Genomic DNA, 72,089 nt, shown 5'->3' with positions numbered 1-72,089 from the left:
ATAATGAACCGATGTGGGAGCAGAGACAAACTGACTCAGAATATGAACCGGATAAGAGATGTCCGGACGAGTGACAGCTAGATAGACTAGACTGCCAACGAGATGACGATAACGCGTCGGGTCAGGGAGAGGATCACCATCAGTAGCACGGAGGTGAACATTGAGCTCCATAGGAGTCTCAACAGTGCGCTCGTCGGAAAGAGCAGCACGAGCAAGAAGATCCTGGATATACTTTTCCTGGGATATAAAAAAGCCATCAGAGGTAGAAGAGACTTCAATCCCAAGAAAGTAGCGAAGAGGTCCAAGATCAGACATAAGAAACTGCTCACTAAGACGAGCCTTTACAAAGGCAATATACTCGGGGTCATCCCCAGTGATGACCATATCATCAACATAGAGAAGAAGAAGAGTCCGGCCACGAGGAGAAATGTGAATAAACAATGCGGGATCATGAGCACTTGCTGAAAAACCAGCAGTAGTGACCACAGAAGCAAAACGCTCAAACCAGGCGCGAGGGGCTTGCTTAAGGCCATAGAGAGAGCGACGAAGACGACACACCATGCCATCAGGAACAGAATACCCAGGTGGTGGCTGCATGTACACCTCCTCACGCAGCTCACCATTAAGAAATGCATTCTTAACATCAAGCTGAGATATAGACCAGTGGCGTGCAGAGGCAACAGCAAGAAGTGTACGAATAGTGGTCATATGGGCCACAGGAGCAAAAGTCTCGTCATAATCACGACCATGCTCCTGCTGAAAACCACGAGCCACGAGACGAGCTTTGTGACGCTCAAGAGAACCATCGGAGCGAGTCTTAACCTTGTAGACCCACTTACAAGTGATGGGACGGACTCCGGGAGGAAGAGAAACAAGATCCCAGGTACCAGTGTGTTCAAGAGCAGCAATCTCCTCTGCCATCGCAAACTGCCATTCAGGATGAACAACAGCCTGACGGTAAGAAGTCGGCTCAAGAACAGCAGCACCAGCGGTGGGAAATCCAAAGCGATCAATAGGCGGACGAGGACGAGAACGCAAGCCATAAGTAGGCTGAGAGGAAGAGGACGACTCATCCAAGGAAGCATCCACAGGTCGTGAACGACGAGTGTAATGCTGAGGAAGAGATGGAACAAGAGAAGGAGGAATCACCAAGGTAGAATCAGGGGGTGGCGACGAAGAAGTCACCGGAGATGAAGGTGTAGAATCCGGTGACATGCTAGGTGAGGAGACCGGGGAAGATGGTGGCGGCGCATCGACGAGGGGTGGAGAAGCAGAGGGAGTGGAACGAATAGGCACAGGCGCGACGGGAGTGATAGGGGAGTCAGGAAAAGTGAGGAAAGAGATATCCTCCACTGAAAAAAACGAGGAAGATGGGCGTGGGTAAAAAGGACGAGACTCATCAAAAGTCACGTCTCGAGAGATACGCATCCGACGACCGACAGGATCCCAACAACGATAGCCCTTATGCTCATCACTGTAGCCTAAGAAGACACACTCAACAGACTGAGCGGTCAGTTTGGTGCGTTCGCGAGGGGCAACAAGAACATAGCAAACACAACCAAACAAGCGAAGCATCGAATAATCGGGAGAACGATCAAACAGACGCTCAAAAGGAACACCACCCTGCAAAGCAGCAGATGGCTGAAGGTTGATGAGATAGACGGAAGTGGAGATAGCCTCGGCCCAAAAATGAGGCGGAAGAGAGGCGGCGATCATCATGGCACGAGCCGTCTCAAGAAGGTGACGATGCTTGCGCTCAGACACGCCATTCTGAGCATGAGCACCAGGACAAGAGAACTGGGCAAGAGTACCCTGCTCAGCAAGGACACCACACAACATCTTAGAGATATACTCACCAGCGGAGGCAGCACGAAAAACACGAATGGGTGAAGAGAACTGAGTATGAACCATGGCAGCAAAACGCTTATAAATAGACAACACCTCACTACGTGAAGTCATGAAATAAAGCCATGTGTAACGAGAAAAATCATCGATGAAAATAATATAGTATTTATGACCACCTTTCAAAGCGAAAGGAGCCGGACCCCATACATCAGAATGGACTAAATCGAAAGGACGCTTAGACACTGACTCACTATGAGAATATGGTAACTGAATCTGCTTGCCAAGACGACAACCCTGACACTCTAAAGAGACATCTCCTGAGACAGACCCCAGAAGACCTCGACGAACTAAAGACGATAACCGAGAACCACACAGATGACCAAGTCGATGATGCCACTGCTTGGAGGAACCAGTAGCAGAGGCGACAGCAGCGGAGGGACTGGCGATGGTAGTGGCAGCGGAAGGAACATGAAGCCAGTCCAACTCCCAAAGACCCTGAGAATCACGGCGGCGAGGGCCAGCCCCAACTAGAGTGTGCGTGCGACGATCCTGGACAGAACAAGAGTCAACATCAAGGATGACACGACAACCAGAATCAGTAAGTTGACCGGCAGAAAACAGATTCATGGTAAGTCGGGGAACATGAGCAACATCAGGAACAGAATAAGAAGGAGTGGAAAGATGGCCTCTACTAGCAACAGAAAGTGGAGTACCATCAGCAGTGAAGACATGAACAGGAGAATCCAGCGAGCGAAGAGAGGACAAAGCGGAAGAATGAGAAGACATATGAAAAGAAGCTCCAGAGTCCAGAACCCATGGGAATGTACCTGACTGTGTAGAGGGCGGGTGCTCAGTGCGGGAAGCATCAGTCACAGAACCAGCAGTACCCGTCGAGGAAGAACCTGAAGCCGCGAGCAGACGCTTAAGTCTCAGAATATCCTGTTCAGTCAAAGCAATGGCTGAAGCTGGCGAGGGAGATGACGAAGTCCCTGAGGAGGATGGTCGCGCCTTGCGCAGGTGTTTCCGCTTGGTGTAGCACTGGGACTCAATATGACCATCATTGTTGCAGTAGTCACAATGTGAACGGGGGCGACCTGAGCCTCCAGAAGGAGTGGGCAAGAGTGGCGGAGCACTCGAGCGAGAATGGGGCGGTGCAGCCGGCGGAGTGGAAGAAACCCGAGTAGCGAGCACAGAGGGAACCTCCAGCAAACCAGCACCACGTAGGCGAGTCTCCTCAGCACGAATCTCTGAAAGCGCCTCCATGAGAGAAATACGGCCACGAGCAAGCAACTGAGCACGCCGGGGCTCAAACTCCTTACGAAGCCGAGACAGGAACTCGTAGACGCGATGAAACTCCAAATCGGCCTGGACAGCCTAGCAGCAGGGGCAAGTACGACAACCAGCACTGCGGAGAGAATCAAGCTGGCGCCAGATAGCAGAACTATGTGCATAAAAGTCATCAACAGTAGAGTCACCCTGCTGAAGAGCATGCTCCTGACGAACCACAGAAAGGTATAAGGCATCACCAGAGGGCTCATAGCGCTGAAGAAGACAGGTCCTCATCTGGAAGACAGTAGGAAGACCCAGAAACTCAGAAGCAAACTGAGGCAGAACACTAGCAGTGAGAACAGCTGCAGCACGAGCATCATCATCAAGCCACTGGGTGTAAACAGACAAAGCACCATGATACGTCTGAAGAGCCTCCTCATAAGCCAAAGCCCTCTCATCATAGGCACGATCAGCAGCCTCATCAGCAACCTTAGCCGCATCCTTGGCGGCCTGATTAGCATCCGGAGGAAGAACCAGTGAAGTCGGCGGAGTAGGGGCCACCGGAGGAACCGGACGTGGCGGACAGCAGACCTCGCCAGAAAGAACACCCCAGAGACGGATGCCACGCATGTGAATGCGCATGAAGCCAGCGAACTCGGTGTAGTTAGTACCATCGAAGATCACCGGACAGCGAGGGACAGCAACATAGCCCGATGCAGCAGACATTTTTTTTTGGAAAGAGATCCGAAAGCAGTAGAACACCGGACGGCAGGCAGAAGACCACGAGCGAACGGCGGCCGCGGGAAGGGGATGCGAAGTCCAGGCCTGAGGGGCGGAGTCCAGGCACCTAAGCGCGGGAGCGGCGGGAGCAGCGGGCACCTGGCGGGCGGCGGGAGCGGCGCCTGAGCGCGGGGGCGGCGGGAGCTGGCGGGCGGGAACGGCGCCTGAGCGCGGGAGCGGCGGGAGCGCCTGAGCGTGGGAGCGGCAGGAGCGGCCCGGAGTCCTGGCGGGAGAGGCAGACGACCACCGAGCGGGACCAGCTGGGCGCCTGGAGATCGATCGGGGGCCTCCCTGCGGCAATCGAGGAGGAGAGGCGCCTGGCGGGAGGAGAGGTAGCAGCGACGCCGGGCGAAGGGAGAACGCGGCGACGGCAGGAGTGGATCGAAGCACGAGTTGCGCATGCGAAAAAAAAGACCTAAAGCTCTAATACCATGTTAGGAATAAGCAACTTGTATTCCCATGAGGCCATAGGCCGATATATATACATGTACAGGTGTGGTACATATGCAGGAAACCCCTTATACAACGGGATAAATACAAAGGGGTATACGTGACTTATATTATAACTCTAACATCAACAACATCAGAACCAATCTCACCAATGCCCAGAAAGGCACTCAATCGGTCGGCACATATTTTGGCTATATGCGATCCTTGGCCGATGAACTTGCCGCTGCAGGAAAACCCATCGATGAGGATGAGCTCATCTCCTTCATTATTGGAGGACTAAACATGGAATATCAACCCATAGTTTCTGCCTTAGATGTTCGCTCCGATCCCCTCACCACCGACGACCTCTTCAGTATGGTCTCCAACTTCGATCAGCGCATGGAGATGTTCCATGGTACCGACGCTGAGTCCTTCAAATCCACCGCCATGGCAGCCTCTCGAGGGCGCCGTGGTGCTTCCCGATCTGCTTCGCGTGGCCCTTCCAGAGGAGGAGGCGGACAACATGGAGGCGGCAACAATGACAGCTATGGTGGTAGCCATTACAATGGTGGCCACGACCAAGGTGGTGGCGGCTACTATGGTGGCAGCAGCGGCGACCACTATGGTGGAGGCGGCGGCCACTTTGGTAGCGGCTTCTTCAACCAACACAATGGTGGCGGCAGCAACAACTACAGCAATGGTTGTCGGTTCAATATCCGGCGTATCTCGTAGTAGGGGTCCTGTAAGTGCATCTAGTGCCCCTTAGTGATTTTGGTGTATTGAAGACTTATAGGTTAATGGACTAATGTGTTTATGAATGTACACAGGTCTATAAGTCTATGAGGAGTTTGATATTTACAGAGAAAGTCGACCCCTAAAAATGAAGTTCTTCGACTGAAGACTTTGGATTTCTGAAGACTTACTGAAGACTTTGAAAGTGAAGAAATTGGTGTGACCTTGAAGACTTGGTATTCATTTGAGGAACATGAAGCGTGAAGACTTTTGTTTTCGTAGTTTCATTTTCTCTTTCTTGAGTCATAGGAAACACCGTACTGTTAAAGGGGGTCGAGGAAATACTAAGGAAAAATTTCCATGTGATGCTCAACTCAAAATCCTACACCTACCAATCCCTTCGAGTGAAGCCATTGGAAATCTCATACAGTTCAGTCATATTCTTCAGTGACAGAGACGAAGCTCTTCTAGTCTCTGAGGAATTTGTTCTGACTGAGGAGTTAGGAATTCGCCAGTGCGGATTGCCTACACAGTGAGGAACATGATAGCCCTGAGGAATTTGAGCCTCATATTTCTGACCGTTGCTGTGCTACGCGCCAGTTGTCCCAAAATATTTTATCCACCTAACGGTCATATCATTGAAGGGCATTTATGTCTTATCATGTCGGGCTGCTCCCTAGGCTATAAATAGCCGCCCCCTACAACCACTAGCTGGTTGGCTGCTCCGAGAGAAACTGACATTTGTCATTTGAGAGCACCCCATCCTCCGAGGACTCTGAGCGAAAATCATCAAGTGAGGAAAACCCAAACCCAAACAAACCCAAAGTGATTGAGCATCACTGAAGAGATTGATCCTGCGTGGATCCGATGCTTGTTACCTTTGAAGACTGTGCTTCTTCCAGACGGTTAGGCATCATGGTCTAGAGCATCCAAGAGGAATTGTGGATCGCCGAGTGACCGAGTTTGTGAAGGTTCGGAAGTCACCTGAAGACTTACCACGAGTGATTGGACGAGGTCTGTGTGACCTTAGTTCAAGGAGAATACGATGAGGACTAAGTGTCCTGGACTGTGTGTTCAGGACTGGGTGTCCGGGACTGTGTGTCCTCGGGTTTGAATACCTAGCCGCTCCAACCAGATGTACAACTGAGACAGCAGTTGGAACTGGTCTACCAAATCATTGTCTTCACCAAGCCTACTGGTTCTATTTCCTCAACTCTTTCATTTCCTCATAACTGTGTTGTGCACTTGTTCATATCTGTGTTTGAAGACTTTGACTGAAGACTTTCTCAATTTCCTTAGTTCAATTTCTTCAGTCTGTTTGTCTTCATCCTGTGTTATCCTGTGTTTACGCTTTCTGTACTCTGTGCTTGTCTTCATTTCATCATGATGACCATGCTTGTGTTCTGCTATGCATACTTTTGAGTACTTATTCCGCTGCAAGTAGTTCTTCGCTAAGGAATTTCCTCACCCGCAAATTCCTCAGTGAAGAATTCATAAAAATCGCCTATTCACCCCCCTCTAGTCGATATAACGCACTTTCAATTGGTATCAGAGCAAGGTATTCCCTTGTTCTGTGTGATTTTGGTTTAACCGCCTGGAGTTTTAGTTATGTCGACCGCAGGTATGATCAAGGTCTCTGCTGGGTGTCCTACCTTTGATGGGACGGACTACCCCTACTGGAAGAATGAGATGCGAATGCATCTTGAGGCAATTGATAACGATCTCTGGTATGTTGTGGAAAATGGTGTTCCCTCTGTCTCACCCTCACTGAACGCTACCGATGTGAAGAGATTCAAGCAACTCGATTCTCAAGCGAAGAATATCATATATGGCCATCTGAGCAAAGGACAGTATGGAAGAGTGAGTGCTTTGGAAACTGCTAAGCTTATCTGGGATAGCCTGTCCAAAGTGAATGAAGGAGTCTCAACTCAGCGTGACTCTCGAGTTGATGTTCTTCGCAATCTCTTCAACCGCTTCAAAAGACTCGACAATGAAAATGTTCAACAAACCTTCGATCGCCTCACTGACATCTCAAATGAGCTTCAAGCGCTTGGTGCCACTGACATCACCGACCATGAGGTGGTGAAGAAATTGTTGAGATCGCTTGATTCCTCATTTGATACTCTGGCATTGATGATACAAGAACGTGCTGATTACAAGTCACTTGACCCCGCTGATATCCTCGAAAGGCTAAATACTCATGAGTTCCAGCTTGCTGAAAAGAGAGACCTCTATGGTTCGAGCTATGGCAGATCACGTGCACTGAAGGCCAAGGCAGTTTCTGAGTCTGAAGATGAAGACTCTGGCAGCAGCCTTGGTGATCCTGAAGAACTGAGCCAGGAGCTAGCACTGCTCGTGAAGAAATTTCAAAAGTTCTCAAGACATGGTCGCTTTGGTAGATCCTCAAGGAGCAACGATTCCTCATCCAGTGACTACAAGAAGAGGCTTTGTCACAAATGCAAGAAACCTGGACACTACATTCAAGATTGTCCTTAGTGGGAAAAGGAATCAAAGAAGAAGAAATACAAGGATTACAGTTCTGATGATGCGAAGAAAAAGAAGAAATCCTCAAAATCTTCATCATCAAAATCCTCAAAGTCTTCATCTCACAAGAAGAGCAGCTCCAAGAAGGCTCGGGCATTCATTGGCAAGGAAATGGACTCTGAAGCCGAATTTGAGGAACATGAGGAAGAGGAGGCATCTGAGGAGTCCGAGTCTGGAGTAGCGAGTCTAGCTCTCGCTACTGCATTCGTCAGCAAGTCTATCTTCAACTCTGAAGAAAATGGCTTCACCAACAAGGCTGATGAAGGCAATGATGACTACGCTCCCACCTATTGCTTCATGGCAAAGGGTGCCAAGGAAAGAGCTAAGGGCTATGAATATGAGCATTATTCTTCTAATCATTATGTTCATAAGTCCTCGAAGAATTTCTCTACTTATTCATATGCTTACCCTAACTCCTCTTATGTGAAACGAAATGGATTGGCTTCTATGCCACCTTTCTCGTATGGAGCTCGCAGAGTGATGAACTCTTTGCCACCCCTTCAGATGTGGGTGGTGAAGAAAAAGGACTAATCTCTTATGCAGGGTCAGGTCTCCAGACATGCTCAAATGTCTGAAGAATTTGCTGGAGACCTGAAAAGTGCCTGAAAGGACGCAGGCTAATCATGAAGAAATGAACTTTCATTTCTCACGTCCTCATACTGTTTTAACTGTTGCATTGCTTGATGAAATTGGTCTGATGAATTGTGATGTCATATTCTTCACTGATGAAGTATATGAAGTTCGTAATCTGCACTAATTCATCTGCAGGATGATCAACCCAAAGCCACTGAGTGGGTCCTCGATAGTGGATGTACAAATCACATGACTGGTGACAAGAATCTATTGGTGGATGCTCCCTTATCACCATCGCATCTGAAGCATATCATCTTCGCTGACAAAGGCAAAAGTCAGGTATTGGGTCTAGGTAAGGTTGCAATCACAAAGGATCGACACATGGACAAAGTCATGCTTGTCGAGTCCTTAGGATACAACCTCATGTCTGTCTCAATGCTTTGTGATCTTGATATGGTTGTTGTCTTTGGCAAGTATCGTTGTGTTGTGGTTATGGAAGCTGACAATTCCAAAGTCTTCGAAGGCTTTAGGAGAGGAGACTTGTATATTGTTGATTTCTCTACAGGACCACAACCAGCCGTGTGCCCACTTGCAAAAGCTTCAGAAGGCTGGCTATGGCATCGACGACTTGGTCATGCAGGCATGAGGAATTTGCACACTCTTGCGAAGAAGAAGCACGTCATTGGCATTGAGAATGTCAAATTCCTCAAGGATCACTTATGCGGAGCCTATGAAGCTGGAAAGATGACCAAGGCTAAGCATCCAACAAAAACTATCATGACCACTACTCGACCATTTGAATTACTTCATATGGATCTCTTCGGTCCTAACCATTACTCAGCAGTCACAAATGATGCATCTCTCTATGGCTTTGTTATTGTTGATGATTACTCTCGTTACACTTGGGTACATATTGTCACTTACAAACATGAAGTGCAGGAAGTCTTCAAACGATTTTCCTCGAGGGCTTCAACCAACTTCGGTGTGAAATCAAGCACATCAGAAGTGACAATGGAACTGAGTTCAAGAATTCTGGTCTTGATGACTATCTTGATGAACTTGGCATTACTCATGAGTTATCTCCTCCTTACACTCCTCAGCAGAATGGCGTCGTGGAGCGCAAGAACAGAACTCTTGTTGAGATGGCTCGCACTATGCTTGATGAGTACAAGACGCCTCGTCACTTCTGGATTGAGGCAATTTATACTGCGTGCCACATCATCAACAGGGTATATCTTCACAAATTCTTCAAGAAGACTGCCTATGAACTCCTCACTGACAAGAAGCCCAATGTGAGTTATTTCAAAGTCTTCGGTGCTAAATGTTGGATTAGAGATCCTCATCACAATGCTAAATTTGCACCGAAAGCACATGAAGGTTTTATGCTTGGTTACGGAAAGGACTCGCACACCTACAGAGTCTTCAACAACGTTCTTCACAATGTTGTTGAAACTGTAGATGTGCGGTTCAATGAAACTAATGGCTCGCAAAGAGAGCACCTACCCTCTGTGATAGATGAACCAGCACCTAAGGAAACTATCAAGTTCAAGGCTACTGAGGATGCCATTCCTACCGAAGAATCTGCTGAAGAATTCATTCCAGAACGTGAAGAACGTCGAGCTAATGCACCTGAAGAAAATGGTGCTGAAGAAAATGCTGATCAAATTCCTCGACGACAACCAGCTCATCCTCGCGTTGCAAAAGAAGTGCAAGTTGAAAAGATCATCGATGACATTGAAGCACAAGGTCCTCTCACACGCTCAAAAGCTTCACATTTATCTAACTTTTGTGGGCACTATGCTTTTGTCTCTATCACAGAGCCCACTAAGGTAGATGAAGCATTTCTGGAGCCTGAGTGGATTTAGGCCATGCAAGAAGAATTACATCAATTCGAGCTCAACAACGTCTGGGAACTGGTTAAACGTCCAGATCCTCGCAAGCACAATATCATTGGCACAAAGTGGATCTACCGCAACAAGCAAGATGAAAATGGCCTTGTGGTGAGGAATAAGGCACGACTAGTAGCTCAAGGCTACACACAGGTTGAAGGAATTGATTTCGATGAAACTTTTGCACCTGTAGCTAGACTTGAAGCTATTCGCATATTACTTGCTTATCCTAACCATCATGATATCACTTTATATCAAATGGATGTGAAAAGTGCATTCCTCAATGGTAAGCTTGAGGAAGAAGTATATGTTGCTCAACCCCCAGGTTTTGAAGATCCAAAGCATCATGACAAAGTCTTCAGACTCAGTAAGGCCCTCTATGGCCTCAAGCAGGCCCCTCGAGCATGGTATGATACTTTGAAGGAATTCCTCATGAAGAAAGGCTTCAAACCCGGTTCACTCGACCCTACTCTTTTCACTAAATCTTATGATGGTGAATTGTTTGTGTGCCAAATATATGTTGATGATATTATCTTTGGCTGTACTGACCAACGTTATAGTGATGAATTTGCCTATATGATGAGTGAAGAATATCAAATGTCTATGATGGGAGAATTGAAATTCTTCTTAGGTCTTCAAATTCGTCAACAGCGCAATAGCATATTCATATCTCAGGAGAAATACCTTAAGGATGTACTGAGAAAATTCGGCATGCAAGATTGCAAAGGCGTCAAAATTCCGATGCCCACAAATGGCCATCTGTGCACTGATGAAAATGGTATTGACTTCGATCAAAAGGTATACCGCTCCATGATTGGTTCCTTATTGTATTTATGTGCATCTAGGCCAGATATTATGCTTAGTGTTTGCATGTGTGCCCGATTTCAAGCTACACCGAAGGAATCACACCATAAGGCTGTGAAGCATATTCTTCGATATCTAGCTCACACACCAACACTTGGATTATGGTACCCCAAGGGCTCGGCTTTTGATCTCGTTGGATATTCTGACTCTGACTATGCTGGTGATCGTGTGGACCGCAAGTCAACATCTGGTACATGTCATTTCCTCGGACGATCTTTGGTCTGTTGGTCCTCGAAGAAACAGAACTGCGTATCACTTTCTACTGCTGAAGCTGAGTACATTGCTGCTGGTTCTTGCTGTGCTCAATTGCTGTGGATGAAGCAAACTCTCAAGGACTACGGCGTCAACATGAAGAATGTGCCTCTCTATTGTGACAATGAGAGTGCCATCAAGATTGCTCACAACCCAGTTCAGCACTCGAAGACAAAGCACATTCAGATTCGTCATCATTTTCTTTGTGATCATGTGTTGAAGGGCGACATTTCTATTGAGCATGTGAAGACTGAAGAACAGCTAGCCGATATCTTCACAAAGCCCTTGGATGAGAAGAGATTTAGCAAGTTGCGGTGTGAGCTAAATATCTTAGAATCTTCGAATGTTCTTTGAAAAGGACACTCATCCTAACACTTATGCAAAATTTATGACTTAGATGTGCAACACATGAAGAAACGTTTTTCTTCAATCAATGAAGAATAACACTCTAAGTGTGAAGAGATTAACGAAGAATTTGATTCTCAGAACCCTACGACAATTGTACGCGGTGTCTGAAATCATCATTCTTATACGGTGGGTCACGCCACCACCAAAAGTTGAAAATCTTCAATTTGAGTTTTTCCTCAGTGAAATTCCTCAGTTGTTCATTTTCTTCAACTTTGCATTGTCTTCACCACTTACGTCGTTTTTCTTCATTGGCTATATATATATGAGTTTATGTCCTCTACAACATTCACTTATGGCTAATTCTTCAAGTTGCTTTTTCTGCTAAGTGAATGTGATCGGACCCTTCCCCCTCTATGCTAAACTCAACCCAATCTATTCACAAATTCTTCATGTGCGTTCTATTTGAAACTCGTTCAAAATCTTCACTGTGTCCTTGTCAGCTGAAGAATTTGCGAACAGAACGTTAAAACTTATCTTATCCAAATTTTTGGCTTTGCCGCTCAAACCGTTCCGCATCCCACGAAATACTTATCTATTCACCCACGATCGCACACGATCTCCACTTCTCAGTACGTGGGTGACACATGTCAAGCGAATGAGAAGGGTCAGGGGCACGTTCGTCCAAATTCTTCGGGCGAACAGTTTTTCACCGTGGCTATAAATACCCCCTCCCCTTCCTCACTTCCTTTACTCCGCTCGACCTCTCTCCAGCTCGAGCTTCTCAAACCCTAGCGCCGCCGCTACTTCATCGTCGCCGGTGAGGAAGAGCTTCACTGCCTCGACCTCGTCGCTGTCGTACTCGCGCCGGCCGCGGATTTCTTCTCTCCGCCGCCGCCGTAGCTGTCTTCCTCCGCCGAGTTAGGGCGTGGAAGATCTGCACTGACGAACTTCACATCTCCACATTCCAGTTCGTCGTGTTCTTCGTTCAGGGTAATTAAAAGTTACTTTTACTGCCCTCCTTGATTCAAATGATTTCTACAAAATCCTCAAAGGTGTTTATTCTTCAAATCCTCACACACTGAACACCTCACATGTCATCTGTTCTTGATTCGTTTCTCTAAGCAATAATTTTTTCTTCAAGATTCCTCAATTGTGTGGATCTTCGATCTATACAACTCTGGAACCTAAGACAAAGAACGCTTAGTGAAATTCTTCAAGACTCATCTGGTCAAATTCCTCAAACTTGTTCTTTTCTTCTGAGAACGCATATGACCTCTCCAAATTCCTCGCAACTATACTCTGTTCACAGGTACTCATGTCCGCTGCTGAATCTCTAGGTTCTCATCAACTTAACTCATTTGCAGCGTTCCTCGAAGAAAAGTTGCATACTTCTTCAGAGAATTCAATTGTTCAAATTCCTCATCTGAAGAAAATGGCTAATGGAAAGAAGCCACAGAAAGGAGGAAAGAGGCCTGAGGTCAACACTGCATTTGAAATCCCTGAGGACATCTATGCTGGGTACTGCACACCCCCTGAGGAAGATAAAAATCAGCGCAAGGTGCGCATTCAGAAGATAGAGAGGAGATGGGCAAGAGAGTGGAGGGAGTACAGGTATGTGACTCCCAAGTACATGAAGAATTTCGCACTCAATCCTCCATGCCCAAGATCTCCCACTACTAGAAAAAGGCTTACTAGTGGCGCACCAGTTTTGCCTACTAATGGCGCACTACTGGTGCGCCACTAGCACCACGCCACTAGTATTTTTTACTAATGGCGCACCACTAGTGCGCCATTAGTATCTGGTATACTAATGGCGCACCAGGCAGTGCGCCATTAGTATAGGCCACGGTGCGCCATTAGTATGCCTCCCAGGGGGCCATATTTACCCATGTGCCTAGCCATACTAATGGCGCACCGCGTGGTGATGCGCCATTAGTATCCTTTGGCATACTAATGGCGCACTGCGGGGTGATGCGCCATTAATATCCTTTGGCATACTAATGGCGCACTGCGGTGTGATGCGCCATTAGTATGTATATTAGGGATTATTTTTTTCTTTTCTAATTTTTGCACAGATTACAAAATATATTATTGGACAGAATATAAGCAGCACCACATAGCAACAGCAGATTCATCGAATACAATAGAAGATTAGTCTCCGAATACAATTCATCATATTAGTCTCCGAATTCAAAAGACCAAACAAAGATAGAACATTACAAGTCTCGAGACCGCGAGTAGCGAGTTTGTCGAAAGTAATACTAATCCTAACAAGTCCTACTAATCGTCATCATACAACTTCTACTCGTTATTAATAACAAGTCATACGATCATCATCCTGATAGTCATCCAACCAACCCTACTTAATTGTTCTTAGCACATGATCATCAATATCAGGCAGGACCTAAATACCCTATTTAAGGTAAAATAGCATAAAACAATATAGACCCTGACTCTCCATTATGGAGAATGGAGATCATCCTGTCTCCAATTCTTGCGCGGCGCTTCCTTTTGCTTCCAAGAACCTCCTTACGACTGTCCATACATTTTTTCCATTCTCTGATTAGCATGTCTCCACTTCTTCTAGAAATCCGGTATGGACAGTTGAGATTCGTAGGATGACCTGGATATAAGTTGAAAACACGAAGACTGCCATTCTGATACATCAAATGAGGCACACAATCCTCAGGGATTCTCTGTTGAAAAACATTGTAATAACTTCATAGTTAGCAATGATGTACTAGTTTTAGAAGTATGCAAAAGATGCACGGATGTCGTAATAGTAAAAAAAATCTTACCAGGGTATCTCCATGGTAGTTACCGTAGTTCAACACGTGCACTAGTGGCACGTATTGACCATAATGTTGAGGAGTTTGATTGTAGATATTGTAATTCTCAAGATCAGTACAAAATCCGACCAGATGATTTTTCTCCTGATAAGTTAACTCGGAGCCATCGGTGTAGTGGGTTTTGTCTACCATGTTCCGCACATTTTTCGAACAATCAAAATAAGCTGTCAATGGAAATAAGTTGTCAACTATTTTGAAATAAACAATATAAATTAGTTAATAATTAACTATGTTTGAGAAACTCACATAGCGGTAGAACTGGAGGCGTATCAACAAGGACCCAAATGTCCATATTGTCATGGTCGGTGTCAGGATCACCAAGATCCATGGTGACAAGCATACCCTCATCAAAACCATACATCTTGCAAAATGCTTCCCAATTTTTGCAACCAAAATGGGTTACGCTCTCAGCATTATACAGATTTACTTCAAAATCCACACCATGATGTGTCCTTAGGTGAATTTTCTTCGTTTCAAAATTTTCATGATCTTCAAAATCCATCCTCTCCAAGACATAGCGTCTTGCATGGCATGGGATAAACTATACTCGAATTGTAAAAGATGAAATTACACGTTGAAATAGTTGAATTCATGCTTAATTATGAAAAACACACTTGTCGTCGTTGCGTACCGTTTCAACTTCGAATGTCTCCTCGAGCTTAATGCTGAAGCTCCAATCATCGTCCAGGTGAGGCCTGTCGCACAAACCTCGACCGTCGTGGCACCAGTCGCACTCCCCCGGGAGACTTTCGTCGTCCGATGACGACATTTCCTATGTTCATAATTCAAAACTACATCATCTCTGTTGGGTCCAATAAGATAATCCACAGTGTGGTGAAAACATGCCCTTCGAACTGGTTTGAGCAATTGGTGAATGGAGATGGTCTAAGATTTTCAGTAGTAAGAAGTGAAGTGGTAATTTTGAGAGCAAATGGTTAGGATGAGTGGTTCCTACTTAATTAAGTACTAAGACCCCGGCCCATGCATTAGTCACAAGTACCCCATATGTCCTATTTCATGGAAAAGTCATGCTAAAATTCATGGAAAATTTCAGCATGACCTTTGCTGAAAATAGGACATATGGAGTACCCGAATTTGCCAGAACGGAAGTTAATCGACATTGCAGCAAACTCAAGGGCCTCTCGGGGTACAGCAGCAGCATCACAAGTTGACAAAATTTCAGTATTACAGACTTGCTGTCAGCATCACAAGTAGTACCAATGGAAGTGGAGCATTACTACTCTACAGAAAGATAACGCAATGTAACAAAAGTGTAACTCTATCTATCTACAATGAGTGGAAATGGCCAAGCCTAAACAACTTACTACTCGATTGATTAAGCATGTGGATTTGTCAATGATTAATATGATATAAGTGTAACTCTGAAATGAAAGGCCATATAGATAAAACCATGCAACAGAAATGAAAGACCATGCGGATTTTCTCAGAACTTTAAGCGCAAATGTCAAGAGCACAGAGTACACATTCTCAAAGAGAAGTTCAGTTCTACAATCGACAAACCAGACACTTTAATTTTTATCAAGGAAGGGTTTACCCCTCCGACTTCCATTAAGAGAAACCAACAGCAAACTACAAGAACCAGTTATCTTACAAAGATAAAACCAAAAGCTACTTACTACAGGAGCTTATGTCTGGACCTGATGACAACACTGCTTATGGACCCTTATAACTTGGTGCACTTGCATTCAGTCACCACCACCAAATCCTAGTGCAGCTGTGGTTCTAAAATCCTAGTGCACTTGCACTTGGTGCACTTGGAGAACATGATTGGGCATTCTGAAACATAATTGCTCTAGTGCAGCTGTGGTTCCAATTGAGGTGTGCTCTATGGTCTTATACATAAGCCAAACAAACTAATTAGGGTTCAGCAGCAAGCAGCTGCACAACTGCATCACTCCCTGTCTCCCTCCCTTCAGATACAGCGGCTCAAAAGTCAAGTAAACTGAAGATTAATCTAACAAGCCTGACAGTAGCTAACTGTACCTAACTGTACCTAACTGATGCTAACTGTACCTAACTGAATTTTTTGACAGTAGCTAACTGTATTTAGTAATTTTTCTGTAACAGTCTTGCCCCTATTTGAAGGACAAGCAAATAGATACCTAAAATCCACTAGTATTGCCTCTAAAAAAGCCTAACTGGATTTTTCTGTAACTGTACCTAACTGAATTTTTCTGTACCTAACTGAACTGTAAGGAGTTAACTGAAATTCACTAGTATTGCCTCTAAAAAAGCCTAAAGTCCACTATTATCTACTTTAGGCACAATCATACACAATTCTGACTGTACTGTAACAATTGTACTCTATCAAAATGTTGAAATTTTGACATTCGGAGGGTCACCTGCGTGGTGGTGCCCTGCACAACGGTCGTTGAGCTCGCGCGGTGTGGTGAGCTCGCCGGAGATGGACGGGCCCTGCACAGCGATCGAGACTCAGAGCAGAGGTTGAGGGAAAGAGGAAGAAGAAGAAGAAGGAAGTGGAGGGGAGGGGCTCACCTGCAGTCGAGGGCGTACACGGCGCCGGCCGGCTGCAGTGGTGGGGGGCGCGGGGGCGGCGGGGTGGAGTCCGGCGGGGGAGAATCACGCAGGCGACGGGGTCGTTGCGGTCGCCACTCCTTGTCGCCGCCGAGCTCACGCCGGGGGGGGGGGTGAAGAAGAGGAAGATGGCGGCGGTCCTCCTGGGCAGGCCGCGCGGTGTTGGACGGCGAGCACAAGGTTGACGCAGGTGGGGCCGCGGGGGGAGGGGGACGGTGAGGGCGCGGGCGCGGGCGGAGGGGGCGGTTGGGCGGGAGGACGTCGAGGGCGCGGGCGCGGGCGGAGGGGGGACGGCGAGGGAGGCGGCGCTCGGCTCAGGGAGGGGGCGTTGGGGGCGGTGGTGGTCGGGTGCGGCGGGGGCAGCTTAGTGTGGGGAGAAGCTTACTAATGGCGCACCACGAAGCAGTGCGCCATTAGAATGTTTTTTTTACATAGCAATGGCGCACCAGCCAGAGGTGCGCCATTAGTAATATTTTTTTTAATTTTTTTTGTTGCATCTAATAATTTTTTAGAAATTGAATATGAATATGAAACAGTAATATTTTTTTATAACAACAGTAATAATATTTATGAATATGAAAAAAATCATCAAATTTATTATTTGAAAATATAATCAAATTTGTTTTTTTTGCAATTTTAGTTGCATTCATTAGTAGTTTTGCAAAAAAAAGACACTAATGGCGCAGCAGGGAACAGTGCGCCATTACTAGTTTAAACTAGTAATGGCGCAGTAATGGCGCACTGTTCTCCGGTGCGCCATTAGTAGTTTTGCAAAAAAATAAAAAATAAAAAAAATATAGTAGTGGCGCACTATGTGGCTGGTGCGCCATTACTAGTTAGAACTAGCAATGGCGCACTATGCCCCGGTGCGCCATTACTAGTTAGAACTAGCAATGGCGGTGCGCCATTACTAGTTAGAACTAGCAATGGCGCACTAAGCCCCGGTGCGCCATTAGTATGTTTGGAAAAATAAAATAAAAAAAATTTGTTACTAATGGCGCACCGTGTGTCTGGTGCGCCATTAGTGTCTTTCACACTAATGGCGCACCAGCACATGGTGCGCCACTGCTATATAGCAATGGCGCACCACATGTCTGGTCTGCCATTAGTGGCCATTCCATCTATAGCCCTTTTCCTAGTAGTGTCCGTTGGCACCTGGCTAAGAAGCTGATCCCACCAGCCTCAAGCGTGGTGAGGATTATCCTGATGAATGGGCCAAGCTGGCTAGACAAGCCAGAGAAGCAGTGAGGAAATTCAATGAAGACTCTGCTGCTGCTACTGCCGCTGAGGCCTCTGTCAAGCCGAAGAAATCCATGGCAAAGAAGCCTGCGCGTAAGCCAAGTGCTTCACCTTCAATGCCCTCAAGGCCAAGTTCCTCAGAAATGCCCTCACGGCCAATTCCTCACGCTGCTCCTGCTCCTCCAAAATCCTCAGCTCCTCCGCATAAGTCCTCAGCTACGCCGACCAAATCCTCAGCACCTGTGCATCTTGCCACGCGCCAAAGGACTACAGACATCTCTATTGCCTCAGGAGCTTCAGCTAGTTCCTCAGCTGCTCCAAATTCTTCAACAGGACCCTCTCCGCTGAAGACAAAGACCACTGCTGGACAAGGTTCTCGCCCAAGTCCTCACAAGAAGCAGGTCGCCTTCCAAGTGCCGTCTGAAGAAGACGAAGCTGATGATGAAGAACTTGCTGAAATCATCAGAGATAGGCAAGTCAGGGCCGCTAGAGCCAAGGGCACAAATGTGCCTCTGCTTTTGGATCCAAAGTTGATCCTCGATTACATTGATCTCTGGCACAAGGACCCAAACACTCCTATGCCTGACTTCAAGCTGACTCCTGGCCAAAATCATATGCTGACTGCCTTCATCCAAGAAGAGAAATGGAAATTTGAGAAGGCCAGGCAGATCAAGAAAGCGCAGTACAGGAAGGAGAAATTCCTAAAGAACAACGTTGTCTCTATGACAACTGATGATCTTGTGAAGATCCAGTCTGAAATCAAAGTCCTCAGCGATGATTTCAATATTTACTATGCTGATTGGCAAGGAGCCAAGGTCAGGTTTGTTAAACTGGCTGAGAAGTTCACCTCCAATGTTGCAGCCCCATCGCAACAAGAAATTCCTCTGACTGAAGCATCTGCTCAGCCAACTGAAGAACATGCCAGCACCGCTGATGACATTCAGGCTGCTGAAGAAAATGTGAGTTCCAGGGCTGATGACTGCATTCCAGCCGCTGATGAAATTGCCATGGCATCCACTAGTGGTGCGCCTGAAGAAAATGAAGAGGTCAGGACAACTGCATCAGTTGTGCCTGAAGAAAATCAACCACATTCCTCTGCTCCTCCTGCGCCTACCCCAACTCCAATTCTTCCATCTGGATCAGATGTGAAGAAGACCAAGGCTGCAGAGCGTGTAGCAGTGAAGAAAAGGAAAGCATCAGCTTCATTAGATTCTTCAGCTCCGAAGAAGATGAAGAAATTGACCAGCTCAGTTGCAAACCCCATTGATGTTGTTCCGATCTCAACCATGCCATCAAAGGACCTTGTTCCTTTTGATGAAGAATATGTGATCCCTAGCGGATCTGATGAAGAAAATCCTTCCGCTGCTTCGTCAGAGCAGATGGATGAAGAAATTGAAGTGGATGAAATCCCTTCAACTCCAGCTGTTTCCTCGCCTATGCCTCAGTTTACTGCTGAAGAGGCCGGCGTTGAAGAAATAGAAGATGACGACGTGGACATTGGCTGTACCACATCAGTGATGAATGATGACTTTTGGGAAAGTCAGCACCCCAAATCTCCACTCTTCACACCTTTACAGCAAATTCCTCAGTCCCCTGTTGCTACTGAAGTACAAATGGGATCTGAAGAACCTCGTGCAACCCCATCTGTCCATGAAGAAATTCCAGCCACTAGTGCTGAAGAAAATGTACATGAAGAATTGAAGATCCAGGCTGTCACTGGAGTAGAAGCTGAAATTCCTCAGCCTGAAGAACTTGAGATTGCGATTCCTGAGGTGATAATGCAATTGACTGACACTCCTCAGCCCAAGCCAAAGGATCCATTCTCAAAGAAGCAGAAATTCAAGGCTGATGATTTCTTTGGCGAGCACGTGTTCTTCACTGACTACAATCCCTATGATTCTGCTCGTCTTAGCAGGAAGCGCTTTTGGACCGCCAGCCAGGGCAACTTCTATTCTTCACTACTTTTCAATAAGGACAAAGTCTTCGATCACGAGCATATTCCTCATGTGGACATGGAATCACTGCCATGCTTCACTCCTGTCCTCAGTGTGCTTCATGACACAGGCCTCCTCAACTTTTGCACAGACATAGTTGATTAGAATGAAGAACTCATTCTTCAATTCTACGTAACTTTGCACATCACAGGAGATCCTGACGATGTGAACTCCTGGGTTTTGGACTGGATGACTGAAAATACTCACTATAAGGCACCGACCACTGAATTACTTCACGCCCTGCCCATCAGTCCTCCACCTGAAGGAGCTCGTTGCATGTACCAAGAGCCTGAGCTTACTGATCACTATATGCAAGTGCTGATGAAACCATTGAAACAAGGTCAAGCCTCAAGGACAAAATTCCTCGTGAAGGAATTGCAGTATGTACCAAGGACAGTCTATCGCATTCTGACGAAGACTATGAGTCCAATCAAAGGCCACAACTCATCTGATGAGGAAATTGTTGGCATCATGAAGAATCTGGTTTTCAACATCATACATGGCATTCCTGTCAATTATCACGATTTCTTCATGAGGACTCTGGTAAATGTTGCACTTTCACCGTTTGAGCTGAAGCCTTATGCACCGTGGATTATGAGATTCATCAGAACAAGGTCTTCACTCAACTACAAAGCTGATACACTGAACCATTGCAGCTACTTGCCCCCAATTGAAGTCCTCAAACGGACATTTTCCTCAGCTGATGACAAGGGCAAGGCTTCTGCTGTTATAGATGAAGGCATTCGTCCATTGGATGGTCAATTTCGCAAGGCTGCATCTTATTCCACCAATGATGACTCTGCCACTCATGACTCTGCTGCCCATGCCTCCAAGCCAAATCCTCAAGCTACTGCTCCTCGTGTGATGACTGACCGTGAACTTCTGCTAAGTCTTCACCAGAAGGTGGATCGAAACCATAAATGGGTTAAGCGTCCGTTTGGTTCAATTCTTCACAACTTGACTGCTACACATAATGCAGTGAAGAAAAACCATTACTACCTCCATGAAGTCTTCGGTCACACCTGGGCTGTTCTGTCTCACATTTACAGCGAAGAAGATCTGAAGAACATGGGTCTCAAGGAGGACTTTGACTGGTCTGCACCTCCACCGAAGAAATACAAGAAGGTCAAGGTTCCTTCCTTGGTGGCCAGCTCCTATTCTTCATCGCGCGAAACTGATGAGCATGAAGACTTGGACGACACTGCGGTAGGCCCTACATCAACAAACGACCCCAACAACGCTGGCGCCTCTTCATCAACTTGATATTCTTCAGGGCGCGTTAGTCCTCATTTTCAAACCTTTTGGTCATTCGATGACAAAGGGGGAGAAATTTGAGTTAGTCTTCAAGCGGGTCTATCTTATATGGGCGTTTTTTTCTAAGTTACAACTCTCGTTCTTCTGATGACTTTGTTGGATCGAGTTGTAAACTTAAAACTCTATAGTGGCCTGATACTTTTGCTGTTTCTTCTGCATGCTTATTCCTCGTTAATGTTATTGCACGCATGTTGAATAACATCAGTCACCATATTTCATCATGCATTTCAAATTCTTCATATATTATGTCAAATGCGTGTATGAATTACAAGATATAGGGGGAGATCTCCATGATTCAACTCTTCAAGTGTGCATTGCTTCAAAAGAAAATTCCTCACTATGCACATCTTCAGGGGGAGTTCTTCTATATCTTGCAATCAAATTCCTCAATATCAGTATTTACACTTCATATGTTTATCCCCGTTGAAAACTTAACCTATATTGTCATCAATCACCAAAAAGGGGGAGATTGTAAGTGCATCTAGTGCCCCTTAGTGATTTTGGTGTATTGAAGACTTATAGGTTAAGGACTAATGTGTTTATGAGTGTACACAGGTCTATAAGTCTATGAGGAGTTTGATATTTACAGAGAAAGTCGACCCCTAAAAATGAAGTTCTTCGACTGAAGACTTTGGATTTCTGAAGACTTTCTGAAGACTTTGAAAGTGAAGAAATTGGTGTGACCTTGAAGACTTGGTATTCATTTGAGGAACATGAAGCGTGAAGACTTTTGTTTTCGTAGTTTCATTTTCTCTTTCTTGAGTCATAGGAAACACCGTACTGTTAAAGGGGTCGAGGAAATACTAAGGAAAAATTTCCATGTGATGCTCAACTCAAAATCCTACACCTACCAATCCCTTTGAGTGAAGCCATTGGAAATCTCATACAGTTCAGTCATATTCTTCAGTGACAGAGACGAAGCTCTTCTGGTCTCTGAGGAATTTGTTCTGACGGAGGAGTTAGGAATTCGCCAGTGCGGATTGCATACACAGTGAGGAACATGATAGCCCTGAGGAATTTGAGCCTCATATTTCCGACCGTTGCTGTGCTACGCGCCAGCTATCCCAAAATATCTTATCCACCTAACGGTCATATCATTGAAGGGCATTTATGTCTTATCATGTCGGGCTGCTCCCTAGGCTATAAATAGCCGCCCCCTACAACCACTAGCTGGTTGGCTGCTCCGAGAGAAACTGACATTTGTCATTTGAGAGCACCCCATCCTCCGAGGACTTTGAGCGAAAATCATCAAGTGAGGAAAACCCAAACCCAAACAAACCCAAAGTGATTGAGCATCACTGAAGAGATTGATCCTGCGTGGATCTGACGCTTGTTACCTTTGAAGACTGTGCTTCTTCCAGACGGTTAGGCGTCATGGTCTAGAGCATCCAAGAGGAATTGTGGATCGCCGAGTGACCGAGTTTGTGAAGGTTCGGAAGTCACCTGAAGACTTACCACGAGTGATTGGACGAGGTCTGTGTGACCTTAGTTCAAGGAGAATACGGTGAGGACTAAGTGTCCTGGACTTTGTGTTCAGGACTGGGTGTCCGGGACTGTGTGTCCTCGGGTTTAAATACCTAGCCGCTCCAACCAGATGTACAACTGAGACAGCAGTTGGAACTGGTCTACCAAATCATTGTCTTCACCAAGCCTACTGGTTCTATTTCCTCAACTCTTTCATTTCCTCATAACTGTGTTGTGCACTTGTTCATATCTGTGTTTGAAGACTTTGACTGAAGACTTTCTCAATTTCCCCAGTTCAATTTCTTCAGTCTGTTTGTCTTCATCCTGTGTTATCCTGTGTTTACGCTTTCTGTACTCTGTGCTTGTCTTTATTTCATCATGATGACCATGCTTGTGTTCTGCTATGCATACTTTTGAGTACTTATTCCGCTGCAAGTAGTTCTTCGCTAAGGAATTTCCTCACCCGCAAATTCCTCAGTGAAGAATTCATAAAAATCGCCTATTCACCCCCCCTCTAGTCGATATAACGCACTTTCAATTGGTATCAGAGCAAGGTATTCCCTTGTTCTGTGTGATTTTGGTTTAACCGCCTGGAGTTTTAGTTATGTCGACCGCAGGTATGATCAAGGTCTCTGCTGGGTGTCCTCCCCTCTAGTCGATATAACGCACTTTCAGGTCCTAAGCTAGGCGTCTTGGAGTGATGGTAACATGGACACGGGGTTTTACCCAGCTTCGGGCTCTCTCGAAGAGATAATACCCTACATGCTGCTTTTGATTGTATTCATATGGGTGTAGTACAAATTACATGTGTCTACCACAAGATTGTAATAATGAATATTAGATTGTCTATTGACTAGCCTGGCCTCGGTTTGTATATGCACCGCAGGCCTAGGGTTTTGAGGAGTCCTTGTCTTGTGCGCCAAGTCTTGTGGAAACCTTCTTGTATGCGGTATGGGCTGTCCGAACTGGCCCATGAGTGAACCGCCATGGGGGTCCTTGGCCCGATCCACCTGATCGGGGGACGACGTGGTGAGTACCCCTAGTCCAGGACACCGTCAATGGTGGAGGCGGCAACAACTACAACAACAATCGACGTCCCTTCTACAACAACAATCGAGGGCACGTCTTTCAGGGGTATGATGAATATGAAAATAAGTGTCAAATCTGCAAAAAGACTAACCATATCGCCAAGGACTGTGATTGGCGCTATGTTGAGAACAATTCCCAAAGAAAAAAGTTGCAGCAGCCGCAGACACCTTCTATGGGGTAGACACAAATTGGTACGTTGACTCCGGAGCTACCAATCACATCACGCATGAGCTCGAGAAGGTCACCATGGCCGAACAATACCGGGGTCAAGATCAAGTTCACAACGCCAATGGAGAAGGTATGGAGATATGTCATATTGGTCATTCAATTGTCAAAACCCCGCATCGTGATATTCATCTTAGAAATATTTTGCATTGTCCTGACAGATCAAAGAATCTTCTTTCTATGCATCGCATTGCTATTGATAACAAAGTGAACTGGGCAGATTTGCCATGTTTGTTAAAGAATTTGCTATCCTCGGACAACATAAATTGGCATGAAAAAGTTTGATTTGCCATGCCCTCCCAGCAAATGTTCGCTGGTTATCAAAATCCATTTAGTTTGGTCAAGACAAACAATCACCGTATGAATACGAATCTATTGGCATTCACTTTATGTCCAGGAAGTTTCTACATATAAATATGGTAAGCTCTTGAATTCATCTTGTCATATCATGGATTCTTTTTTTTTGAACATCTATCATGGATTGTTTTACCAGATCAAAATATGCACGATAATCCCAAGGTTGCATCAAAGAGCATACATGATGAACAGGTACTGTCTGCATACGTACGTACATCCAAATTTCTCCATAAACACAAGAGGTTGTGTTGGCCGACGACTGACATGGCCACCGATGGATCGACCGCTCCTGCATCAGATCAGATATATAATTAACAGCAGGAGACCCCTGAGCAAGATGTGCTACGCCACGCCACACATGGAGATGGGGAGGGGGATCCCCACCGGGTTGAATCAGAAGGACGGCGTTACTTGTAGCTAGAGAGATACAATAAATCAGAAGGACGCCGTTACCTGTGACTGGAGCGATATAGGGAGAGGGCGGGTGGTGAAGGAACGAGATCGCCGGCGATGAGATCAAACCGCCTCCGCTGCCGAGAGATTTGTCCTTTTGCTCTTCTTTTTTTCGTTGAGGAATTTGGTCTTGTCTAAAGGAAGAAGAAGACTTGTTTTTTTTTTTGGAGCAACGAGAAGACTTGTAGTAGGAGTAGTAAGGAGAGCCCATCGGCCCAGTTCAGTTCAGTTCTCCTTTTCCTTTTCCGATTCCGAAAAGGCCTGGGATGCGTGTCGCGCTGGCAAAATCGGACGCGCCAGTTGGGTACTACGACGTGTGTAGTACTAGTAACAAGTCTTCCTCCCCCTTTACATACGACAAGCAAAAAGAAGAAGAAAAAAAGCGAAAGGACAAATCCATCTAGGTCTCGGCGGCGAAGGCAGTTTGATCTCACTCATCGCCGGCGATCTGCCGATCTCCTCCTTCCTTCATCATCCGCCCTCTCCCTATCTCGCTGCAGTTACAGTACAGGTAACACCGTACTTGTGATTTACTGTATCTCCATGTGTGGCGTGGCGTAGGCGCGTAGCACATCTTGTTCAGGGGTCTCGCAAATTCGTGCTGTTGATTTTATATCTGATCTGATGCAGGAGCGGTCGACCCGTCGGTGGCCACGTCGCCGATATATGGAGAATTTACCATGTACGTACGCAGTCACGCAGACACTTGGTCATATATATGCTAGCTCTTTGATGCAACCTTTGGGGATATCGTGCATGTTTTGATCTGGTATAAAAGAATCAATAATATATATGAGAAGGTGCATTCAAGGGATTGATGGTGGGGCCGTGGGGGCGGTTAAAACTCACACTAATATTTTAGTGCAATAATATAACTAGCCAGTTTGGTGTAGTAATGTAAGGTTTTATCTACAGAACACCTTTTTTTTGCGGGGATCTAGAGAACACTCTTAATCGTCATGTCCTCTAATATATTAACTCAAGCAATCTCGTCTACATGTGTCATTAGAACTATTGAGTTTACATCCTAATTTGTATCTGGTCATGCTTGCAGTAACGACTTTGCCGGACTGGAGACATTGGATGATTCCTCTTCAAAGGAGTTTCAGGAGTTCCAGGATTTCTGGCTTGCTTGCGCCAAGCGCCAGATGAGCCTCAGGCCCGCGTCACCGTCCCATGAGGAGCTGATGAAGCGCAAACAAGAGCGTAATCGCAAGAGTTTGGTTATAGCGCTCAACACATATGCCAAGCGAAACAATATGCAGGCATATGCCCAAAATATCATACTCAAAACATTTATGTTTCCTTGCATTTCCCTTTGCCACCGTATATGTTAGTGAGTGCTCGACTTATTCTAGAATGAGACTCTTCTTACACGTGTTATTTGTATTTCAGATTACTGATTTTGAGTTTGTGGAAGAGAAAGAAAGGAATCTTGTTTCTGGAATGCTTGGAGGATATGTGCATTCCAACTTTGTGGTGAAAGGTGTAGATGGCAGACCAACTTTGTTCTTTGCTGAGATGGAGCATGATTGCTTCCAGGAAGAGCACTCTGGTAACTACTTCGCTTTCGCTCTAGTTTTCTTGACTTTCTGTTAGCATCTCCTAACATATACTATGTTGTGACCGGTTTAGCTTATAACCCGAGGAGGCCCACCGGGCAGTAGTTAGGGGCTTGGCCCCCAAGTTATCTTAGGCTATTCGTATTGAGGTTATAAATACTAGATGTAAAACACTTTTGAGATCAAGCAATAAGAATATTATTATCACTATTGCCCGGCTCCTAGAGGAGCCGGAACCCTAGCCGCCTACAACCCTAGCCGCCGCCGCCATCCTCCTCCTACGCGACGGCGCCCAGCCGCCGGCGCGCCCGCTCATCACCTCGCCCCACTCCATCCTTTCCCTACAACCTCCGGAGCAGATCCGGTAGGACCCCTGGTTCTACCAATTTGGTATCCAGAGACTCGGTTGCGATCATGTCGTCATCACCATCCACGCCTTCGCTGCCCGGCGGCACCACCGCCCCGATGACCACCGCTCCGATGGCCACCACCCCGATGACCACCGCCGGGGCCCCCATGCTGTCGGACCAGGCCACCACCGCGGGCTCCCCCACGCCGCCGATCCCAGTCACCTCTGCGCCGCCACCAGCCGCCGTCTTCACGCCGGAACAGATGACCAGCATGCTGCAGCAGCTCGTGATGGCCGTCCAAGGTCTCCACATGAACCAGTACCACTAGTACATGGCAGGAGCGTACGGGCCACCGCCGGCTGCGCCGATCGCCACCTACGGCCACCCAGCGCCGTGGCCATTCCCGGGCGCACCCGCAGGCGGCGGGCCCCCGCTGTTGCCGTTCCAGACGGGGAACCCCAGCGGGCCACCACCAGCCGCCGCGGCCCCGTGGCATCTGCCACCGCCACCATCGACGGCGCCCCTCTGGCACCTGCAGCCGTTGCCGTCCCCGGCAGCCGCTGCCCGCGTCCAGCCCCCACCGCTGCCACTGCCACCACCGGCGCCGCCCCTGCCCAGCTCGGGGGCACCCTCGCCGACCGGCCTCTCGATCAATCAGGTCCGGTTCCCGCCCTTCCCATCGCCACTTCCAGCGTGGGCGGCTGGGTCGTCGCCATCCCCAGTCTACACCACGGCCCCGAACAGCCGACTCCGTTCCCGCAGTTCGGCGGGCCATCCGGTTCCGCCGGCTCCTACCCGGAGTACTCCGACCAGGCGCCACCCGTCTCGCTGTTCCGCACCTCCGAGCCAGTTCGACATGGCGCCCCGACCCAGAAACCGCCTCGGTTCGCCAAACTCGACTTCGCCACATATGACGGCACGGAGGATCCCCTTAACTGGCTCAACCAGTGCGACCAGTTCTTTCGCGGGCAGCGGACCCTCGCGTCGGAGCGTACATGGCTCGCCTCTTACCACCTCCGCGGCGCAGCCCAGACCTGGTATTACGCCCTCGAGCAGGACGAGGGCACCATGCCTCCTTGGGAGCGCTTCCGCGAGCTCTGCCTCCTTCGCTTTGGGGCTCCGGTTCGCGGGAGCCGCCTGGCGGAGCTCGGTCGCCTTCCCTTCACTTCCACGGTGCAGGACTTCGCCGACCGCTTCCAGGCACTGGCATGCCATGCGTCGGGCGTGACGGCACATCAGCGGGCTGACCTCTTCGTCGGTGGCCTTCCGGATCACATTCGCGTGGACGTGGAGCTTCGCGGCCCTCGGGATCTCCAGCAGGCCATGTATTACGCCCGCGCCTTCGAGTGTCGTGCCCAGGCCATGCAGCCGGCCGCCCCGGCTCGTGGAGGCCGACAGGCCGCCAAACCGGCCCCTACGCCGGGCCGACCACCCCAGGCCGCGCCATCACCTACTACACCAGCCACGACACGGCCTTTCCGTCGTCTCTCTCCAGCGGAGCAGATGGAGCGGCGGCGCCAGGGCATCTGCTTTAACTGCGATGAGCCCTATACGCCGAGCCATGTCTGCCCGCGCCTCTTCTACTTGGAGACGGTCGACTACATCGAGGAGGATGCCTCGCCCGACGGGGCCGACACACTGCCACCCCCAGCGGCTGCTGAGACCGCACCCGCGGCCCCCCCGGCGACGGCCCTCGTGGTCTCTCTCCACGCGCTCGCGGTATCCGCGACGAGCGGACCATGCTGTTGCCGGTGATGATCCACGGCGAGCGCTTGGTGGCTTTGGTGGACACTGGCTCCACCCATAACTTCCTACCTGAGGCTACCATGCGGCGCTTAGTACTTTAGCCGACGGGCGGGGAGCAACTTCGGGTCACGGTGGCCAACAGCGATCATCTCCGGTGTCATGGGCTCGCCCGGGACGTCCCCATCACCATCGACGCCGAACACTTCTCTATCACCTGTGCGGGCATCGACTTGGGCTGCTTCGACTTCATCCTTGGCGTCGACTTCCTTCGGACCCTCGGTCCCATCCTTTGGGACTTCGACGCTCTGACGATGACCTTCTGGCCACTGGGCCACCGCATCCGGTGGGACGACATTGGGGGCGCCGCCCCGGCGACGCCGCAACTCCAGCTGGCTGCGGCCACCTCTGAGGCCGGGCACCCACTACTGGATGACCTCCTGCAGCAGCACAACGACCTCTTCAACGAGCCACAGGGCCTGCCGCCAGCCCGGGTGTATGATCACCATATTCATCTCCTGCCGGGCTCTGCCCCGGTGGCCGTTCATCCTTACCGCTATCCGCAGGTGCAGAAGGACGAGTTGGAGCGGCAGTGTGCACTCATGCTCGCCGCGGGCATCATTCGGATCTCCACGTCGCCCTTCACCGCGCCGGTCCTCCTCGTCCGCAAGTCGGACGACACGTGGAGCTTCTGCATCGACTACCGTGCCCTTAATGCGCTCACACTCAAGGATAAGTTTCCTACCCCGGTGGTCGATGAGCTCCTAGACGAGCTCCATGGGGCGCGCTTCTTCACCAAGCTCGATCTCCGGTCGGGGTACCACCAGGTGCGCATGCACCCGGACGACATCGCCAAGACGGCGTTCCGGACTCACCACAGCCACTTTAAGTTCTTGGTGATGCCCTTTGGCCTCGCCAACGCGTCAGCAACCTTCCAGGCCCCGATGAACGACGTCCTCCGTCCCTACTTACGTCGGTTTGTGCTCATTTTCTTTGATGACATTCTTATCTACAGCGCCTCGTGGGCGGAGCACCTCCAGCACGTCGCCATCGTCTTCAACGAGCTTCGGGCGCATCATCTTCATCTTAAGCGCTCGAAGTGCTCGTTCGGGACGCCTTCAGTCGCCTACCTCGGCCACGTCATTTCGGCTGACGGGGTTGCTATGGATGCCGACAAGGTGGCGGTCGTCGCTGCCTGGCCGACACCGCACTCACCGCGAGCTCTTCGCGGTTGAGGGAGTCCTGGATTAGGGGGTCCTCGGACAGCCGGACTATATCCTTTGGCCGGACTGCTGGACTATGAAGATACAAGATTGAAGACTTCGTCCCGTCTCCGGGTGGGACTCTCCTTTGCGTGGAAGGCAAGCTTGGTGATATGTAGACCTCCTCCCTTGTAACCGACTCTGTGTAACCCTAGCCCCCTCCGGTGTCTATATAAACCGTAGGGTTTAGTCCGTAGGACAAGAACAATCATAATCATAGGCTAGTTTCTAGGGTTTAGCCTCTACGATCTCGTGGTAGATCAACTCTTGTAATACTCATATCATCAAGATCAATCAAAGAGGAAGTAGGGTATTACCTCCATCAAGAGGGCCCGAACCTGGGTAAACATTGTGTCCCCTGCCTCCTGTTACCATCCGCCTTAGACGCACAGTTCGGGACCCCCTACCCGAGATCCGCCGATTTTGACACCGACATTGGTGCTTTCATTGAGAGTTCCACTGTGCCGTCACCATAAGGCTTGATGGCTCCTTCGATCATCAACAATGATGCGATCTAGGGTGAGGTTTTTCTCCCCGGACAGATCTTCGTATTTGGCGGCTTCGTACTGCGGGCCAACTCGCTTGGCCATCTAGAGCAGATCGAGAGCTACGCCCCTGGCCGTCAGGTCAGGTTTGGAAACTTAAACTATACTGCCGACATCCGCGGAGACTTGATCTTTTACGGATTCGAGCATGTGTCAGGTGCGCCGCACGGTCACGACGAGCATGACCTAACTCTGCCGTCAGACGGTGTTCGGGAGATCACACCTGTGGCTACTCCGGCCCTAAATCCGGAGCAGGGCGCGCCGTCCGAGGACGGGTGGATGGACCCCGCCACGGAGGCCGCATACTCAGTGGCGATAGAGCCGAATACTGATTTCACCCCCTACGAGACTTGTGTTGCCAGACACTTGGATTCGTCCCCGGCCACGGGCTCCGCACCGCCCGCGTCCGTGCCTATCGAATCTGATTGGGCACCGATCATGGAGTTCACCTCCGCGGATATTTTCCAGCACTCGCCCTTGGGCGACGCGCTTGATTCATTAAGGTCTCTCTCCTTATCAGGAGACCCTTGGCCGAACTATGTCCGGCTTGAGTGGGAAGCGGACGACGAAGAAATTCGTTCCCCACCCACCACCCACTTAATAGCCACTGTCGACGACCTAACCGACATGCTCGATTTCGACTCCGAAGACAATCGACGGTATGGACGACGATGCAGGAGAGCAACAGGAACCACCGCCCACAGGGCGCTGGACAGCCACTTCATCACACGATATATATATGGTGGATACACCCAAAGAAAACAATGACGAGGAACGGAAGGATGCAGCGAAGGATAGTTCCCTCGAGAAGCAACCAAAGCGACGACGTAGACGCCGCTCCAAATCCCGCCTCGGCAAAAACAGCGACAACAGCGCAGGGAAAAATAATACCCCAGTTGACTCCAAAGGAAACAACGACCACATAGATCCAGCGACAGAGCAGGATGAACCAGCGGACGGCGAACATAGTACGGAGCCACCATCCGATCACGGCGACGCCGAGGGTAAAGCCAATCAACATGTCTCCGGAGAGGAGAACAGTCCGGACGACGATGCACACATCATCCCAGAAAGGCACTTGGAGCAAGAGAACCTCCATAGAAGGCTTATTGCCACCGCGAGGAGTCTGAAGAAGCAGAAGCAAAGGCTTAGGGCCGCGCAAAATACACTCAACATTAGATGGAACAAAGTGCTCGACACTGCAGAAAAGTACGGCGGCAGTCGCCACACAAAGAGCTATCCAAAGCGCAAGCTGCTGCCTGAATTCGATGATGAGGCTTTAGAGCCTATACAGCCGAAAAATAAAATGGCCGATCAGCCGGATCGACCACCCCGTGGCCGCGATAGGGCGGCTAACGACGTCGTACATAAGTCAGCACACGATCTACGTGAGGACTTGCACAAAAAATCCGGTATGACCAGGTCCATCTACGGATCTAGGAAGCGAGCTCCGGCACAGAAGCAAAACCGAACATTACAACCGTCAGAATGCCATGACACACCCAAATATAGGGGTGCCGTGCACCCCCTATGCTTCACCGATGAGGTGCTGGATCACGAATTTCCGGAGGGATTCAAACCCGTGAACATAGAGGCATACGACGGGACGACAGTGTAACACCCACGATGCGGCTATATCTCCCACGTGTCGAGGCACGACTTAGAGGCATAACCGCATTGTGGTTTTGTCGCAAGAAGGGTCATCTCACACAATCCCATGTAATGAACAAGAATGGGATAAAGAGTTGGCTTAGAATCGCCACTTCACACAATACATAAATAAATTCATACATCATTCAGAGTACACACATAGGTCCGACTACGGAACCAAAATAAAAGAAGACAACCCCAATTGCTAGATCCCCGATCGTCCCAACTGGGCTCTACTACTGATCATCAGGAAACGAAACATAGTAACGACCAAGGTCCTCGTCGAACTCCCACTTGAGCTCGGTTGCGTCATCTGGACTGGTATCGTCGGCACCTGCAAGTGTTTTGGAAGTATCTGTGAGTCACAAGGACTCAGCAATCTCACACCCGCGAGATCAAGACTATTTAAGCTTATGGGTAGGAGAAGGTAGTGAGGTGGAGTTGCAGCAAGCAATAAGCATATATGGTGGCTAACATACGCAAATAAGAGCGAGAAGAGAAGCAACGGAACGTTCGTCAACTAGTAATGATCAAGAAGTGATCCTGAACTCCTACTTACGTCAAACATAACACAAGAACCATGTTCACTTCCCGGACTCCGCCGAAAAGAGACCATCACGGCTACACACACGGTTGATGTATTTTAATAAGTCAAGTGTCAAGTTCTCTACAACCGGATATTAACAAATTCCCATCTGCCACATAACCGCGGGCACGGCTCTCGAAAGTTTATACCCTGCAGGGGTGTCCCAACTTAGCCCATTATAAGCTCTCACGGTCAACAAAGGATATTCCTTCTCCCGGGAAGACCCGATCAGTCTCGGAATCCTGGTTTACAAGACATTTCGACAATGGTAAAACAAGACCAGCAAAGCTGCCCGAATGTGCCGACAAATCCCGATAGGAGCTGCACATATCTCGTTCTCAGGGCACACCGGATTGTCCAAGCTTTCGATAGGCGAGCCCAGAGTTGCCCCTGGTGGCAAATGGTAAAACCAAGGTTGGGCCTTGCTGGAGGAGTTTTATTCAAAGCGAACTGTCAAGGGGGTCCCATAAATCACCCAACCTCGTAAGGAACACAAAATCAAGGAACATAACACCGGTATGACGGAAACTAGGGCGGCAAGAGTGGAACAAAACACCAGGCATAAGGCCGAGCCTTCCACCCTTTACCAAGTATATAGGTGCATGAATTAAAATAAGAGATATTGTGATATCCCAACAATATCCATGTCCCAACATGGAACAAACTTCATCTTCACCTGCAACTAGCAACGCTATAAGAGGGGCTGAGCAAAAGCGGTAACATAGCCAAACAACGGTTTGCTAGGAAAGGTGGGTTAGAGGCTTGACATGGCAATATGGGAGGCATGATATAGCAAGTGGTCGGTAGCGCGGCATAGCAATAGAGCGAACAACTAGCAAGCAAAGATAGAAGTGATTTCGAGGGTATGGTCATCTTGCCTGAGATCCCGCAAGGAAGAAGAATGAGTCCATGAAGAAGACAAACGGACGTAGTCGAACGAATCCTCACAACTCCGGAACGAAACCGAAGCTAACGAGAGAAGCAACCCGGAAAGAAACAAACAACATAGTAAACAACCAACACATAAGCATGGCATGGTGCACAATCAAGTATGATGCATGTCCGGTTTAAAGAGGCATGGCATGGCAAAGTGCAACAAACAACACTACAAATTAAGTGGAGCTCAATATGCAACGACTTGCATATTGACGAAACACCACATCAAATATTTAGTTCTCTCTCGGTTATGTACCCAACAATATTAAATGTTATTAAACATGGCAAGAGGTGAAGCATATGAAAACTACCTATCTAGGCAAGTTTAAATGAGGCCGGAAATAACAAACAACAATTCCGGAAAATCCTCATGTCCATATTTTAGATTTGGTACTGTTATGCCTAAAACCATATTTTATTGTTGTTAAACAGGAAAATAAAGTGCAACATGTTAAACTAGGAATTTTTCTACCCCATTTACATATAAAGTTTATTTAAATCCGAGCTATGGTTAATTAGTTATGAAATAAATCATTTTAGCATGGCATTTGAGCAAATTTAAACAAACAACAATTTAAACATTTCAAACATGGATGAAAGTGGCATATTATGAAACTAGATGAAATTCTAAGCATTTCACATGTATAAAACATTTTAATCCGATGCACGGTTTGTGACATATTAAATGCATGAACATGAGGGTTTTTTTGCAAAACTGTAAACTCCTGGATAATGGACAAAATCGCAGACGGGAAAAAAAACATGATCCGGGCCGCATCTGGAGGGGCTGGGGTTCTCACCATGGGCCATTGGCCAGATCGGTGGAGGTGGGCTCGCGAGTAGCAGCTGGGCTGGAGGCCGGTCGATGGAGGAAGCAGGCCGAAGCGGGCGAGCTGGTGGCCTAGGCGACTGGTCAACGCCAGGCGAGCGAGCTGCAGCGGTCGTCTCGTCTTGGCTCACGCGAAGTAGAGGCGCGGCGGGGCGGGACTTGAGGCAGGGCCGGCAGGCGCGGGAAGCGGCGGGTCGACGAGGTCGAGCAGAGGCTTGCGAGGCGAAGCAGAAGACGCCGACGCACAGGCGAGGCACTGGACGGCGGTGCGGAACTTGGCGGATCAAGCAAAGGGACTTGGCGGGACAGCGGAGAAGCTCCAGGGCGGCGTGGCTCGAAGACGAACTTGGCGCGGGGTCTGGGAGGAGGCCACAGGTGAGGGAGGCGCTCGGCAGGAGGCGATGCAGGCAGCGGCGACGGGGATGACCATGGATGCTCCTGCGGGCTTCCTGCTGGTTTGGTCGGCCGGCGGCAGGGCTGTTGGGGTGGCCGTCGTGGAGCGGCTGCAGCGGGTACGGGGGCGAGAAGGAGCTGCTGGTTGGGTGCTCGGGCAGGAGGTTGGAGGGGGGATCGATGGACTTGGTCACAGGGGAGATCGAGCAGAGGAGGAACTCCACTCCTCTAGATCGGACGCGCGAGGCAGAGGGAGGAGGCTGCGGTGGTTGGTAGATGGGATCTGGGAGGATCCCGAGGGAGATGGTGAGTTGGTGACGGCGGCGGACACGGGATGGATGGGACAGATCTCCTAGGTTTTAGGGTTTGGTCTCAAATTAGACTAGGGGTGGACTATATATATGGAAAGGAGGGAAGTTTGGATCTTCCGATCGAAATCCGATGGACGAGAATAAATATGCTAGGGAGTCCAAATAAGAAACCGACGATGCTTTACGGATGTTCGGGGATGATCCGGACCCATCGGTCACGACCGAGCGGTTCAGGTTCAAGAAAGATTCGGACGCGCACACGAGGGGTGGTCTGAGAAGTGAGCAGAGAGACTCCGGCTTAAGCAAGAAAGAAAACAAACATCCAGGTTGCAAGGGGTCCGAGAAATGTCAACAGATACAAACGGGAAGCGGCACTACGAACGGATGCAAGTTTTATGAAAACATGAGAATGCAATGCTCATGATGACATGATGAATGCAACAAGCAAATAAAACACATGGCAACAACGAAAAAACATGGAAGGCGTCTGGAGCGTCGGTCTTGGGGCGTTACAGACAGACCCTGGGTCTAGATTGAGGACTTTATCCTTCATATCCACATGGCTCGCGGAGATGATCTCCACGCCATCAAATACTCGCCCCTCAAGTTGAAGGGACCAGCTCGACACTGGCTGAAGAGCCTCCCCGCAAAACTCCATTGGAAGTTGGGAGGAGCTTGAGGATGCTTTTAGGGCTAATTTTCAAGGGACCTATGTCCGACCTCCGGATGCAGACGATTTAAGTCATATAATTCAACAGCCCGGAGAGTCAGCCCGAAAGCTTTGGAACAGATTCCTCACTAAGAAGAATCAAATTGTCGACTTCCCGGACGCCGAAGCCTTAGCGGCTTTCAAACACAGCGTCCGGGACGAATGGCTCGCCAGACACCTCGGCCAGGAAAAACCGAGGACAATGGCAGCCCTAACAAGCCTTATGACCCGCTTTTGCGCGGGCGAAGATAGTTGGCTGGCCCGTAGCGGCACCAGCGACCCAGGCACATCCGAAGTTAGGGATGGCAATGGAAAACCACGACGCAATAAAAGTAAGCGTCGAAACAATGAAGACTGCCCAGACAACACGGCGGTAAACGCCGGATTCAGGGGCTCTCGACCTGGTCAACGGAAAAACCATTCAAAGGCAGCAGAGATGGACCGTCCAGCCTAAACAAGATTCTAGACAGATTATGTCAGATTCATGGCACCTCCGACAAATCTGCAAATCACACCAACAGAGAATGCTGGGTCTTCAAGCAGGCCGGCAAGCTAAATGCCGAACACAAGGGGAGGGAGACACCAAGCGAAGACGAGGATGAGCCTCGCCAGCAAAACACTGGGGGACAGAAAAAATTCCCACCAGAGGTCAAAACAGTGAACATGATTCACGTAACGAAGAGGAGGAGCAAATGCGCACTCCGAGACATATGCGCCACAGAACCCGTCACCCCCAAATTCAACCCTTGGTCGGCCTGCCCGATCACTTTTGATCGCAGGGATCACCTGACCAGTACCCGGCACGGAGGATCGGCTGCCTTGGTACTAGACCCAATAATTGACGGATACCATCTCACCCGAGTCCTTATGGACGGCGGCAGTAGTCTTAATCTGATATATCAGGACACGGTCCTCAAAATGGGGATAGACCCGACAAGAATCGGCTAAAGCAATACTACCTTTAAAGGAGCAATACCAGGCCCAGAGGCCCGCTGCACGGGCTCTCTAGTACTAGAGGTTGTATTTGGTTCTCCCGACATCTTTCGAAGCGAAAAGTTAACCTTCGACATCGCTCCATTCCGAAGCGGCTATCAAGCACTACTCGGAAGAACGGCCTTCGCTCGTTTTAATGCGGTACCGCACTACGCTTATCTTAAGCTTAAGATGCCCGGTCCACGTGGCACCATCATAGTTAGCGGAAGCACAGAGCGTTCCTTAAGTACGGAAGAATGTGTGGCGGCGTTAGCAGCCGAACACTGAACGGCCTCTTCAAACAGAATAAATGATCGGTCGTCACGACCGCGGACACGGCTAGACGAGTCCGGTGCACCACTGGCTGTAACAGCTCAGATAAACCTGAGAGTGGGTCGATGGACATACCCCCATAGGTGGTGCTAGGGGCTTCCCGCATGTAAAAAGAACTACAGTTCGGCTTGACCTTATTTAGGTTGAATTTTAATGGTTCATTAAGTATAACAAATTTTTTCGCACGAAGACTTTCACCTGGGTCTTTCTCTTTTACAGATGATCATCATGCTACACCCTTCCAGGATACGGCACAACGGAGACACAGGTGCAGACGTGCAGCAGGGCCCCGTTCAAAGGTTTCTTTTTAAATTAAGACCCTGCGTAAACCTTTTTTACTGTGTCTTGTTGCTTCACACCCTCCGGATACTCAACACAACCGGGAGGGATGATGGCGTTATTGACATTTCATCACGTTAGACTAATGCATGTACCTGGAAATTCAGGGTCTATTATCGAGGGCGTTACTTAGCCCAGCATATGTTGTAAAGTCCGAATACCTTAGGGAGTGTTCGGCGTCACGAGCTTGGCCTTATATGCATCAGCTCCGAATCATGTCTTTGGTCAATAGTTGGGTTTGCCTGGCTCCCGTGTTTTGCTACCTTACGTTCCGCTCTATCAGCTAAGGTGGCACCGGGAGAACTACTGCGATTGTGCCCTGGTTCATCTGGATGAGCACCTCAGTAGAGAAAGCCGAAAACTGACTGTCATGATAAAGCGCGAGACTGGTCAACCACTCGATGACCCAGCGGAATCTTCGCGATTCCTCCGCATTAACGAAGGGCCGTTTCCCGGCCATGTATGTACGCGCCCCGTATTCGGATGAGCGCGGAAGTACCAGGGGCTATATAGTAGCCCCACCGTCAAACTCCTATGGCTAAGTGAAAGTGTTAAAGCTATATAGTCCGATTGCCTTGTTCGCCGCGCTATCACCTCCTTAATGGACGAAGACGTTGGGTCAAGTGTGAATACGCGCTTTTTTCGAACACCCCCGCATTATATGCGTGGGGCCTGAAGCCGACGACTGCAAACTTTCAGGTTATATACATAACATAAACGGCCGCACAGGAGGCATCATAATACTTTCAGGCAAAAGTATAAACACATCCTTTATAACCCAAATAGCATTGTTCTTACAATTGGGATACATGTCACTCAAACATGATACTCTTCGAGCACCGAGCCTCTATTAAACGAGCACCTTCTAGGACTTCCTCAAAATAGTGCTCGGCCGATACCTGGCCTACGGCCGGACCCTGGGTTGCAATAGCGGTGGCCTCCATCTCTGCCCAGTATGTCTTAACACGGGCAAGAGCCATCCGCGCACCCTCTATGCACGCCGACCTCTTTACAGCGTCGGTATGCGGCACATCACCAAGGAATCGTTGCACTAAACTAAAATAACTATTCGGCCTTGGTCCTTCCGGCCAAAGATGATCCACGACAGACCTCATGGCAAGTCCGGACAATCTATGGAGCTCAGCCCACTCGGCCATTTGTTCATTTAACAACAGCGGACGCGTTGGAGCACTGAACTGCGACCAGAACAACTTTTCCACTTCGTGATCTTTTGATCCTTGAAAAACTCAGTCGCATCAGCAGCACTCGTTGCCAAGTCCGAATACGCGTCTGCAGCACTCCATAACTGATCCAGAGGGGCATACTTCGGATCTCCAAACTTCGACCGCAACAAAAAGGGCTTCCCAGCCGTGATATCTCCGGCCTGACGAAGCTCCTCCTTTGCCGCTCTGATTTTAGAGCGGGCTTCCTTGGCTGCTGCCATGGCTTTCGTCAGGTCCGCCGCTTTCGCTTGGCTTTCCTTTTCAAGAAGCTCATACCGGTCGGCGGCATCCTTCAGCTCAACAGCCTTCTTGGCTATTTTATCTTCGCTCTGGCGATGAGCAGCCTGTTCGGCTTTTAACTCTTCAGCCGCCTCTAGGGCGGCCGCATCGCTTCTCCTGGCTTGTTCCTTGGCTTGGGCAAGTTCCGCCCGAAGGGTCTCCACGGCGGTAGCTCCATCTGCAATAAATAACATATTATAGATACTAGCATCATGCTCCTCTTAATATTTGTTGACCACCCGGAAATACATACCCTGTGCCTCGTCAAGCCGCTTGTTCACAAGCGCGATGTCGGCATCTGCCGCGTCAAGCTGCCGCCTTAGTTCGGCAAACTCAGTCCGGCCAGCCTCCGGACCCTCAGCCGCCTGCACATGTAAGCAGCGCGATCACTACCTAGGACTATGATCCTCTGTTTGCCGCCTTTGGATGGCAACCAGAGTCTCAGGGGCTACTATCTGTACAGAGCACACTTAGCATGTGCGGTACCGTCAAAAATATATATGTTATTTTGTGTACCTCAAAGCCTCTTAGCAGGCTCGTAAAAGCTTCATGCAATCCACTTTTGGCAGATGAAATTCTTTCAACCACCGTACCCATTAAAGTACGATGCGCCTCTGAGATAGCCGCTTGCTCCAGAAGACCCATCAGCACGTCCGGTTGTGCACCGGACAGTCCCGGACTCTTTTTGTTGCTCTCCTCAGGAGCCGAATACTCCGGACTTTGGGTGGCCGAAGGGTTACCTTCTGGCCTTGGCGGATCAGGAGAAAGCCTCCGTGACGACACCTCAGGGTCGTCCGCCCCTCGAGGCGGGGAGACAAGGGGAGGCGTTTCGCTCTCCATCATCTCCGGAAGAAGATCCCCTGAAGACGAACTCTGTCGAGAAGGGCTACGATCCGTACTGCAAGACATGCGTTTTGGTTATTGTCCTCAGAGATGAAGCAGTATATATTTACCAAAAGTACTCTTATTCACTTACAGCTTGGTGGAGGGCTAACCCCCTTGCGGGCACAATGCGGTAAGGACGCCCTTCGGGGCAGGGCCTCCTGGCGAAGGTTTCTTTCCTCGTTTGGAAACCCTTGCTTCCAAGTCTTCAGAGGCGGTCCTTTTCCTTCCTTGGGGAGAGGGAATTTTAGATTCTTCTCCCCGATTATCCTCCTTCGCGGAGACACTAATTCCCCCGGTTTGGATAATGCGTGAGGCCCGCTTTTGGCTTCTTTATCCCTCCCTTTATCTTCCTCTGACGACACTTGATAAGGTGCATGCTCAAGCATCCTGGCTAGCACAGGATTCGGTGAGCCTTCGGGAAGGGGGCCGAACACCTGATCATCTTCGCCTTTTTTATCCAGTCCTGGCCAAGAGCAATTTCTTTAGAATGATGTTGTGGAAAATAAAAAGACAGTGTGTTCGGCCGCAGAATTACTTACGGGGGTATCTTGACGGTTGCAGTCAAGACCCGCATCCTCGGTGGTGTCCGGACACTTTATTCGTGATCCGAAGAACAATCCGTACATCTCTTCGAGCGTCACGCCGAAGAATTGCTGAATAATTCGCGGTCCTTCCGGGTTGAACTCCCACATACGGAGAGGTCGACGTTGGCATGGCAGGACCCAACGAACTAGCATAACTTGCATTACCTTGACAAGACTGACATCTCTCCTGAGGAGATCTCGGATGCGGCTTTGCAATGTCAGCACGTCATTAACTGGCCCCCAGTCCAGCCCCTTGTTGACCCATGACACCAGTTGTGGCGGGGGGGCCGAACGAAAGATGGGGGCAGCTACCCACTTAGTGCCTCGGGGAGCTGTGATGTAAAACCACTCCCGCTGCCATAAGTTGGACATCTCCGGGAAGGAACCCTTTGGCCATGGAGCATCGGCGCCTTTGCTTATTATGGCACCTCCGCATTCTGCGTGTCGCCCATCGATCATCTTTGGCTTCACATTGAAGGTCTTGAGCCATAAGCCGAAGTGTGGGGGATGCGGAGGAAGGCCTCACACACGACGATAAACGACGAGATGTGAAGGATGGAATCTGGAGCTAGATCGTGGAAATCAAGTCCGTAATAGAACATGAGCCCTCTAACAAAGGGATCAAGACTAAAACCTAGCCCCCGGAGGAAGTGGGAAACAAATATAACACTCTCGTTGGGTTCGGGAGTGGGGATGACCTGCCCTTGAGGAGGCAGCCTGTGCAAGATTTCGGCGGTCAGATACCTGGCTTCTCTTAGCTTCTTGATGTCCTCTTCCGTGACAGAGGAGGCCATCCACCGGCCTTGATGGTTGGATCCGGACATGATTGAAGATCCGAGGCACTTAGCCTAAGCCTTGGGTGTTGGAACTCGAGGTGGGGGAAGGGAAGGATCGAGCGCGAGAAGAAAAAGGACAGGCCTTGGCCCCTTTATAAAGAGGGCGGATATCAAGCGTCCTTCGCGTGGCCGCCTGGGACTTGCCTAAAATCGAGGAGTCATGCTAGCAAGCACGACTGGGTTACCCATGCCCGCATTGATGAGAATCCCGTGATAAGGGGAACACGATCTCTGCTTCGACAAGACGTGCCAATAAAACCGCCTCGCAATATGTGCAGTAGCTGGTTGAGAAAAACGGTTAGAATAATGACCGGGCCATGGCGTGATGTCACGTTAGGAAAAGTTGTTAGCAGATTATATTTGTGGAAATATTATACTCTCTACGGTGGTATGTGGAATTTGTTTTGCAGAGCCGGACACGATCCTTGTGTTCAAAATCTTCTATGGAGTATTCCGAGGAAGAACCCGCCTTCCATTGCCGAAGACAATTTGCGCGCCGGACTCATCGTCATTGAAGCCTGGTTCAGGGGCTACTGAGGGAGTCCTGGATTAGGGGGTCCTCGGACAGCCGGACTATATCCTTTGGCCGGACTGTTGGACTATGAAGATACAAGATTGAAGACTTCGTCCCGTGTCCGGGTGGGACTCTCCTTTGCGTGGAAGGCAAGCTTGGCAGTTCGGATATGTAGATCTCCCTCCCTTGTAACCGACTCTATGTAACCCTAGCCCCCTCCGGTGTCTATATAAACCGGAGGGTTTAGTCCGTAGGACAAGAACAATCATAATCATAGGCTAGCTTCTAGGGTTTAGCCTCTACGATCTCGTGGTAGATCAACTCTTGTAATACTCATATCATCAAGATCAATCAAGCAGGAAGTAGGGTATTACCTCCATCGAGAGGGCCCGAACCTGGGTAAACATTGTGTCCCCCGCCTCCTGTTACCATCCGCCTTAGCCGCACAGTTCGGGACCCCCTACCCGAGATCCGCCGGTTTTGACACCGACATCGGTTTTCTCGGCCTCGCGGGCTACTACCGGAAGTTTATCCGGGAGTTCGGCCTCATCGCGTCGCCCCTCACGCGTTTGCTGCGCCGCGACGCCTTCGCCTGGGACGACGAGGCGACGGCGGCTTTCGAGGCCCTCAAGGGGGCCCTCACGGCGGGTCCCGTTCTTCAGATGCCGGACTTTGACCACCCATTCGTGGTGGACTGTGATGCCTCGGGTGCGGGGTTCGGCACCGTGCTTCATCAGGGTGATGGCCCTCTCGCCTTCTTCAGCCGGCCCTTCGCTCCGCGCCATCTTAAGCTCGCGGCGTACGAGCGGGAGCTCATTGGCTTGCTCCAGGACGTACACCATTGGCGGCCCTATTTGTGGGGTCGGTCTTTCCGCATTCGCACGGACCACTACAGTCTCAAGTTCTTGCTGGACCAGAGGCTCTCGACCGTGCCGCAACACCAGTGGATCAGCAAGCTCTTCTGCTTTGACTTCTCTGTCGAGTATCGCCCGGGTCGTCTTAATACTGTGGCCGACGCCTTGTCTCGCCGCGACGCCGACCTCGACTCCACCGTCGGCGACTCCGAGGGGGCGGCACTGTGCATCCGCTCTGGGCCGACCTTTGGCCTCTTCGACGACATTCGCCGGGCGACGGCAACCGCCGCCGATGCCGTCCTTCTTCAGCAGCAGCTGGCTGCCAGCGACCTGGAGGAGCCTTGGCGCTTCACCGACGCCCTGCTCCTCCATGGGTGCCGGGTCTTCGTACTGGCGCATGATGATCTCCGTCACTAGGTGTTGCTGCTAGCCCACTCGGCTAACCATGAGGGTGTGCAGAAAACCCTCCATCGCCTCCGCGCCGACTTCTACATTCCTGGTGATCGCGCCCTTTTCCGTGACTGGGTTCGGTCTTGTATGACGTGCCAGCGCAACAAGACGGAGACATTACGGCCGGCTGGTCTGCTTCAGCCCTTGGAGGTGCCGTCTCAGGTCTGGGCAGATATATCCATGGACTTCATCGAGGGCCTCCCCAAGGTGGGCGGCAAATCGGTCATTCTCACGGTGGTCGACCGCTTCTCCAAGTATGCTCACTTCATCGCGCTGGGGCATCCGTATACTGCAGCGTCCGTGGCCCGTGCCTTCTTCGACGGCATCGTCCGTCTTCACGGTTTCCCCTCTTCGATCGTCAGCGATCGGGACCCGGTGTTCACGGGCCATGTCTGGCGTGACCTCTTCAGGATGGCGGGCGTCAAGCTCTGCCTGAGCACGGACTTCCACCCCCAGACGGACGGCCAATCCGAGGTGGTTAACAAGGTGATTGCCATGTATTTGCGCTGTGTTACAGGTGATCGACCTCGGGCTTGGGTGGATTGGCTCGCTTGGGCGGAGTACTGCTACAACAGCTCCTATCACTCCGCCCTGCGTGCTACGCCATTTGAGGTGGTCTATGGTCGGCCACCCCCGCCTATCTTGCCGGTGGACCCGCCAACGGCTCGGACAAAGGCAGCGGGCGACCTTATCCGCACCCGCGACAAGATGCTTGCGGAGGTCCGTCAGCGTCTCCTTCAGGCCCAGCAGCTGGCCAAGCATTACTATTGTTAAGGCATATCTCTCTAGATGTAGTTTTGGTGATCGATGACAACATGTTTGCGGACTAATCATGTGCTTTGAGCATTTCAGAGATTCATCCTTTGGCACAAGACGATTTCTTTCCCCTCGGAGTGTTATTCAAGACGGTGTAGCTCTTTCATTTCTATTTTGGTGAACTAGTTCCGTAGGAGTCACCGTACTATCAAGAGGGGGTCCGCTTTGGTAAGTATAGGGTGGAATCAACACGTACACATCCTTTTCACACCCTATGAGCCTTTCCGCTTCAATGGAGAGCTCAGTCCCCTTCCTATGTGCATCGTTTGGTCCCAGCGGTAGTACCGTGGTGCCCAGTGGTAATACCGCTTAGGAGTCACAGGCGGCAGTACCGCTCAGTAGCGGTAGTACCGCCGGTGGGTCCTCAGCCATAGTACCGCTGCGGTACCGGGCTCCTACCGCGTCGACTCGAGGGGGTCGCTTCCCGTGTCGGATTGTGCGGCACTAAGCAGTGGCAGTAGAGCGGTAGTGCCGCTCATGAGCGGTAGTACCGCCCTACAACCGCGGCAGTACCGCATTGGGTCCAACTCCTGCTCTCTCGCCAGCCCTCCCAGACTGCACGACAGTACCGCGAGGGGGAGCGGTAGTACTGCTGGCCACAGCGGTGGTACCGCCCACACCTGCAGTAGTACCGCCCTCTGCGGGGCTATTTAGGGGGGTAACGGTTGGATTGTTTCCCCCCTCTATAAAAGGGGTCTTCTTCTCCAAAGTTGACTCACCTCTTCCCCCAAAAGCTCCATTGTTTCTCCAAACTCCATTTCCGCCCGATCTCTCTCCCTAGCCAATCAAACTTGTTGATTTGCTCGGGATTGGTCGAGAAGTCCCCGATCTACACTTCCACCAAGAGAAATTTGATTCCCCCCACTAATCCCTAGCGGATCTTGTTACTCTTGGGTGTTTGAGCACCCTAGACGGTTAAGGTCACCGCGGAGCCATAGTCCATTGTGGTGAAGCTTCGTGGTGTCATTGGGAGCCTCCAATTAAGTTGTGGAGATTGCCCCAACCTTGTTTGTAAAGGTTCGGTCGCCGCCTCCAAGGGCACCAATAGTGGAATCACGGCATCTCGCATTGTGTGAGGGCTTGAGGAGAATACGGTGGCCCTAGTGGCTCCTTGGGAGCATTGTGCCTCCACACCGCTCCAACGGAGACGTACTTCCCCTCAAAGGGAAGGAACTTCGGTAACACATCCTCGTCTTCACCGGCTCCGCTCTTGGTTATCTCGTGCCTTTACTTGTGCAAGCATTTTGTGTTATATCCCTTGCTTGCTCGTGTGCTTGTTGTTGTTGCATCATATAGGTTGCTCACCTAGTTGCATATTTAGACAACCTACTTTGATGCAAAGTTTAAATTGGTAAAGAAAAGCTAAAAATTGTTAGTTGCCTATTCACCCCCCTCTAGTCAACTATATCGATCCTTTCAATTGGTATCAGAGCCTCATCTCTTTATTAAGGACTTTTCCATCCGAAGAGTATGGTTGACGTCATAGACGGTGTGGAGGAGCACTCCGGTGCGAATCCGGTCTCGTCTACAGGAGATGGAGGAACCGCGGTCTCTCATGAGGAATTCAATGTGGCGTTGGACACATTGAAAACCTCCATGACGACCGAGGTCGAAAGCATGTTTAATAAATTCATAGAAGGGCTTAAACTTTCCACCGCACCGTTGAAAGTGGGTGATCCCGCTAACAAGGTGACGGATGCTACCTCCGACAAGGGGGAAGCTACTAGCGAGAAAGCTCCTTCTTCTAGTGGTAAAAATGGCACCGGCATCTTTGCCCATGTGGAACCTCCACCTGTCTATGGTGGACCGCTTCCTTCCACTCATTTGAATCATGCCGGCCCGGCCCCTAAGATTGAGAAGAATGTGGAATTTGATTCTTGGGTCTATCGCTTTAAGCGGCATTTAAATCATGTGAACACTAACCTTTGGAGAATCATTGAAGAAGGTTTCTATCCGCATGACCGAAGCAACTTCACTCCTAGAGAAGCCGTGGATAATCAATTCAATGAGAATGCTCTCTTCATCATCCAAGAAGTAATCCCACCCGAAGATCTTCCTCATCTCCGGCCCTACTCCATGGCCAAAGATGCTTGGCACCAAGTTGTTTCCCTCTACCGGGGAAGCGCAAGCATTCAACGCTCCAACTATGAAGTGGTGCAAGATGAAGCCGATGAGTTTGCAATGAAAGAAGATGAAGAACCTCGTGAGCTTTATCGGAGGGTAACCAAACTCGCGGTCTCACTCCGAGATCATGGAAGTAAGGACACGGATGACAATTGGATCAAGCGCAAATTCCTCAAGGCAATGATGCCCTACCACAAAGCCATGTCCTCCGTCATTCGTCAAAGGCCGGACTTGCACACCTTGTCCTCAAGTGAAGTGTTAGATGAGTTCGTTGCTATGAGCATCTTGGACAAGACCGCCGACAATGCGGTACTACGCTCTCAAAGAGTAAAGAAGCCCAACCTTGCACTAAAGGCCAAGGTTAGTATGGAGGAAGAGGATGAAGAGGAAGAAGAGGAGAGCAACCTCGAAGATACGAAATATGCCTATCATGAACACATGGCTCTTGCTTCAAGGAAATTTTGGAGCAAGAAGAACTTAAGGCCCAACTTCAACAAGAACAATTCAAGTGGCGCAAAGGGCAAGCAACGAGTGAGGACTTGCTTTAATTGTGGCAATGTGAGCCACTTTGTTGCGGAGTGCCCTTATGAGAAGAGGGAAGACCATGGTGGCAAGCTCATCCGAAAGGACAAGGCCAAGTCTTTCCCCAACAAGAGCAACTTCACCAAGAAGACTACTCCCAAGGCATTGGTGGTACAAGAAGAGTATAATGAGGATGATGATGATGAAGAAGATGGTGAGTCGGTTGCCATGGCCTCCGTTGCCATTGCAACGACTCCACGGGTGTCTCTCTTCGACTCACCCAATGAGAGCATCACCGCCAAGTGTCTCATGGCTAAAGCCACCAACAAGGTAACTCCCAACATCAAAACTACCATCATTAATCATCCTTTGACGGATGGCATTGATGAACATGAGGGAACAAATGTGCAGGAGAATGAGTTTGAGACCTTTATGGGTAAACTCAAGGGTAATTCCAAGAAGCACTTCGTTGCCCTCTTGGAACAACTTGGTGAAGCCAATGTCATGATCGAGGCTCACGAAGATACCATCTCTAAGATGGAGGGGCATAGTCGTGACTATGCCGATGAGATTTCAGATCTTTCCAATGCTCTTGAGGAAGAGCGTGGTCTTCGTTTGGCTCTTGAGGAGTCACACAACGATGATCATGCTAAGTTAAAGAAAGATCTTGATCATGCTCTTGTTGTTTCTCGTGTGCTGAATTCCGAGAAAGCCAAACTTGGGGTTGATCTTGCTAGACTCAAGGAGGAGTTTGATATACTTGACAAGGCTCACAAGGCCTTGAAAGGTATTCATGCTAGCCTCAAGGAGTCTCATGATCAACTCCAAGTGAAGCTAACTAAGGAGAAATCCACTTTTCCTCATATGGTTTTAATTGATAATGAAAATGCTACTAACCCGTGTTGTGAGCATGTGCATCTTGTTGAGGAAAATGCTAAGTTGAAGGAGCAACTTGAGAAAGGCCTTGTGTCATGCATACAAGGTGAGAAGAACCTCAACGACCTTTTGAACAATCAAAAGGAAGTTGTGGCCAAGGAGGGGATTGGGTTCGCACCCAAGCCCAAGAACAAGAAGAAGAATGACAAGACCAAACGACCTCCTCCTCTCAAGCAAACTTTTGTGAAGGATGGAGAGGGTGCTTCCAAGGAGAAGAAAAACAATGCGAAGGGTGGCGGTGTCAAGAAGGGCAATGCCACCCCTCCCAACAAAGCTGGCGACTTTAACCCTTCTTATGTGTTATGCCGTGCTAGGGATGGGCATGTTTATGCCAAATTTGTTGGTTCTCCTTATGAGTACATAGAATGGTCTATTTGGGTTCCTAAGACCCTTGTCACTAACATCAAAGGACCCATTACAAAATGGGTACCTAAAACCAAGCATTGATCTCTTGTAGGTGTTTGCTTCCGGTGGAGGATCATGGTTGCTCGACAGTGGAGCTACAAATCATATGACCGGAAGCAAGGACTTGGTGGTGGACGTGCACAAGATTCCATCTATGCCCACCAATGTCGAGTGGGGTGATGCCTCGTCTTCTAAGGTATTGGGACTCGGCAAGGTTGTCATTTCTCATGATCTCATGATCGAGAAGGTCATGCTTGTTGAGTCCCTTGCATACAATTTACTTTCCGTTCGTCAACTTGCAATCATGGGTTTTGCCACATTCTTTGAATTGATACCGTGGCCCTCTTGTGGAGCAAGACTCTTAAAGTAGCCTTTGTTGGGCATGTCCAGAATGGTCTCTATGTGATTAACTTTTCGGAGCGACCCACTAAGACCGCGACATGCCTAATGGCTAAAGTTGACATGGGATGGTTTTGGCATCGCCGCCTAGCCCATGTCAATATGAGATCTTTGCAAAGTCTTCTCAAGGGGGACCATGTCCGTGGACTAACAAATTTTAGCTTTGCTAAAGATCGTGCTTGCAGTGCCTGTATCGAAGGGAAACTACATGAGAAGGCTCACTCTCCCACGACTATCATTTACTCGAAGAGGCCTTTGGAGCTCCTTCACATGGATCTCTTTGGGCCTCCATCTTTTGATAGTCTTGGGGGTAGAAAGTATTGCTTGGTGATTGTGGACGATTATTCAAGATACACTTGGGTATATTTCTTCAAGAGGAAGAGCGAGACCCAACAAACCGTCATTGACTTTGCAAATGAAGCCCAACGTCAACACAATGCAAAGATCTTGACTATAAGAAGTGACAACGGCACCGAGTTCAAGAACTACATCTTGGATGAGTTTCTTAGTGATGAGGGGATCAAGCATCAATATTCCGCACCATACACCCCTCAACAAAATGGTGTAGCAGAGAGGAAGAACCGGACGTTGATGGATGCGGCAAGGACCATGATGGCGGAGTTCAAGTCTCCCTACAACTTTTGGGCCGAAGCCATCAACACCGCGTGTCATGCATCTAATCGGCTCTACCTCCGCAAAGGCTTGAACAAGACTCCATATGAGATACTCACCGGCAACAAGCCCAACCTCAAGTACTTTCGGGTGTTTGGGTGTAAGTGTTTCATTCTCAAGAAAGGTGTCCGTTTGTCTAAATTTGAGGCTAGAGCTTATGAGGGCATATTTGTTGGTTATGCTACAAACTCTCATGCTTACCGTGTTCTCAATAAGTCCACGGGACTTATTGAGGAAACATGTAACGTGGAGTTTGATGAGAATAACGGCTCCCAAGTGGAGCAAAGTGGTACTTGTGATGTAGGTGATGAAATTCCTCCCCAAGCCATAAGAAGAATGGGTGTTGGTCATATCCTACCCATTGAGGAACCCCTTGTGGCCGAAGGAGAAGGACAATGTTCCACTCAAGTGGAACCATCACCAACCCAAGACCCACACGCTTCCGAAGAACATAGTGAAGGCCCTCAACCAAGTGAACAAGATCAAGGGCAAGATCACCCTCAAGATGGTGGTGAACCACCACATGATGCCCAAGGTCAAGTTCTCACCACCGAGCAAGTTCAAGATCAAGAGCAAGCTCAAGATCAAGAACAAGCTCAAGACGGCGCTCAAGATGATCAAGTAACCGCTCCTCAACTCACCACCGAGGAGGAATTGGAGCGCCGTGCCGCCAAGATTGCATCCAAGCTCTCCACCAAGGGTCATCTCATGAAAAATGTGCTTGGAAGCATTCAAAAGGGGGTAAGCACTCGTAGACAATTGGCAAACTATTGTGAACATCACGCGTTTGTCTCTTGTGTTGAACCCCAAAAGGTATACGAAGCACTCGAAGATCCGGATTGGCTTAATGCCATGCATGAAGAACTCAACAACTTAGAGTACAACAAGGTGTGGAGATTGGTGCCAAGGCCAACGGGGAACCACAATGTCATTGGAACCAAGTGGATATTCAAGAACAAGCAAGATTCTCATGGAACCATCGTTCGCAACAAGGCAAGATTGGTGGCACAAGGCTACTCCCAAGTCGAGGGTATCGACTACGGTGAAACCTTTGCTCCTGTTGCTCGCCTTGAATCCATTCGTTTGTTAATTGCTTATGCTTCTCATCATAACTTTAAGTTGCAACAAATGGATGTGAAGAGTGCTTTTCTTAATGGTCCCATTAATGAGTTGGTCTATGTCAAACAACCCCCCGGGTTCGAGGATCCCTACTTTCCCAATCATGTGTATCAACTCGATAAGGCACTCTATGGCCTTAAACAAGCCCCACGTGCGTGGTATGACCACCTTACCGAGTTGTTACAAGATCGTGGATTTGAAGTTGGGCTAATCGACCCCACTCTTTTTACTAAGAAGGTCAAAGGGGAGTTGTTTGTGTGCCAACTATATGTTGATGATATTATCTTTGGTTCTCCTAACAAAGCTTTCAATGAGGAATTTGCCGCTCTCATGACCTCAAAGTTCAAGATGTCTTCCATGGGAGAGTTGAAGTTCTTCCTCGGGTTCGAAGTAAAGCAAAGAAGAGAAGGAACCTTCATCAACCAAGCCAAATACACTCAAGACATGCTTAAGAGATTCAAGCTAAGTGATGTCAAGCCGGCTTCCACTCCAATTCCCACCAAGTGCCAACTTGACATTGATCCCAATGGTAAAGCAGTGGATCAAAAGGTATATCATTCCATGATTGGATCCTTGCTTTACCTTTGTGCATCTAGACCGGATATCATGCTGAGTGTGGGAATTTGTGCACGGTTTCAACCCGCACCTAAGGAAAGCCACTTTGTGGCGGTCAAGCAAATCTTTCGATATTTGGCTCATACCCCAAACTTTGGCTTATGGTACCCAAGAGGAGCAAACTTCAAGCTTGTAGGGTATTCGGACTCTGATTGGGCGGGAGACAAAGTGGATAGGAAGTCCACTTTCGGAGGGTGCCAATTTCTTGGTTGCTCTTTGGTGAGTTGGTCTTCCAAGAAGCAAGCAAAGTTGTGTGTCTCTCTCGTCCACCAAAGCGGAGTATGTGGCGGCCGGTAGTTGTTGTGCACAACTCCTATGGACGAGACAAACTTTAAAGGATTACGGTGTCATTTGTGACAAAGTGCCCCTTTGGTGTGACAATGAAAGTGCCATCAAGATTTCTCTCAACCCGGTGCAACACTTCAAGACGAAGCATATTGAGATTCGGTATCACTTCATCCGGGATCACATCAGGCGAGGGGAGATCGAGCTCAACTACGTCAACACTCATGATAACCTTGTAGATATTTTCACGAAGCCATTGGATGAAGCAAGATTTCGCGAGTTAAGGCATGAGCTAAATATCATTGATTCGAGCAATGTTGCTTGAACCCCTGCACACCCCACCATACTAAACTTGTTGTCTTGTTTAGGTGTAGGCATGGACATAGGGGGAGTGTTGTTCTCTCAATGAACTCTCCCTCTCCCCCATTATGCATAAATTGATCAAGTCTTTCACATTAGCCATTTTTGATGGTACTTGTGCGTCAAAGATGAGTTTTGGTCACGGGCCCAAGGTTAAAATCTTTGCGGCGCCATACCTCCGGACTCAAACATAGGTGACCTCGGCCACCGCCCTCTCTTGGAGAGGCTTGTGCTTCCCCTTGTGCTGGTTTTGGTGTGTGTGTGTTTGCCCTCGTTTTATTTTTGTCAGTTTCTTTTCTTGAGCTTAGCCGTGTTGGCCAGTCCTTTTGCGGCTGAGCGGTACTACCGCTGGGTGTGTGGTACTACCGGTTATGATCGTCAAGCGGTACTACTGCCCACCCCAGCGGTACTACCGCTGCGGGGCGGGTGATGGGGGTTATGTCGGGGCAGGGGGAGTTGTTTTTCTCCCCCATACCCATTCGCTCCACTCACCCGTCCTCTTCGTCGCTCCAGCGACGTCTCGCCGCGGGAGGGCTTCGGCCGGCCGCCGTCCTCGTGTCGTCCCTCTCCATTTCTTCCGGTGGAGTCGATCCCCATCGCGTCCTCTTGCCATGGATGCCGGTATTGCCCTCTTTCCCGTTCTCTCTTTGCCTAGATCTCACATCTAGTTGTTAGGGGCAATAGGCATTCTTCTTCTCGTTTTTTGGCTAAGTCGAGGCTTGAGTAGGATGGAGAGGGCTTCTAGGCCGGTTGGATTAAGGTTTGGTAGGTTTATTTTTGAATTTGGCATCGCCGGTAGTGCCGGATCTGTTCACGACAGTAGGGAACCGCCATTCCTTGACTAGAGCGGTACTACCGCGGTTAGGTCACGGTTCTACCATCGCATGCCCAATTCCATCTTTTTCCTACCACATTTTGATCCATGTTGTTCTGTTTTGGAGGCTTATGCTCTTTCTTTCGTGTTGTTTCTTCTGTTCGTGTGTTTGGCTCCAGGTGATGAACATCCTGAGCAGCAAGTCCGCCGTGTCAACCCCGGACGTGCAACGTCAAAGCGCTACCGCACCTCTGAGTCAGTGGGTGCTTCCTCAAGTGCGCCACCTCCGCCTCAACTCCAGAAGAAACCTGCCAACAGGACGAAGCCAAGGAGCAAGACTGTGACTGAGTTGACTGCCAAGGAGTTTTGGGAAAGGCGTCGCCACAACCCCTATGCGGAAGACCAAGCACCCAATTTGGTCAACCGCCCATTCTGGAACCGCTTTCAGTTTGCCATCTACTTTGATGTGATCAAGGCTAAGAAGAATCTCTTTGTTGATGTACGCTCCATCGACACGGATGCTATGGAGAAGGACCCTGAGTACTTTGGCGAAGCCCTTCAGATGTGTTCCCAGCTGAACATTCTCAGAATCATGCAGTTCAGCAAGGATTTTGATGCAGATTTGGTGGCTCAATTCTATGCTACTGTCCATCTTGGAACTGATGCAAAAAGAACTCTGACTTGGATGACAAATGGCAAGTTGCTTTCTGTCAAGTGGAAGGCCTTCATGGAGTTACTTGGGGTGGAAGATCACGGGCTTGAGACTCCAGTCGGCTTCCGCCCTCACCGCAATGCTTCCTCCACTCACAAGCAAGCCCTCCCTACTGTTCTGTGAAGGTTCACCCTGTGACTAAGAAGGAAACCTATGAGTTGTCTACCTTTCTGGACATCCTTCATCGTGTCTTCCGAGAGACTCTCTTCCCTCACATCGGGAATCTGGATATGGTCCACTCCTATCTCGTGGACATGCTTCTCTTCTGCCAGCATGAGAAGAAAGCAAACACTGGCGAGTCCCTGGACATTTCTCATGTTATGTGGTCTGAACTTCTTTCTACCGTTTCTAAGCACAAGTGCCCGATCTATGGTCCGTTCATCATGTTGCTCATTGAGAAGGCCTGGGCACGTGTCTATCCCAAGGTTATGCTGGAAACTGGAGAATTGGTTTCTCATGAGATCAAGCGTCTGAGGAAGAAGGACAATTGGGGCACCCCGTCTCCTAAATCCGGGGGTCCATCTACTGCTGCTGACATGGAGACCGAGGGCGAGGCTGAGGCCGATGATGACGATGAGGACTATGAGCCTTCTGGAGCAGAGCCCTCTTGGGCAAAGAAGCTCAAGCGCAAGATGAAGAAGCTCTTCTGCATGGAGTCTCATGGTCAGTACATGACTCATGTGGCTGAGAAGCAGGCCAGGGGCGTCACAAGGAGCTCATGCGTCAGCTGGGTGCGACCGTTGCCAGTGGTTCTGAGGGCCAGATCACTGAGGAGGAGGAGTGGATTCAGCAGCACTGTCCCTGGACCGATTCAGACACCGAGCAGTTTCCGTCTGAGGATGGCAGTGCGGATGACACCGCTAGGATGTGATGAGAGAGCTCCTCAGTTTGCTATCACCTGGAGCCGTAGCAGCGCTCTTTGCCCTTTTGGTGTCTCGATGCCAAAGGGGGAGAGAGTTGAGGGATTTGTGCTTTGTGGTGTCGTTGTGTTTTCTTGCCATTTGCTTTGTTTGGTTTTGTGCCAGTGAGACCTAAGTTCCAGACATATGGTGTGAGACATAAGCTACCTTATCTTTATCTATGTCTATCTAGTACTTTGCTATCTTATGAGTTGCTTGCTTATCCTGTTTTATACCCTGCTCTCATGTATCCTATGCTTAGGTTGTTGGACTATAAAATATAGGGGGAGTGTTGATCCTAATGTGTGTGTCTTTCATTCCAAAGGCACTACTAACTAGGTGCACACATTCAGGGGGAGCCCGTCTATATTTTGTAGTTCTAAGTATCTTTACATTCTGTCGTATCCTTGTGCAAATCCCTGGTTGTCATCAATCCACAAAAAAGGGGGAGACTGTTAAGGCATATCTCTCTAGATGTAGTTTTGGTGATTGATGACAACATGTTTGCGGACTAATCGTGTGGTTTGAGCATTTCAGAGATTCATCCTTTGGCACAAGCCGATTTCTTTCCCCTCGGAGTGTTATTCAAGACGGTGTAGCTCTTCCGTTTCTATTTTGGTGAACTAGTTCCGTAGGAGTCACCGTACTATCAAGAGGGGGTCCGCTTTGGTAAGGCTAGGGTGGAATCAACACGTACACATCCTTTTCACACCCTCTGAGCCTTTCCGCTTCAATGGAGAGCTCATTCCCCTTCCTATGTGCATTGTTTGGTCTCAGCGGTAGTACCGCGGTGCCCAGCGGTAGTACCGCTTAGGAGTCACAGGCGGCAGTACCGCTCGGCAGCGGTAGTACTGCCGGTGGTGTCGTGGTTCTAAGTCTGATAGTAGAATGGTGGGTAGGGATGTAGAGGCAAGATCCTAGATATGGAGAAGTTGTACGCACAAGTTTTACGAGTTCAGGCCCTTCTCGGAGGAAGTAACAGCCCTACGTCTCGGAGCCCAGAGGCGGTCGACTGGATTATATGCGTGTGTGTTACAGGGGGTGCGAACCCTTGTCCCAGAGGAGGGGGGTGGCTTATATAGAGTGCGCCAGGACCCCAGCTCCCCTCCGTTACACAGGGTTCAATGTTCATAAAGAAGGAGCGTTACAGGTAACGTCTGTAGTAAAGTGCCATAAATGACTATTAAGTCTAAGGGTAAATGCCCGACCGTTGCTGCATGGAGTGGCTTTAGGTCTTCTGCACGTCGAGTGGTTTAGTGGTCGAGTGACCTAAATAAGGGGGGGGGGGGTCTCCGAGTGAATGGTAGGTCGAGTGGATTGCACTCAACACCTTTGTTGGTCCCCTCTATTTACTCTTGAACCTTTTTGCTTCTAGGACAAGGACCTTAGGTAGGACGTATAGGTCAGGCCTATTACCCTACCCCAGGTCTATGTCCTCATCATTAGCCCCTGAATGGATTGAGGCCCGAGTGAAAAGAAGGTTGAAGTTGACCTTGCTTTGACTCTTGCTGTCATCCCCAAATGGATGCCAGTTGTTGGAACTTCGGCTTTGTTTCAGTTGCCTTGATCGATTCAGAGATGGCCGACTGGTTTTTATAACGTCATCCGTCGAGTGTTATCCTTGACATGGAATCTTTGGTGTGATCGGTTGTAGAGGATCCTGGATTTCGCGGGATTCGAAATTTTTGTGGAAGCGCACCATGGTAAGCGGAGTAGATAAAATAGGACGTTTCGATTTCCGCGCCACCTTTTTCACCACGTATCCCGTGTGCGACTGTTAAGGGATTTGACAGGATCGTCCGGGCCCATGCGTCAGCCACTCGGAAGTAGGCCTTTAAAAGCGGCGAGGCCGAGACGTCCGCACTGTGCGTGCCCATTCTCCTTCTTCTTCCTCTTGCTCCTTTACCTTGTTCAGCTTCTCCACTCTCGACGCTGCCGCTCCGCCGCCATGGGGAAGGAGAAAACGGCGGCGCTAGAACGCTCGAAGAAGGCGACGGGGGCGGCGAAAAGCAAGAAGACGAATCAGGGATCTTCATCGCGCTTGGGGCTGCTGTCGGGTTGGATCCAGGGAGATTGGATCCAATCCTCACTTCAGCAGGAAGACTTGGACGATATGGCCGAGTTAGGGCTGATCGTCCATGAGTCCGCACGGCTGCCGGAGGGGGAAACGGAGCCACAACCACAACCGGGTGAGTGTGTTCTGCTTGCCACTCATGTCGACCACGGCTTCTCGCTTCCTCCACACCCCTTCTTTCGAGGTTTCTTGAATTTCTTCGGGGCTCAACTCCATCATTTCACTCCCAACACCATCACATACCTTGCCGCATTCGTGTCCATGTGCGAGAATTTCCTGGGGTGTCGACTGCACTGGGGTCTTTTCAAGCACATTTTCACCATCCGCTCCCAAACAGTGAAGAAAGCGAACTCGAACGACGAGAAAACCCATGTTATCCAGATGTGATGGGGTCTGGGTATTCAGAAGAGGAAGAGGAGTTCCTTCCCTTCGATGACTCTTCCTGAGTCGGTCAGGGGCTGGCAGTCGACCTGGTTCTATTGCTAGGATATTGTGACCCCAGGCCAGTCGACTGGACTTCCCCCTTTCTCTTTTGATCGTGTTCAAACTCCATCTTCGTTGAAAGTGACCGCCGTGGAGAAGGCGGAGACGGGCATGCTGGTCGAGAGAGTAGTTCAACTGATCAACCAAGGTGTCACCGGCATGGATCTGCTGGAGGTGTTCCTCAGTCGGCGCATTCAACCACTCCAAGCTCGTGACCACTCCATGTGGATGTACTCCGGGGCTGGTGATACCGCTCGGGTTCATCCGGAGGAGGTGGCGGCCAAAACAGTGGCCCAGTGGCTGAGGGGCATCACCGGGAACAAGGACAACCCCAGGGCGCCAGGAGAGTCAACCCTTTCAGCGACAGCAACCAGCCAGACAAGGTTTGGCCACTACAACTGATTGAATTTGGATGTGTTTTCTGACTGTTTGTTGATCTGACTGATTTCCACTCGGCTCCTTGTTTTGTAGATTTATACAGAGATGTACTCAATGCCCAATGGCGAACAAGCTCTGGAGCAGGACCATGAAGGCGAGGACAGCGCGGAGGAGAGCGGCGAGTGGGAGTCACCAGCCGACGATGATGAAGATGATAGCGATGAGTCGGACGACGAGGAGGTAGCCTTACTCACCACCTCGTTCCGAACATCGATCCAAGCAGCACCATGATCCCGCGGGCAGGCGCGGCAAGGCTGTGGCCTCGAGCGCTCCATCTCAAAAGCGCGCTCGGTCTTCGACTCCAGAATTGGCTGAGAAGGTCACCAAACAACCCAAGATCAATCCTTCGAAGGCTCGGAAGACCTTGCCTAGAATCAAGATGGACGTTCCTGTTGCTTCTGGGTAAATGTTCTCCCCGTATTTTTCTTGTTCTGACCGATTCTCTTGTACTGACCGAGTGGATGATGAACCTTTACAACCCGGCCTCGGCTGCGACTGATATGGATATCGACAAGACCCCAGACGACGAGGAAACCGACGACGCAGCTACCTCCAAAGCCAGTAAGTCTGCCCGACTCGAATTTATTTGGACGACTGGATTGTTTGTCAGTTATCTCTTTGACTTTCTCTGTTTGTTGCAGCACCACGGGACGTTGTTGTGCTCCCGGATGATGAAGAAGAAGTACCGCTGAGGGGAAGGAGGAGGAGGGACAAGGAACTGAGCGGGAAAGCGCCTGAGGCCCTGGTTCCTCAGTCGACTGAGATGCCTGGGACGGCAGTCGAGCGATCGACAGATCCGTCACGTACCAACGTCACTTCGCTATCCCGCTGTCGACTGATTGCCCATCAGGATCAGCTGCTCAGACTTCTGCTGCACCAATACAACTCCACACATCAGACCCAGCGGTTGCTCCGACTGCTCTGCCATCATCGCCTTTCACTGCGTATCAAACCCCGGACGACCCACCGACTGCCGCCAAGGAAGCTCTTCTTCAGTTGAACCTTGTGATGGGGCAAATGAAAGTGGTGCATGAGGCCAGTCAGGTGGCCTTCAACGCCGGAGCTGCTCTGCAGACCAATGTCTAGGTTAGTTGATTTCTGAGTGATCATATTTCTCATCCGATCACCCACTGGGGTGTGACTGTTTTGAAGTTGCACGAGTCAATTTGTGTCGTCTTGAATTGAATCTTTGAACTAGTGGGGGCACTCTTAGTGCACCCACTGGGTGTAGTCCCCGAGACCATAGTTGACTGCGGGCAGTCGACTGTGGTATGAGAATCTGAATTTTGTCACTCGGTCTGGACTGGCCAGGTCGAATGACACCAGAACCAGTGGGGGCACGCTAAGTGCACCCACTGGGTGTAGTCCCCGAGACCGTGGTTGACTGCGGGTAGTCGACTATGGTCTGAGAACTGCTTTTTTTACTCTCGCGCTGGGCAGACCATGTCGAGTGTTTATTCAAACCAGTGGGGGCACGCTAAGTGCACCCACTGGGTGTAGTCCCCGAGACTGCCGTTGAATGTTTGATTCGGCGGTAGTCTTAGAGTAGCTATCACTGTGATGTCTTTTTATCTCGGTCAACTGATATGGCTTATACTGCAGAAATCTTGTGATCTTGGGGCTCAGCTTTCCACAATGAACAAGCAGCAAATCAGCCTCAACCTTGATCTGGAATTGGCCAAGAAGAATCTCAAGACTGCTCGTGATGAAGTAGCTGCCATGGGAGGTAACCAATCGTCAACTGTCTTTCTCACTGCTGGCACTTTTCCTTTCCATTTTTTGAACCGAGTGACTCCACTCGAGCAGATGTATGTAGTGAAAACCGTCAACTCCAAGCCCGTCTGAAGAATGTTATTTCTTTAGAGAAAATGAAGCGGGCTTTGGAGAAGAAGGATCTGGATCTTGCTGCTGCACAGAAGGAAGCGCGAGAGAAAACGACGCTTGCTGACAAGAAGCTTGCTTCAGTCGGCAAGTTAGAAGAGGAGAACTCCAAACTGAAGACTGCTTTCTCTGACGCCAATCGGGAGGTCGAGCGACTGAAGAAAGACAAGGACAAGCTGACTGACGAGCTTGGGAGCCTCAAGGCCAAGAAGGGTGAGTTGGAGTCTTATCTGGGCCAGCCTGCTGCAAAGCTGGTCCTAAAACTTGAAGGTACTGAACTGACTTATTACGGTCGACTGTCAAGCTTGATTATATCGTCGACTCACCATTTACTCAACTGTGTAGAGCTTTGCCAAGACTTTGAAGCGGAAACTGGGCGGGTCGAGACGGGTCTCGATCCCATAAATTGTCTAGTCAAGGATGATGTTGTGATGAATGTGTTGCGGTTGGAATCTCGCATGGACAGCGCGATTGCTTATCTTGCCCGCCTGAAGGCAGCGATGACTCGGGTTGATACTGAACTCTGGCCTCAGGCGGAACTGTCTCAAGACTTGGAGTCTCTGATGGCTCGACTGAATCAAATACCTGACCGAGTGCAAGAGTGGAAGAAGTCATCTGCTCGCTGTGGTGCTGATGTCGCGTTGTCCTTGGTCCGAGTGCATTGCAAAGACGTCAAAGAAGACAAGCTGGCAGAGCTCAAGGTTGCTAACACAAAGAGGCACACCTTCCAATCCTTCATGGACACTTTCCTTGACGCCGCCACTCGCATTGCAGACATCATAGACCTTGACAGTTTCTGCGACCCAGCCAGTCCTTCTCCTGACGCGTGACCGAGAAACATTATGCTCCACCTTTATTTGCCTCGGAATGCCAAGTGATTGTGTAATCGTTAAACTTCTTCGGGCTTGATGCTCGAATACTTTTGATCCGTCGTCCGGAACTTTAGGATTTATATGAACTTGGTTTATCTCTGAATATGCTTGTGTTTGCCTTCGAGTGGAATTCGCTTTTCAATTGGAATAATCTTTGTACTTGAGATGCAGCTATTGTACTTATGGCGCAGCTCTGAGGAGAAGGTTGCAGTCGACCTGCACCTCGCCGTCCTTGCGGATAGGGAGGGAGCACACGTTGTACTTGTGGCGCAGCTCCGAAGGAGAAGGTCGCAGTCGACTTGCACCTCGTCGTCCTTGCGGATAGGGAGGGAGCACACGTTGTACTTGTGGCGCAGCTCCGAAGGAGGAGGTTTCAGTCGACCTGCACCTCGTCGTCCTTGCGGATAGGGATGGAGCGCACGTTGTACTTGTGGCACAGCTCCGAAGGAAAAGGTTGCAGTCGACCTGCACCTCGCCGTCCTTGCGGATAGAGATGGAGCGCATGTTGTACTTGTGGCGCAGCTCCGAAGGAGAAGGTTTTAGTCGACGTGTACCTCGTCGTCCTTGCGGATAGGGATGGGTTTCAAACTTGGGTGAGTACTGGACTGCAGCTAAGCCCCCGAGTGGGAGGGTTGCTCACCACTCGGTAGGATTTTTCAAACTTAGGCGAGTACTGGACTGCAGCTAAGCCCCCGAGTGGGAGGGTTGCTCACCACTCGGTAGGATTTTTCAAACTTAGGCGAGTACTGGACTGCAGCTAAGCCCCCGAGTGGGAGGGTTGCTCACCACTCGGTAGGATTTTTCAAACTTAGGGGAGTACTGGACTGCAGCTAAGCCCCCGAGTGGGAGGGTTGCTCACCACTCGGTAGGATTTTTCAAACTTAGGCGAGTACTGGACTGCAGCTAAGCCCCCGAGTGAGAGGGTTGCTCACCACCCGGTAGGATTTTTCAAACTTAGGCGAGTACTGGACTGCAGCTAAGCCCCCGAGTGAGAGGCTTGCTCATCACTCGGTAGGATTTTGCAAACTTAGGCGAGTACTGGACTGCAACTAAGCCCCCGAGTGAGAGGGTTGCTCACCACTCGGTAGGATTTTTCAAACTTAGGCGAGTACTGGACTGCAGCTAAGCCCCCGAGTGAGAGGGTTGCTCACCACTCGGTAGGATTTTTTAAACTTAGGCGAGTACTGGAGTGCAGCTAAGCCCCCGAGTGAGAGGCTTGCTCATCACTCGGTAGGAATTTTCAAACTTAGGCGAGTACTGGACTGCAGCTAAGCCCCCGAGTGTGAGGGTTGCTCATCACTCGGTAGGATTTTTCAAACTTAGGCGAGTACTGGACTGCAGCTAAGCCCCCGAGTGAGAGGCTTGCTCATCACTCGGTAGGATTTTTCAAACTTAGGCGAAACGGATTCGCGGCTAAGCCCCCGAGTGAGAGGCTTGCTCACCACTCGGTAGGATTTTTCAAACTTTAGGAGAAACGGATTCGCGGCAAAGTCACCCACTGGGGGATTTCAGACGCAAACAAAAGCAACAACAACCATTTAGGAAGACTGTAAAGCTCTTGTCTTTGATAAAAAAACTACAGAGTTATTTCTTATTACATCTCATCCGAATGAGTACTTAAGTATAAAAGGGGCGGAGCAGCTCCGCGTTCCAAGCCCGTGGCTCGTCTTTCTGATGCTCGAGATTGTAAAGATGGTATGCTCCATTGTGGAGAACTCTGGTGACAATGAAGGGACCTTCCCAAGCAGGGGCGAGCTTGTGTGGTTTCTGCTGATCCACTCGAAGAACCAAGTCTCCCTCTTGAAAGGCTCGGCCCCTCATGTTTCTGGCGTGGAATCGACGCAAGTCTTGCTGATAAATGGTCGACCGAATTAAGGCCATCTCTCTTTCCTCCTCTAGGAGATCGACTGCGTCCTGCTGGGCCTGTTCTGCTTCATCTTCAGAGAAGAGATCGACTCGGGGTGCATTGTGAAGCAAGTCACTCGGTAGAACAGCTTCAGCTCCATAAACCAAGAAGAATGGAGTTCGGCCAGTCGACTGATTGGGAGTTGTCCTCAATCCCCAAAGAACTGATGGAAGTTCATCGACCCAGGCGCCTGCTGCGTGCTTGAGATCACGCATCAGTCGGGGTTTCAGTCCTTTGAGAATCAAGCCATTTGCTCTTTCTGCTTGTCCATTCGACTGGGGGTGGGCGACTGAAGCATAGTCGACTCGTGTGCCTTGGGAAGCACAGAAAGCTCTGAACTCATCAGCATCGAAGTTTGACCCGTTGTTAATGATGATGCTGTGCGGAACTCCATATCTGAATGTCAATTCTCTGATGAAGCTGACGGCAGTACTGGCTTCAAGATTCTTGATAGGCTTGGCTTCAATCCATTTGGTAAACTTGTCGACTGCTACAAGCACATGAGTGAAGCCGCTCCTACCAGTCCTCAGGGGTCCAACCATATCCAATCCCCAAACAGCAAAGGGCCAGATGAGTGGAATAGTCTTCAGGGCTGACGCAGGCTTGTGGGACATATTGGAGTAAAACTGGCAGCCTTCACATTCGTCGACTATATCTTTCGCCATTTCATTTGCTCGTGGCCAATAAAATCTAGCTTGGTATGCTTTGGTCACAATGGTCCGAGAGGACGCATGGTGACCACAGGTCCCCGAGTGGATGTCGTTGAGGATCACCCGACCTTCTTCTGGTGTTATGCATTTCTGGCTGACTCCGGTTACGCTTTCCCTGAACAGTTGTCCTCTTATCACAGTAAAGGCTTTGGATCAACGGACAATCTGTCGAGCCTCTTCTTCATCCTCTGGGAGTTCCTTCCTAAGGATATACGCAATGTATGGCACTGTCCAGCCGGGAGTGATGACCAAAACCTCCATGATCAGGTTGACCACGGCTGGGACTTCGACTTCAGTCGGATCTGTGGCACTCTTAGGCTGCAGGGGCTCTTCAGTGAAAGGATCTTCTTGAACTGAAGGTGTATGAATGTGTTCCAAAAACACGTTGCTGGGAATGGCTTCCCTCTTGGAACCTATCTTTGCCAAATCATCGGTTGCTTGAATTTTCAGTCGGGGTATATGATGGAGCTCTAACCCCTCAAACTTCTTTTCCAACTTCCTCACCGCACTGCAGTAACCAGTCATAGCTGGGCTTCTGATGTCCCACTCCTTCATCACTTGATTGACTACCAAATCTGAGTCGTCGTAGACCATGAGGCGACGGACGCCGAGTGAGATGTCCATACATAACCCATATAAGAGTGCTTCATATTCCACTTCGTTATTGGAGGAATCAAAGTGAATCTGGAGAACATATCTGAGCTTGTCTCCTCGGGGGGATACCAGTACCACCTCAGCACCGGAACCATTCAGCATCTTGGAACCATCCAAGAACATGGTCCAGTGCTCCGAGTGGACTTGAGTCGGCAGTTGCTGTTCTATCCACTCGGCGAGGAAATCTGCTATTGCTTGGGACTTGATAGCTTTCTTTGCCTCAAACTTAATATCCAAGGGAAGGAGTTCAATCGCCCACTTTGCCACTCGACCAGTTGCATCTCTGTTGTTCAGAATCTCTGATAATGGAGCGTCGCTGACGACTGTAATGGAGTGGTCAGAGAAATAATGTGCAACCTTCTTCGTGGTCATATAAATCCCATAAACAAGCTTCTGATAATGTGGATATCTTTGCTTTGATGGAGTCAAAACTTCAGAAACATAATATACTGGGCGCTGAACTTTACAGGCTTTTCCTTCTTCTTCCCGCTCGACCGTAAGTACTGTACTGACGACTTGTCCAGTGGCTGCAATGTAAAGCGGTAAAGGCTCTTTGCTGATTGGGGCAGCAAGCACCGGCTGGGTGGAAAGCAGGGCTTTGAGCTCTGCAAATGCTGCATCAGCTTCAGGAGTCCACTCGAACTTATCAGACTTCTTCATCAGTCGGTAAAGAGGCAATGCCTTTTCACTGAGGCGAGAAATGAATCGACTTAAGGCATCCAAACAACCTGTAAGCTTCTGGACATCGTGCACACGCACAGGGCGTTTCATTCGGAGAATGGCACCAACTTTCTCTGGCTTAGCGTCGATCCCCGTTCGGAAACGAGGAAGCCGAGTAATTTTCCGCCCGGAACTCCGAATGTGCACTTTGATGGATTAAGCTTGATATCATACCTTCTGAGGTTGGCAAAAGTTTCAGCAAGGTCAGCCAACAGGTCGGAACCTTTACGTGACTTGACCACAATGTCATCCATGTATGCTTCCACATTCCGACTGATTTGAGTGAGTAAACACTTCTAAATCATCCTCATGAATGCAGCTCCAGCATTCTTCAGGCCGAATGGCATGGTGACATAACAGAAGCACCCAAATGGAGTGATGAAAGCTGTTTTTATCTCATCGGGTCCATACAGTTGGATCTGATGATACCCGGAATAGGCGTCCAAAAAGGACAAGCGCTCACACCCTGTAGTCGAGTCGACTATTTGATCGATGCGGGGGAGAGGAAAGTGATCTTTCGGGCAGGCCCGATTGATATGCTTGAAGTCAATGCACATGCGGAGTGAGTCGTCCTTCTTGGGGACCATGACAACATTGGCTAGCCACTCGGAGTGGTAAATCTCTCGGATAAACTCAGCTGCTAGGAGCCGAGCCACTTCTTCACCGATTGCTTTTCTCTTCTGTACGGCGGACCGTCGAAGATGTTCTTTAACTGGTTTCACTTTTGGGTCGACTCGCAAACGGTGCTCAGCCAGCCCCCTGGGAACACCCGGCATGTCAGAAGGTTTCCATGCAAAGATGTCCCAGTTCTCACGGAGGAACTGGATGAGCGCTTCTTCCTATTTGGAGTCGAGTGCTGTCGAAATGTGAGTCGGAGCAACATTGGGATCGGTCAGGTGAATATGAATCGGCTTCGTTTCACCAGACGACTGAAATGCTGAATCCGTGGCAGGCTTCTTAGCTCGCAACAAATCACTCGGATCTGCATTTTTTTGATACTCCTGCAATTCCACTACTGCCATTTGCGCATCGGCGATCTTTGAGCCCTTCTGGAAGCACTCTTCTGCCTTCTTCCGATTGCCAGTGATAGTGATCACTCCTTTAGGACCAGGCATCTTCAATTTGAGGTACACGTAGCATTGTCGAGCCATAAACGTGCATAAGCCGGCCTGCCCAGAATAGCATGATAAGCACTCTGGAAATCGACGACTTGAAACGTCAACTTTCCTTTGCGGTAATTCTTGGAATCACCAAAAACCACATCGAGGGCGATCTGGCCGAGTGACTCAGCCTTCTTGCCAGGAATAACTCCATGGAAACTCATATTGCTTTCACTGAGTCTGTACATCGGAATTCCCATTCCTTTCAAGGTCTCCGCATACAGTATATTAAGGCCACTGCCACCATCCATCGGAACCTTAGTCAACCGAGTGCCTTCAACGACTGGGTCGACCACCAACGCTTGCCTCCCAGGGGTGGCTATGTGTGTCGGGTGATCAGACTGGTCGAATGTAATGGCAGTCTGAGACCACTTCAAATAACTGGGCGTCGCCGGAGCGACCATGTTCACTTCTCTATTGATGACTTTCAGTCGACTCTTGCTCTCAACATCAGCAAAAATCATCAGAGTGGAATTGACGTGGGGGTAACCATCATCGTCCTCTTCCTTATCCTCAACTTTGTCCGATTCTTTTTCCTTTTCTTTGGGCTGTTTCTCTCGGAACTGCTGGATTAGGAGCCGACATTGTCGAGTGGTATGTTTCGGGTAAATGAGATTACCCCCCTCATCTTTTTTGGTGTGAATGTGGCATGGTAAATCCAACACATCATTTCCATCTTGATCTTTTACTTTCTTGGGGTTCCATGGCCCTTTGGGCTTCCCCTTGAACTTTTCTTGAGTCACGGCTAAGGCTTCTCTGGGAGCAGCTGGCTCGGCTTTGTGCTTCTGCTTCCGACTGGAGTTCCCTCCCCTGGTTTCGTGAGCGACTGTTTTGTGCTTACCACTCCGGAGCCGATCCTCCTCTTCACCATTAGCGTACTTGGTGGCAATTTCCATCATTAGACTTAGAGACTCCGACCGAACTTCAGATTCAATTCTCGATACTTGACGCCTTCCTTGAAGGCACAAACTGCTTGGTGATCAGACACATTCTCCACCGTGTGGTGCAACGTGATCCATCTCTGGATATAATCTCTCAAAGTTTCATTCGACTTCTACACACAAGACTGTAGCTCTGTTAGCCCTGCTGGCCATTTGCATGTACCTTCAAATGTTCTGACAAACACTCGGGCAAGCTCTTCCCAGCTATAAATACTGCCAGGTGCTAATTGATTCAACCACGCTCTGGCCGAGCCCTCTAACATCAGAGGAAGGTGCTTCATGGCCACTTCATCATTGCCACCACCAATCTGCACAGCCACTCGGTAGTCCTCAAGCCAAGTGTCAGGCTTGGACTCACCAGTGAACTTGCTGACTCCAATCGCCAACCTGAAGTTGGGAGGAATCACTGCTGCTCTGATGGCTCTGCTGAAACACTCGGGACCTGAAACATGCACCCTGCTGCCGGTCGGGTAATCTCTATCGTGGCCATCTCTGTGTGCTCTGTTCCTATCAACTAGACCTTGAACGAGAATGGATCTCACATCAAAGCCCGGCTCCCAGGGGTCGACTGGAATCCTTCGCCCACCACTGTGAGGGCGTCTGTCATCGTGTTGCCGAGGCGCGTATGACCCACTCCTTGGGGGAGGCGTGGGTACTCGACGACGATCATACTGCTCACGGTTTCTGTACTGATCCTGTCGATCTCCACGTCCCTCACGCCTTGGAGGTGATCTTGGGCTGTGAGCCGACTGAACTGTGTCTGCCATTACAGATCTACTATGAATCCTATTCCGAGACTGTGACACTGCTGTGTTCTGCTCCCCCGCCGCCCGGAGCAAAGCTCGGATCTGCATCAAACCTCTACCAGCCTCCGACTGGGAAGGCTGAATCGACTCTGCTATTCGGGCAGTAGCTGTCAGATTCTGGATCGGAGTTCGATATACATGGGTTGGAGGCGGAAAAAGTTGTCGTCGACTGGATTCAGGAACTCGTTGCCGAGCACGCTCGTCGAGTGCGTGCTGGAGATTCTCCAGTCGAGTGCGCTCAGCCAAGTTGGCCAGGCGCGCCTCCTCCAAGGCCCGGGCCTCGGGGGTTTCTCCAACGACAGGAGTGTGAAGTGCATCCATGTTACGGCGGCAAAGCTCTTCCCTCTGCTGCGAAGAGAGGGGCTCGGGGCGGTACTCCTCGTGGACACGCGACGGATCGCCTCCGCCATCACCACCGTCGTCGCGGGGGAAGCCAGGAGGACTGCGCGGTCCGTTGACCATCAGGACTTCCGCCGCGGGGTCACCGCTGTCGCACTCGGATGCGGTCTCAACGGAGCAGTCGAACAGGCCGTAGAGAGTTTTGTCGGGCTTGATTGCCGTGACTTGGGGGGTGGCCGACTGGCGAGCCACCGCGTGCCTCACCCACCGCCGGAGCCTCGACCGACCGGAACGCTAAAAATTGCAACTTCTCCAACAAGTCGCTAAGACACCGGCCCCATGGTGGGCGCCAACTGTCGTGGTTCTAAGTCTGACAGTAGAATGGGGGGTAGGGATGTAGAGGCAAGATCCTAGCTATGGAGAAGTTGTACGCACAAGTTTTACGAGTTCAGGCCCTTCTCGGAGGAAGTAACAGCCCTACGTCTCGGAGCCCGGAGGCGGTCGACTGGATTATATGCGTGTGTGTTACAGGGGGTGCGAACCCTTGTCCCAGAGGAGGGGGTGGCTTATATAGAGTGCGCCAGGACCCTAGCTCCCCTCCGTTACACAAGGTTCAATGTTCATAAAGAAGGAGCGTTACAGGTAACGTCCGTAGTAAAGTGCTATAAATGACTATTAAGTCTAAGGGTAAATGCCCGACCGTTGCTGCGCGGAGTGGCGTTAGGTCTTCTGCACGTCGAGTGGTTTAGTGGTCGAGTGACCTAAATAAGGGGGGGGGGTCTCCGAGTGAATGGTAGGTCGAGTGGATTGCACTCGACACCTTTGTTGGGTCCCCTCTATTTACTCTTGAACCTTTTTGCTTCTAGTAGAAGGACCTTAGGTAGGACGTATAGGTCAGGCCTATTACCCTACCCCAGGTCTATGTCCTCATCAGGTGGGTCCTCAGCCATAGTACCGCTGCGGTACCGGGCTCCTACCGCGTCGACTTGAGGGGATCGCTTCTCGTGTCGGATTGTGCGGCACTAAGCAGCGGCAGTAGAGCGGTAGTACCGCCCTACCACCACGGCAGTACCGCATTGGGTCCAACTCCTGCTCTCTTGCCATCCCTCCCAGACTGCACGGCAGTACCGCGAGGGGGAGCGGTAGTACCGCTGGCCACAGCGGTGGTACCGCCCACACCTGCGGTAGTACCGCCCTCTGCGGGGCTGTTTAGGGGGGGGGGGTAACGGTTGGATTGTTTCCCCCCCTCTATAAAAGGGGTCTTCTTCTCCAAAGTTGACTCACCTCTTCCCCCAAAAGCTCCATTGTTGCTCCAAACTCCATTTCCGCCCGATCTCTGTCCCTAGCCAATCAAACTTGTTGATTTGCTCGGGATTTGGTCGAGAAGGCCCCGATCTACACTTCCACCAAGAGAAATTTGATTCCCCCCACTAATCCCTAGCGGATCTTATTACTCTTGGGTGTTTGAGCACCCTAGACGGTTGAGGTCACCGCGGAGCCATAGTCCATTGTGGTGAAGCTTCGTGGTGTCGTTGGGAGCCTCCAATTAAGTTGTGGAGATTGCCCCAACCTTGTTTGTAAAGGTTCGGTCGCCGCCTCCAAGGGCACCAATAGTGGAATCACGGCATCTCGCATTGTGTGAGGGCGTGAGGAGAATACGGTGGCCCTAGTGGCTCCTTGGGGAGCATTGTGCCTCCACACCGCTCCAACGGAGACGTACTTCCCCTCAAAGGGAAGGAACTTCGGTAACACATCCTCGTCTTCACCGGCTCCGCTCTTGGTTATCTCGTGCCTTTACTTGTGCAAGCATTTTGTGTTATATCCCTTGCTTGCTCGTGTGCTTGTTGTTGTTGCATCATATAGGTTGCTTACCTAGTTGCATATCTAGACAACCTACTTTGATGCAAAGTTTAAATTGGTAAAGAAAAGCTAAAAATTGTTAGTTGCCTATTCACCCCCCTCTAGTCAACTATATCGATCCTTTCAACTATGACGACCACCATCGCGAGGCGGAGTTCGTGGTGGGTGATTGGGTGTGGCTGCGTCTTCTCCACCACTCTACGCAGGCACTGGACGCGCGCGCGAAGCGTAAGCTCGGGCCTCGCTACGCCGGGCCTTTCGCCGTCGTGGAGCGCATCGGGCAGGTGGCCTACAGCCCTCAGCTTCCGGCCGGGGCTCGCATCCACGACGTCTTCCATGTGGGGCTGCTCAAGCCTTTCCGTGGGGAGCCACCTACAGGGCCTTCCGCGCTTCCTCCAACCTTCGATGGACGCCTTCTTCCGGAACCGGAGAATGTGTTGCAGGCGCAGCTCCGTCGCGGGGTGTGGTTCGTCTTGATCCAGTGGGCGGGACTTCCGACGGAGGAGGCTACTTGGGAGCAGCGTGACGATTTCCGCCAACACTACCCAGACTTCCAGCTCGAGGACGAGTTGTTTGCGCAGGCGGGGAGAGATGTTATGATCGGTTTAGCTTATAACCGGAGGAGGCCCACCGGGCAGTAGTTAGGGGCTTGGCCCCCAAGTTATCTTAGGCTATTCGTATTGAGGTTATAAATACTAGATATAAAACATTTTTGAGATCAAGCAATAAGAATATTATTATCCCTATTGCCTGGCTCCCAGAGGAGCCGGAACCCTAGCCGCTTACAACCCTAGCCGCCGCCGCCATCCTCCTCCTACGCGACGGCACACAGCCGCCAGCGCGCCCGCTCATCACCTCGCCCCACTCCATCCTTTCCCTACAACCTCCGGAGCAGGTCCGGTAGGACCCCTGGTTCTACCATACTACATATTTTTTCTCACATGAAGGTTGTTGTTTCGGGTGCAATAAGCGAGCAAGGAAGCTCATGCATCCCACATGTGGTGGCTACTTGGGTGGACTCGAGGATGTGCCGTTTCCTTACGTGGAGGAGGATAGTGATGATGAGTGCTTTCTTGAATGAGTCTATATATGTTTCCAACAAGACAAAGCCGTAAACTCAGTCTAGTTTCTATGCTGAGTCCGTAAGAAGATGGAGTGCTTTGGTCACAGCAGGCTGCGACAAGTAGGGGCCGAAGCATATGTACCTTTATTATTAAAGTTATTAATAACTCGATGCCCCAAGAAAAATGTGATGTTAACTAGAATCATGCTTGTGACAATTTCATTTTGATGGTTTGCTGTAACAAGTTAGAATGGACGATGATGTATCGTTATAAATTGTTGATTTACATTTTCATTTTCCAGAGTGTGCCATATTTTTTATAGCAAGAAGATAATATTTGTTTACAATGAACTCCAGAACAATCAAAGGCCGATTGTTAGTTAAGGCCGAGACGACACCAAAAAAGGTGGTAACGATCGTTTCTCTCCCATGGGCCTCCGGTGGGCATAGCTTGCTTCACCAGTGCTACCTCATTTGACTTGCTTTTGCTAAAAAAAAAATACCTCATTGGCTTGCTACGCTGTGCTTGAGAACTTTGCCCATGCCTGGTGCAACGAAGATTCTGTAGTTAAGGGGTACCCAACTTCTCCTGAGTCGGCAAGCCCCGAAATGATCTCCTCTGATCAAGATTAATAATTGTCGTGGTTTTAGTTTGGGATAGTTATTAGTTAATAATGTACAAACCAGATGCCTCACTGAAGATGTCCATAATGTGACCGTGTGTGATTGTGTGCGCGAGCCGGGGCGTGCAGGGCGTGGCGTCATGGAGGAGCTCGGCGTGCATCGCCGAGGAGCTCGATGTGGCTCTGGTGGAGAAGAAGCTCGGCGTGCGATCGTCGAGGAAGAACATGGAGGCATCACCGAGCGAAGGTGGAGGCCGTTGCAGCGGCGAAGCCGACGACGTCGACGAGCACTAGGTCATGGCTTAGGGCGTGATTGTTAGCATAAGCAATGACGTGTGCGTGCGTGCGTGACATGTGTGTGCGTGAGTGTGTGTGCGCGCGCGTCCGGGCGCGCAGGCATGCTTGTGTGCGTGAGTTCAGTTAGCTATTAGCGAGTCAGTCAGCTGCAGCCGTCCTTCGCGTTAGAGCGCTTCATGCGGGCGGGCGGAGTGTGCGGATCGTGAGCTGAGTGGTGTGTGTGCGTGGGCAAGGTGGGCAACGTGCGTGCGTGCGCATGTGTCTTTGCCCCGTATAAGAACCCCTGTGTACTGCTCGTTGGAGCACTGCGAGTTCAAAGAGAAAAGGACTCCGGCGTTCGAGCGCCCGCGGCGGCGCTCCGTGCGCCGGGCGGCAAAACTTCCAGTGTCTCTACTCCAGTCGTCGTCTCCCACCTCCTGTCCTTGTTCGTGCGAGAGCAGAGGTTCAAGAGAGAGAGGGTGCAGCCTCGGGCTGCACCAACATTTAGTGCAGGCTAGATCAAGAGCCGGAGGTCTGAGGAATAAGACCCACATCATGGGCATATAGATTGACAAACACTGAGCACCCAAGTCCTTGTTAGTGGTGTTTCTGGGAGGAGGATTCAACATGCCAAGGCCACCCACCAGGTGAAGGCTCCATGAGCACAAGACCAAATTCTATCAAGAAGATTCCCCATGTAAAATTCAAGTCCTCCTCCTTGTCTATCTTTCTTCCATTATCGGCTATGCCAACTAGTTGCGCATAGTTTGAGATTATATACAGTAAATGGTGGCACTTGAATGAATCTTTGTATGGACAATGAAACCCAAGTGATGATTCAAATACTTTTTGTTATTATTATGGTTTGAGACGCAAAAGATCCCATGCCACAGTTAGCTCATCGGTTCAGTGAGCTCAACTTGACTGACTGAATTCAGGACAAACTCCTACAGCACCCTAAGACACATCCATTTGAACGACAAGTAATTCCAACCAGAGAAAGTATTTGTCTAAGTGTGCAGTCCATTTAAACGACAAGTGATTCCAAACTGAGGGAGTATTTGTCTAAGTGTGCAGACCCTGAGATACATCCATTTGAGTGTGCATTCCGGTTGTGGCATATTTTTTCTTCATTTTACACTCGTTTCCTTGCGAGCTTGTACCGAATCACAGACCTTTTGGACCTTTTGTTTAATAATACTAGATGATGTCCCGCGCATTACGGCGGGATTTTGTATGAAATAAAATTTTCTCTTATAGTGAGATAATTTGTTTATCAGTATTTCATCACATCTCTATGTATAAGTTTAAAATTGGATAAAAACAAAATAAAATATGCATGCATGCCTCACTTGTCATTCATAGAACACTCGAGTATTCTCTATGAGCTGCATG

At 49.7% G+C, this 72,089-nt stretch overlaps 1 protein-coding gene across 1 annotated transcript; it reads left to right on the top strand.

Moving 5' to 3' along the window:
• The first annotated feature begins 26,213 nt into the window (after positions 1–26,213).
• Positions 26,214–70,289, top strand: LOC109737061 (uncharacterized). Its single transcript, XM_020296284.2, has 5 exons — positions 26,214–26,330; positions 26,461–26,620; positions 54,082–54,099; positions 59,259–59,273; positions 69,680–70,289. The coding sequence occupies exons 1-5, from the start codon at positions 26,214–26,216 to the stop codon at positions 69,811–69,813; spliced, it is 444 nt and encodes a 147-aa protein (XP_020151873.1). The 3' UTR covers positions 69,814–70,289.
• The last annotated feature ends 1,800 nt before the right edge of the window (positions 70,290–72,089 follow it).

Source organism: Aegilops tauschii, chromosome 4 (assembly GCF_002575655.3).
Source record: "Aegilops tauschii subsp. strangulata cultivar AL8/78 chromosome 4, Aet v6.0, whole genome shotgun sequence".
Taxonomy (NCBI): Eukaryota; Viridiplantae; Streptophyta; class Magnoliopsida; order Poales; family Poaceae; genus Aegilops; species Aegilops tauschii.
The sequence above is the reverse complement of the archived record's forward strand: the minus strand, read 5'-3'. Positions and strand labels throughout refer to the sequence as shown.

Coding starts and splice junctions, on each gene's coding strand:
- LOC109737061 (XM_020296284.2), top strand. CDS start 26,214: ATGAGCCTCAGGCCCGCGTCACCGTCCCATGAGGAGCTGATGAAGCGC. Junction 26,331..26,460: donor CCAAGCGAAACAATATGCAG/GCATATGCCCAA, acceptor TTTGTATTTCAG/ATTACTGATTTTGAGTTTGT.